The sequence below is a fragment of the Taudactylus pleione genome, unplaced genomic scaffold (genome assembly GCF_031769625.1).
Source record: "Taudactylus pleione unplaced genomic scaffold, aTauple2 ptg000108l, whole genome shotgun sequence".
NCBI classification, from domain to species: Eukaryota; Metazoa; Chordata; class Amphibia; order Anura; family Myobatrachidae; genus Taudactylus; species Taudactylus pleione.
In genome coordinates, this window is record NW_028284510.1 from 5,256,810 (window position 1) to 5,328,898 (window position 72,089).

A 72,089-nucleotide genomic window follows, 5' to 3' on the forward strand; every position below is an offset into this window, starting at 1 on the left:
AAAGTGACCATGTGGCAATTTTTATTGTGATTTCTGCAGCTAACGTCAGGCCGATGGATGACTAATAATATTTGTAGGTTGTGGCTAGATCCATATGGGTGCAGGGTGGGTAGGTGTGGGTCCTCCTGGACTTTCAGTCTACTGCTGGTCTCCCTACAATATGGGAAAAAATGGCATGGAGGTCCTCCCTGATTTTCTGCTACCTAAAACATGCTTTGCCAGTCTGGGTTAGTTGAACCATAGTGTGGATACACACAGTGTGTATCACCATGGTTCCAATCACCTCCTAGCCAGTTTGCACCAGGTCTGGGTTTTCCAAGGGAATTCAGACCCGCAAAAATGTATGCGGGACCCAGTCCTAGCTATAACAAACCCTAGTACCAATAGCAATAGGGCTGTTCCGGTGCCTGATGCCCGTTGATTATTGAGAAATTAATGGTTAAAACAGATTTAAAGCATTTTGTCATTGTGTCAAAACCTGATGCTTGGGCATGTTATCACTAAGAGACTCAAAAGTGCCAACTTGCCCATGCACCCGATCAATGTTATCTGTAGTGCAACAATGAAAACATGAATACAATCAAAAGGCAGACACTAACAAAATGTCATATACTGTATTTCCCTGTATATTTCTCTTCTATATAGAACAAAAAGACTGCAAATCAATGCATTGTTTCCTTATATATGTATGTACAATTAAAAGGTATTATAGTAAATAATTTAAGTGCTTGGATCCCTGTTTTATATACTGTATAAGAGCATATACTGTACAGAAATCCAGCAGCACAGCTTGGGGAAGCAGGTGGTGAATGTTCCCCGGGTAATAGAGGGGGAAGGGGTTGGCATGTGTATTATTTTTGTTTTTTGTCTGTGGATGAAGGTGTAATAATGTTGTGTGTGAGGGTGGAGGTGTATAAATATTATCTGTATTACATGGCAGTCATTGATGCTCTCTGTATTATATAGTGGTCATTGATGCTCTCTGTATTATATAGTGGTCAATGATGCTCTCTGCATGATATGGTGGTCACTGATGCTCTCTGTATTACATGGTGGTCACTTTGATGTTCTCTGCATTATATTGTGGTTATTGTGACTCTATACTATGGGAGGCCCAAGTAGTGTCTTTGCACTGGAGGTAAGAAAATCTATTTCACCCCTGCAGATATCCTCATTGATTAAAACAAGTATACACTGTGTAATGTATTTTACAGCCTCATGGTTTAAATAGATCTACAAATGTATAGGTGGTAGATTTTAGGAAGGCTGATTTTGCAGGGATGGGAACATGTGTAAGCAAATTTGTGGTAGAGAGGAGGAACTTGAAAGGAGTGCAGGAGAGGTGAGAAAATGTAAAAAGTGCAATATTAAAGGCAACAGACCTTTGTATCAAAAGGGTTAGGAAAACCACAAGGAAAAGGAAGCCAGTGCGGTTTGGGAAAGAGGTAGCAAGTATTGTGACAGCAAAAAAGATGGCCTTTAGCAAATACAAGCAGACGCAAAAAATGAGGACAAAGGTATATCTTGTAAAACAGAAGGAGGCCAAAGGTGCGCGCACACATAACAATCTGCACACGATCCCACGACGTGTGCGATTTCCCCTGAACTGTCCTCCGGCAGCTCCCCGGCAGTGCTATACAAAGTTTGGAGTAAAAAGCATCCAATCTGACTTAAGATCTATCATGCATTTTAACTTTTTTTTTTTCCAGTGCATTGTTCCTAGATTGTCAGGTGTGTCCTACTGCACAGCAGATCTGACGATGCGATGTGCGACCAGTGGGGATGTGCATCATATCGTGATCATGAGTGGGGACTCACGATTTACTTTCAATTTGGCCATATTTTACACAATCTGTCATTCCAATGTGTCGGAATTGGCCAGATCGGGTAAAATATCGATATGTGTGTGGCCAGCTTAAGAAAGTAATCAGATGTGCAAAGGCAAAAGTTGAGGAGAAAATGGCACAGTCAGTGGGTAAAGGGGGCAAAACTTTTTTTAAGTATATAAGCGAAAGGAGAAAAACAAAAGGTGGAATAAAAAGACTAAAGACAGAAAGAGGGAATCTTGTTGAGGGAGACAATGTAATAGCTGATCATCTTAATAATTATTTTTGTTCAGTATTCACTACTGAAAGAGATGGAAAGGGGCCACAGTTAAGTGTAATCAGAAAAATGAGGTAGGAACAAGCACATTTACAGAGGAGAAGATCCTAACAGAACTCTGAAAACTGAAAGTGGATAAATCAATGGGGCCAGATGGGATACATCCAAGGATACTAAAAGAGCTTAAAGGGGTGCTGGTAACACCATTAACAGAATTTTCTACCAGTCACTAGCTACTGGAGTAATTCCAGAGGACTGAAAAAGAGCAAACGTTGTTCCACTGCACAAAAGTGGAAGCAAGGAAGAGGCAAACAACTACTGACCAGTGAGCCTTACATCAGTAGTAGGGAAATTGATGGAAACACTCTTAAAAGAAAGAGTCATAGATTATCTCAAATCCAGCAATTTGCAGGATCCCAAACAGCATGGATTTACTGGGGGGAGATCACATCAAACAAATCTTATTTACTTTTTTGACTGAGTGACTAAGGAAATAGTTAAAGTGGGGGCATAGATATAGCATATTTAGACTTTAGTAAGGCTTTTGACACTGTTCCACATTGCAGACTGTTAAATAAACTGGAAAGCATGGGATTGGATACAAAGATAGTTGAATGGATAAGATCATGGCGGCAGGATAGGAAACAGAGAGTTGTAGTAAATGGAGTGCAGTCTCCAGAGGGAAATGTTACCAGTGGAGTACCTCAGGGATCTGTACTCGGACCAGTGCTTTTTAATATCTTTATTTGTGACATTGCAAATGGTATTGAAGGGAAATTATGCCTTTTTGCAGATGACACAAAGGTATGCAACAGGGTAGACACACCAGGAGGGGTAAAACAAATTATTGATGATCTAGGTAGACTAGAGGAATGGTCAAGAATGTGGCAACTACAGTTTAATGGCAAAAAATGCAAGATCATGCACTTGGGTCTCAAAAATCCAAAGGCTAAATATAGTATTAATGGCACTATACTGAAAACTACTGAAGAGGAAATGAATCTAGGAGTCACTATTTCTGGTGACTTAAAGGCAGGTAAAAATAGGTGATAATACCACTGTATAGATCATTGGTACGTCCTCATCTAGAATACTGTGGGCCTGATTCAGAGCCGGACGCCCTGAAAGAGTGCTCGCTCTGAATCAGGGCATTTTTTTTTCTTCTTTGGAGCAGTCTCTGGCCGCACGCAAGACCATCGCGACCATCGGGCTTGCGACGAGACCCTTGTGGTAGGGTCTCGTTCATCGCAAGCCCCAGAGAGCTTTCGGCTCTAACAGAGCTGGAAGCTCTCCACTGACATCACTCGTGATGTCAGTGGGGCCGCCCCCAAATGGCAAGCGTTGCCTTGGGAATGCCTCCATTTGGGCAGCCACCGGCCCGCCCACCAAACAGGGTGAGCTGTCTAACAACATCGACAGATCGCCCCCTTTGGTGCGAGACCAGGAGCACGGATTGCACGTCGCTAGCCGGGTCTCGCGCATGTGCACGACGGAGCCGGCTACGTCATGCGCATGTGCTGTGGGCCACCATCGACCCGGTTGTGAGCGCTCAGCGCTTGCGACCGGGTCTGAATCAGCCCCTGTGTTTAGTTCAGGAGGCCATATCTTCAGAAGGATATTAATACATTAGAGACTGTACAAAGAAGGACAACTAAAATGGTGTAAGGTCTACACCACAAAACGTACCAGGAAAGACTAAAAGATCTTAATATGTATACTTGGGAGCAGAGAAGGGAAAGGGGGGACATGATAGAAACATTGAAATATATAAAGGGTTTTAACAAAGTAAAGGAAGGAGACATTTTTGAAGAAAGATAATGTTAGAACAAGAGGACATTTTCTGAAACTGGAGGGTGGTAGGTTCAGGGGAAATTTGAGGAAAAATTACTTCACAGAAGGGGTAGTGGACAAGTGGAATAGCCTCTCATCATAGGTGGTAGAGGCTAAGACAGTAGAGCAATTTAAACATGCATGGGATAGACATAAGGATATCCTTCAGAAGAAGTAAGGATCAATAAGGGTTGATTTAACAATTTGTTTAAATATGGAGCAGACTAGATGGGCCAAATGGTTCTTATCTGTATTGAGAGCTCTAATTAAATAATTTTTCTTTATAGTAATAAATAAAATCAAGTACTGGAATCTATTATAAAAGTATTATTAAAACAAGTAAAGCATATGCCGGGTCACCTAAGTCTGCCCTTAGCTCTGCCCTGGCCTGGCTCTGCCCCACACTCTGCTTTGCCTGTCTGTTCCCCCTCTCAGTTGCTGCTCCCGTCCCTATGTGTTAATGCATCATATAAGTATAGACCATAAATATCAACCAGGCTGGATTCAAATTTATTACCCTACTTTCACCTAAATATTCCATTAAGTGCTGTCAACATTTTTACAAATATTAAATAAACAGCTTATATAGAAACTTTTTATATTACATTAGACAGCATTGTCAAAAATGAATTTATCTCTGTTTATTACAATATTTTCAGGATTAATACACAAGTGGAATTACAGCATTTATAAACAAGAGATGTGCGTTGACCCCTATGTTTTTTTCTAATTCATCATTAGGTTTTGGTTTTGGCAAAACTACCCTCAAGTGTTTTGGTTCAGGTTCGGTTTTAGTTCAGTTTTGGATTCCTTAAAAAGCGATAAAAAGCGATAAAAACAGCTAAATCGTGTAATTTGGAACTGTTACATGCAATCCAAATCTCTTATTCCATATTTAAATCTAAGTTCCGATCTGTCAGCAGATCCAAGCTGGGACTCAGGGCCTGATTCAGACCTGGACGCTAAATTGCGCTCGCTCGCTCTGAGCGATGGTTGCCCGTCTGCGCATGCATATGTCACAGTGCGCATGCGCAAACTAGTACGAGCGATCGGATTTTGCTCGTTTGCCCTGAAAAGACTGCCCAGTGGAATGAGTGACAGATGGTGCCATTTGTGGGTGGTAACAGGGTAAGGTGCTTTTGAACGGGGGAGTGCTGCTGCGAACGCAGGCGTGTCTGACCGTCAGAACGGAGTTTAATGGGTGTGCATAATTAGCTAAGATACGTCATTGTACACGTCTCTTAGTTGTTTTTTACCCTGAACTGCCCGCAGTGCTTTTGGGAGGGTAAGGTATACCTCAAGCGCTGCGAGCAGCTCTGATGGCTCTCGATGTTACCGATTAAACCTTCAAATTCCGGAGATGACTTGTGTTGCGAGTGGAAAGGGGGCATCTTTATACACTTGCGAGCGCTTATTGCCAGGGCTCGCTAAGACATAGAGGGCATCCTTACAAGACACAGTGCGAGTGCTTAATTTAAATATCCGGCCCCTTTTTGCCAGCGAGCGCCCGCAATTTGCGAGTGGGTCTGAATCAGGCCCTCAGTTCGACTCGGGACCCCAAAGCTTGGGTGTGTTTGTATTTCAGGAAAACTGAACCGCAAAACTCTATTATAAGCTGTATAATTATATTAAATGCAACAGTAAAACTTTAAACTATGCATTTTGTAAACAGTCTCTAGAGATAGAACAATTTCTAGACATAGAATAATTTCTCATTTATAAACTACTCTTGTGTTCTTTTCATAATAAAATAACCCGTACTTTAGAATATAAGGATAATGAATGTCACTACCAGAGTCCGACTGGCCATCTGGCACTTCTGGCAAATGCCAAAAGGGGCGATGGCCAGATGGGCCAGTTCGGCAGCAAACCCCGGCCGAGCAGTTCCACCTCCGGCACTCTGCTCGCCTGGAACACTGAAAGACGGGAGCGTGTAGTGAGGCCATGCCCACGCAACTCATGCCATGCCCCATGAGGTATGGCCACACCCCTCTTTCAGATGCATGCATGCCGTGGCCTCACGCATTCCCGGGACTGCCATGGCGGCTGATTAGCCCCAGTCTGTCACTGGTCAATACCCAGTATCTTTGAATGGTTATAGAAATCTTTTTATTAGAACATTTGTGTCCAAGTTCTGTTCTATGTATATAACATACTGTAAAGAATGTCCATTCATCCTATGAAGTTAGCTGAGTACTGTATCTCATCTCAGGCGGAAACATTCTATGGGAAGCAAAGATGAGGCTCTCATTTACAGTGATATACTTTAGGGGCATATTTATCAAGGCTTGGAGAGAAATAAAGTGGAGAGAGATAAAGTACCAACCAATCAATACCTAACTGTCATTTTGCAGACTTAGGGCCTGATTGAGAGATGTATGGAATTACAGAGCCACACACAAGCAGCATTGCAGTTGTTACAAGTCCAGTCCAGGACTTGTACATGGTCAAGATTCTCCTGCTCCTGATCTTGTTCCCACTGGACTTACCCCCAAGAGATCCGGATGTCTGAGACCTGGGCTGCGTTCCTCCCATGTCACCTGATGAATCCTTCCTCTATTCAAACACGCTGGACTTTTGCTGCCTCACCGGCTATAGCGTTTATTTCAGCGCTCGGCTCTGCTGCACGGTCAGCTATTCTCCAGCCTACACTCCCGGCTTCCAAGCCATTCAAGCAGCCATTACCCACAGCCTGCATCATCGGCTCAGTAGCCGCTACACCAGCCTGAAGCCGCTCCACCTAGCTACTCGGGTAAATCTCCGGCAACTTGCCACACCGTCGACTCACGAGTCACACCATCGGCTCAGTAGTCGCTACATCTCCACTCAGCTACTTAGCCAAATTCCCGGCAACCTGCCACACCATCGACTCACGAGTCACAACATCGGCTCAGTTGCTGCTACATCAGCCTCAGGCCGCTCCACCCAGCTACTCAGCCAAATCTCCAGCAACTTGCCGCATCGTCGTCTCATGAGCCGCAACATCGGCTTCAGCCACAACATCGACCTTGAGCCGCAACATCGGCCACAGTCACAACATCGGCCTCAGCCACAACATTGGCTCAGTAGCCGCTACATTGGCCTCAAGCTGCTCCGCTCAGTTACTCAGCCATTTCTGCCGGTGGTTAGTCGTGTGTTGTGTGGCGTTCAGCCAGTTGTCCGGGACAATAATTAACATTTCTTTCCACCTTGTCCGTTCCTCTCGCCCATAGGGATTTCTGGGTGTCGGATCCCCGACATTCGTAACAGCAATTCCGTCCATCCTAATGCAAATCCCAAAGGAAGTGTCAGACACCTCCTTGCTGCATGTGCTAGCACCTTCGCAACTGGTTGCTTCATTGGTCAGGCTGCGGGAGCTGAAGCTTCTTTCAACCTGAGAGGGTGCTGGTCACTTCAGATGCCAGGAATCTGCGTCCACCGACACAGACCCTCCCGGAAAGCGTGGGTGACATGCCCCCATTTCCAAGAATGATAACCAGTCATGTCCCCACTCCACTCCCTAAATGTCAACAGCATGCTGTGGCTTGGAGGGGGTGTCTGTGAGTTTAATCACAGGACCTATTCTGCATGACCCTAACCATCAGAAATGTACTTTCATAATCGGATGAACATACATCTCTCATCAGCTTCTATATTCAAAAATGCCAGGAGCTGATTTGTTGGTACTTTATCTCTCTCCACTTTATATCTTGCTAAGCTTAGGTAAATCTGCTCTATAGGGAGTATTGTGACACTAATCAATTATGTTATCATTGCAAGACCAGTGACCAGCATCATCTGTAGCAAAATGATTCTGTATTTCCTCTCTATTCTGATGTCTATACTTTCCCTGCCAGCCACCTAATGTGCTACTTTCTGACATCAATGTTGAATTCCCTGTTAAGTCTGCAAATTGCATCTCTGCTGGAATAAATGGAAGTGAGTGATGCTTTTTCATTGGAGATATGTGGTTAGGTTTTCCTGAAACACAAACACACACCCGAAATTAGCGGTTCCGAGTCTCAAACAGAGGGTCTCATTCAGAGCCGCTCTTAAGCGGCCGCTCGTTCGCTCCGAGCGATGTTCGCACATCTGCGCATGCGTATGGGTTTTAGTACGCATGTGCGAACCAGTCAGTGCGGTCGACAATCGTGTGCTCGCAAAATAGCGAATGCCTGCTAATTTGAGTGACAGAGTGAGGCGTTTGTGGGTGGTAACAGGGGAAGGTGCTTGAAAACGGGGAGTGGAGATCAGAACGCAGGCGTGCCAAAAGGTCAAAACGGGCGTTTTAAGGGTGTGCATAATTAACAAAGCAGCGTCATTGACCACGTCACTTGGTTGATTTTTTGTCTGAACTGCTCGCATGATTGCGGTAGGAAAATGCAACCACAAGAATAGCGAGCAGTTCATTCGCCTTTCGATGTACTCGATTAATCTAATAAATAGTGGACATGACGTATGATGCGAGCAGCCAGGGGGCGTTTTTTTAAAAATAACGACCGCATGTTTCGTTCGCTCGTTCAGACTTAGAGGCGTCAACAGACAGCAAAGAGCGAACGGTCAATTTAAATAGCCAGCCCCTTTTTCTGAACGAGCGAGCGCAAAGAGCGTCCGGCTCTGAATCAGACCCCGAGTCCCAGTTCGGAATCACTTTGAGGTTTCAAGTTGTACCGAGTCCTGGTTCGGATCTGCTGTCAGTTTGGAATTTGAATTTAAAAACCAAACTCTGGTTTCATATTGCATGTAAACAGGTCCAAATGACATGATTTTAGCAGTCTTTATCAATTTCAAAAGTATCCAAAACCATATCCGAACCAAAATACTTGAGAGTCTATTTGCCTAAACCAAAACATGATGATGAATTAGAACCAAAACCAAAACATGGGGGTCCATGCACATCTCTACGTTATCAGAAGATCTAATTCTAGTTGCATGATGTTAGCTACATTTTGTACTATATTTAAATGAACTGTATTTAAGTAAGATAACTATTTTACACAAGGGAGATGATCTTGGGTGAAACAAGATATTAGAAGTGGATGCGGCTGTCTTGAAAAATATTTACATGAAAATTAATTGGATGAGGGTGTGTGGGTAAGAGTTTATTTTCTAGTTTAATTTCAAAGATGATGAGAATCACAGGTGGACTTGGAATCTATTGGCTCAGCATCCTCAGTGAAAGCTCTCTCAAATACAGACTGGACAGAGGACCAGACTTTTCCCTTAAAATCCCGACCAATGAAGACATAGAGAACAGGATTAATGCAGCTTTTAATTAAGGCCAGGCTGGAGGTAAGTGGAATTCCAACACGTAGCACATCATTGAGATCTCTACTATAGTGTGTAGACAATTCAAGGAAGGAGAAGACATTATAAGGAAACCAGCAGACAAAGAATGAAATAATGACAGCTACAATAATTTTTCTTGGCTTGCCATAGGTGGTGATGTGATTCCTTTGTGTACGCAACACAATTATTGTATAACATGAGATAATGATGGAGAAAGGAATAGCAAAAACTATGATAAATCTCATTACCCTGTGTCTTGATACAGTATATCAACTTTAGTTCGACCAATTGTTATTTCATCTTCAAAGTTCTTTAAACAGACCAATTTCCCCTTGTTATAATTGGTATCTCTAAATATAAAGTAAGGTAAACTGAAAATAAGAGTCAGGAGCAAGACAACCAGGACAACAATGGAAGCTAGTCTTGGAGTTCGATGATTCTGACACCAAACAGGTAACATTGTAAAAATACAGCAATCTATTATGATAACGCTGAGCAAGAAGAAAGGGGCAAACAGATTGAGAAGGGCAACTGTACTGTTTAACTTGCGAATGAAGGTTCCAAAGAGCCAATGAAAACCAAGGGCATTGGGGAATGTTTTATTAAATAAAGCAAATTTTTTAAATCTGTGTGGGTGTTATGTTAACAATTATGGTAAAAATAGCAGCAGCCTTAGGGGGGATGTTGTTAACATACCACCACCCAGAATGCTGCCTGTCAGAATCTCAACACTGGAAGCTTGACCAGGGACTAAAGATAGGCGTCTAAATCCTGATCCCGAATGAAGGTAAGCCGGGGCTTTCTAGCTGTTAGCCGCAGGGGGAGAGTTAGGTTTAGGCACCCCTGGGAGGACTTAGGGTTAGGCTAGGGGAAGGGAGGGTTAGGGCAAGGCACCATTGGGGGGAGGCAACAGTTAGGCAAACCCAAGAGGGTTAGGTTTAGGGTGCAGGAAGGGAGGGTTAGGGGAGGAAAGGGGAGGGTTAGGGTGCTTAACAACCCTAGTTGGGAACTTCACTGATCGGACTTCCAGCATTGGTGTTTGGTCCACCAGGAGTAGATCTGGCAGCATTACATACCGATTTCACCTTAGGGATCTCACAATTTTAATTAGCCAGAAAGCCCCAGGCGGATCTAAGAAACTATGTTGATAAATATACAGTACAGCATGGGGCTGGCATCCAATTGCAGAGTAGATATGCTGTTTTCTTGTACCACCCACTAGAGGCACCAGACCTGCACTGATCATCCTGAGGATAGGGTTTCATTATGGCAAAGGAATCCATTGATTGTTGTCTCCCTGTTATATTGTAAACCTAGCCAGTCTATTTATTGGTGGGGCTGGCTAAGGGTTTTAAAAGGCAACATGTGGCCAATTATTTTAATATTACTATTTGAAATCAGGAGCAATGCTGAGATCAAATGAGATTCATTATTTGTATTATTTAGCTGTAAATCCATTTAAAATTCATTATAATTTGTGAAATTTTATTTAAAAACCACTTAAATCACAGAACAGAACTGTTTGGGTTTTATACAATTGTACTGCCCATTAAAATATCCACCTATGGAGCAATCCTATGTGGCCCTCTATAGGAGGTTTATTGGAAGGAAATGAGGTAAAGTACTTAATTGCTTTTGGATAATATGAATCAAATAAAAAACATAGGGCCTCATTTATCAACGCGTTTTATCATTCACAGAGAGTGATTAAACTTGTGTATAATAATGATGCTCCAGCCAATCAGCTCCCAACTGTCATCTGTTTGAAAAAGGAAAGTAGGAAGCTGATTGGGTTGAGCATCATTTATCATACGCAACAAGTTTTATCACTCTTTGCATATGATAAAGTTCATTGATAAATAGACCCCATAATTACATATTTACAACTCTTATTAGACATTTTGGGCCAAATGTAATATGGTGTCAGTTTTGGTAAATTGCAAGTTTTGTGCTAAACTCGCAATTTTTCACAACTTTCCAATGTAATAGGGTGTCAGTTCAACAGAACTTGCATTTTTTCAGTGTTACTAAAAATCTCCATTCTCAAACTCGCATCCACATTGAAAACAATCAACTCGCCCAATGTAATAGGGTGTTTGTTTAAGACTCGCAAAAATAAAAATAACTTCAAAGTCCCCAAATAATAGACCTGCTTCAGGATAGCGTGTATATCCTGAGCAGGTCAGATTAACACAGACACATACACTTATCCATGAGATACGTGAATGTTTCTGTGTGTACTTATGTAAAAGGTTTTAAAACATTTTCAAAAAATTACGTGCACCCCTTCCACAAATCCATAACAAGCCCTGGGCTTTATAAAGCCTGTCCTGGTTCTAAAAATACAGGGGCCAAAATGCGTAGGGGGCCCTGTATATTAAGAACCAGCACAGGGCTTTGTTGAGCTAGTCCTGGTTCTGGAAAATCAGGGGACAAAACAAGTAGGGGTCCCCTGAAAGCTCCAAAACCAGCATCAAACTCTTTCTAGTGGGGGGATAATGCCACAGCCAGGGAAAACCTTTCACCGGTTTCCCCGGCCAAAGCATTACCCCTGACCACTAGTCAGCCCAGGCAGGGGATCCCTGGGGAATTGGGGCCCTCCCCAATAAAGGGGTCCCTCTCTCCAGGGCACCCCAGGCCTAGACTGATAGCCCTGGGCAATCCCCGGCACACTAGGGCGGTGGGTGCCGGGTTGATAGCGTTAGTGTTTAGTGTAAATGAAAGGGTTAAATATTCTCTTTAGTTGTAGAACTATACATACCAGCAAGCCTCCCTCGCATGCTGGTATTTGGAGATCCACAAATACCAGCATGCGGGGTATTACGGGCCCGCTGGCACTTGTACAGTACTTCTACAACTAAAGAAATACGTTTAAAAAAAACACACACCGTGAAAGTAAAATTTTAATAAAACATACCTGCACACTCACACTCACACATACTCGCCTAGTATCTGAAGTAATCCATAGGGGAACCTGAAATAAAAAGCCATACTCACCTCTCCTTCTAATGCGTAGTTCACGTCCACTTCGTTCCCTGTAGGCATCCAAAGGGTTAAAGAAATACGGAAAAGAGCTATACCAAATCGGACTGAGTAAAGGTATGTGTGTACACACATACCTTTACTCTGCGCAAATGACCCGGGCACACGTGTGCCCAGTCATTGAAGGAGCCACCAGCCAATCAGCGGGCATCTCCGTCGGAGCAGCTCGCTGATTGGCTGAATATGGTCGGCCTGTGTTCTTCATACACTTCAATGGTGAGAATTCACCATTGATGTGCTACATCGTAACCACAAGATTAATTGAGATTAACCTTGTGGTTATATCATTGATACAAGGTTACGACATTGTATCATTGATGTCACCACAAGATTAAACTCAATTAAGTTTGTGGTTATGATGTAGCGGTACCCAGAAATTTAAGCATCTCCAGGATGTATGAAACATAGATGAAAGGTTCGGTTCTACTCATTTAAGTTTGGATCTGAATAATGGCATCTTACCGGCTATCCAGCTCGCAATTCTAACTTAGGCTAATTTGTAAAATAAAAGAGTAGAACTGAATCACTCATCTCTCGTATGAAGGGATATCAGCTGCACCACTTCCAATTCCAACTGCAAAAGCTCTAAATCATCAAATTGTAATTATAATTTTATTTCCAAATCTTTGCTGGAAGAGCCCGAGTTCTCGCAAGAGAATATTGATAAATACAAGCAAAATTGTTCATTTTCACTTGGCCCCGGTAGATTGCACTATATGCAGATGGCGTTAACCCATAGCAGCCTACGAAGCATGTGCAGGCCGAAGGCCGTGATTGGACACTGCACATGTTGAGTCCATAGCCAGAAGCAAAGTGATAGCGGTAACTATCACTTTGCTTCCACATCTTTGCCGGGTTGAGCTGTTATTGGAGTCTGTGTCCCAGAAAGAGAATATTTCTAAATTCCAGCAAAAATATTTATTTTAATTTTTGCTAATTTAGGGGGTGATTCAGCTTAGGACAGCATTGCAAAGCTGCACACAAGCTATCAATATATGATGTATGCATGCAGGCTATAAATATATCGTGTATGCATGCAGGCTATAGATATATAATGTATGCATGCAGGCTATAGATATATGATGTATGCATGCAGGCTATAGATATATGATGTATGCACGCAGGCTATAGATATATTATGTATGCATGCAGGCTATAGACATATGATGTATGCACGCAGGCCATAGATATATGATGTATGCATGCAGGCTATAGATATATGATGTATGCACGCAGGCTATAGATATATGATGTATTCATGCAGGCTATAGATATATGATGTATGCACGCACGCTATAGATATATTATGTATGCATGCAGGCTATAGACATATGATGTATGCATGCAGGCTATAGATATATCAGTATGCACGCAGGCTACAGATATATGATGTATACATGCAGGCTCAGCACATTTTAGATACCATAACTGCATCCCCAAATTACTGAAATTCTTTGGAATCAAGGAAGCCAAACCAAGATGGAGAGGGGAGACTACACCAAACTCATAAATACAGAGGAATTAAGATGTATCATCAAATTAGACACATTAGCACCAAAAGGCTTGAACATGGATAACTCAATCAGATTGATCATATGCAAATAATTCAATTCAGAGGTCAAAACAAACCCCTATAGCAACCATATAGTAACAGTACTCCATATTTGTATATAGTGGTAACCATGGGAACCGCAATCGCTACATGACCACTCTTATGTATAACCTCCTAGATAGTATTCAAGCTATACACATCACAAGGATCACCATCACAAGACTGTGTTAATAATGTACTGGATATACTTTAAGTATAACATGCCATAACAAGACAATAAGAACTACCTAGAACAAAAAATGGCCAATAAACCCTCCAAAAATGGCCAATAAACCCCTTATGGGATGGATACTGAACATCATGTAAACCAAAGGCATAAGACGCCAACAAAATGGCCACCGGACTACGTTACCAGAGACACAATAAGTATTACCTAGAACAAACCCTCCAAAAATGACCGATTAACCCCTTATGGGATGGACACTGAACATTATCTGAACCTAAGGCATGAGACTCAAACAAAAAGGCCACCGGACTATGTAAAGAGACACTCCATAGGAACCCACCAAAAGAAACCACCCAACCATTCCAGGTAACACACACAACAAAGACATCTAATTAGGAATGGAGATCACGCCCAGCAGAGGTATTTAAAGCCTCAAATCACCTATTCACCCCCACAGGAAGGCTGTAGGGCTGAAACACGTTGGGCACTGACTGCTGAAACACACTCTAAACGACAACACTACACCTCCAACTAACCATCGTTACTCGTGCCATGTGACCGCAGCCACCGGGCGCTAACCCAGAAGTGGGAGACCGCTGCACACCTCCAACTAACCATCTTCACTCGTGTCATGTGACCACAGGTGCTGGGCGCGAACCCGGAAGTGGGAGACCACTGCACTGCATGCAGTGGTCCACTGCCAGACATCAGGAAGGAAGGAGAAGAGGTTCCGCGATGCAGCCTTGACAAGGCAAGACCGCAACCACCTGATCCGACCAGCAGGCACCCCTCTGAAAGTTGATGCCCAATGGTATAGTCAGACCAAGCCGTTGGCTGCACGTTAAACAAGGGACAACAGCACAGCTTGAAGTTCAAAAGGATCACACTAAAAGGCACCACAGAACCGAAGGTTGAGGTAAAAGTGTTGTTACTGAATCAACAAAACCCCACCCCCCTCTTACATATTTTTTCTGAACTATTTTTTACACTGAATGGTACGCAGACCTCCACACCCAGTACTGTATAGAGACGGCTGTACTGGCCCAAAGGGGTACATGGGAAATCCCTGGTGGGCCCCTTTGCCTAAGGACCCACCCCCTCTTGAAGGTGTCAGGTTCCAGACCTCAAATTATACATTGCTACTCTATCAGATGGTCAGTTATCTGGTGGAGCAGCATCACTGATCAATATGGGTGATTGGTTCCCTTCTATAGAATCTACACTGACCACACCCCTCTAATGGATAACCACACCCCTTCAGCATGGGCCCTTACCACTGCATTACCCGGTGGGCCCTTTATGCCCCAGTCCGACACTGGGGACACCGTTCTCATATTATCAAGGCATCTGGCAGCACACCACTAAGGAAGTGGAATACCCTAACAGGTGGCTAATAGTCATGAACCCAAAGGCAGACAGACTCATACCCCACCTTGAATATCATGCTATGTTTTTATATGCAAATGTACTACAAGTATAACTGTTAGTATTACTGTGCAACATTGATTACTTTGCTATCCCTGTATGTACGAATAATCTTGATACATTGTTTACTATTTATGATTGGTTAACCACTGTACATATAGTGTGATATAGGTCTGAGGTTAACATTGTGATTAACCATTAAACAGATTTTTTCTCACGCATATCATTCCAGTATATTTGTAGAATGCAGAGATATGCAACACATTTAGGGGTATAGCGTGGTATATCTTGTATTTATCTCTATATCGAGAGGTTAGGCACATCTATCATACCTGCAGCAAATCACACCACATATTAATCCAGTACACAAGGAAACCAATACCAAGTCATAAATATATGATGTATGCACGCAGACTATAGATATATGATGTATGCATACAGGCTATAGATATATGATAATATTTCATTTATTTTAAAATTTGCAACATAAAAAACATAACTAGCGTAAATATAATATATATATATATATATATATATAAACATAAATAATATAATATACATAATAACAACAACAACTTAGGTGCGCATAATATTACCACATATTATGCCCCCTCAAAACAAATATCACCTAACTTAACCATATATCATCTAACCCCTACAAAGAAAAACTAAGCAAGGCTTTATAGCACACATCACCTGTTCTAAATCACACAACTAACTAACAAACTTAACTCTACCCACCACCATTACCTGCCACCTCCAGGCAGATGTATGCAAAACATTCTCATAAAAAAATAACAGCAACAAAATCTATGGGGTGTGAAAGAAGAAAAAGTCTCCCAGCTGGACAAAAAGAGGCTATCCACCACCCACTCAAGGGGGCTTTTTTGACCCCACCGACGGAACCAGCTGACAATGTCTAGCCTCCCCCTATCCAGATCTATCATCCTCTTCACCACTTGTAGAATCGAACCCACCACCACTTCACAGAGGAGGACCTTTCTCCATATGGAGACTTGACACCAACCACTAAACTTACTAAATAAAATGTGGTCAAATCAAATCCACCATACCTTCTGACTATCCCATAAGCCCACTCAGGGTAACTAAAACCCAAAAGGCACGGGATTCCAATGGCCCTTGATACCTCCTCTTAAACTTTTACATTAAAGGGGCATTCAAGCAGGAAGTGGTCCATTAACTCCTCCACCCCTGGACAATCCTCCAGTGGACAACCACGTTCACTGGCACTCCTCCACTTGAAGTTCCCTCCAAAATAAAGCTTTCCAGGAAAAGAGAGCCAGGCAATATCTTTAAACTTTGGCGGTATCCTCTGTGAATTTAAAAGAGCTAACCCATCTGAAGCGGCATTACCCGGGCAGTCCCTCAGTGACAGCGGGACAGAGTCCCCCTCAGAATTGTTTCCATCCTCTCTCTAATACGTGGCTGCTCAGACAACAGATCAGAATAGTAGGACACAACTACATCCAGAATGCCTTCTTAATCCTTATGAAGAGCACCCTGCCCGTCAACCAATCCTCTGACATGTTTGGCATCAACTGACGCCTTACAGCTCTGACAAAGAAAAAGACAACCGCACCAGTGTGTGACCTGCTCTTAATTATTTCTATGGAATTAATTTTAATTTTCAAATAAGGAGGTGCTACCCACTGTAGATAACAATATTTATATTGAAACTCTCTCATCTGAGCCTTCACTCCCTCCTCGGAGATCAAGAAATCCAATTTCATTCTCAGTCTATGGTAGACATTTATCTTTATTAAGTTTCTCTTAGCTACAAGACCACAGAAAAACTTACAGATTCTCTTTTTAATTACCTCCCACCACTCCCTCTCTTACTACTACTCACCTCCCTCTCTTACTACTTCACCTTCTTCATCCGACGTAAAGACATCAAATTTATTTGATAATACTAAGGTCGTATCTTCCCCTTTCCTCTTCTGCTTCCTCTCACCTTTAACTTTTTGAAAAGGTTCTTCCCCCACCTCTACCCTTCTCACCTCCTCCCTTCTTGCTTCCTCCACTCTCTTACTCTGCCCTTCTTTTACCACTTCTACCACTGTATTTTCTCTCTTTTCCATACCCTTCCTCTCCCCTCTTTCCTGACGAGGCTGTATAGATACTGCATTGTGACATGCTCTTAGACACCTGCTATAAGGGTGCCGTTCTTCCCCACATAAATTGCATTTAACCACATGCCCTATTTTGCCACATAGCGAACACTTAATGATTGTACAATCACCACTCAGATGCCTAAAGTCCCTGCATTTAAAACATGTCGTCAGCTGCCCAGGGTAAAAACACTGAACCCTATCTCACCCTATGTAGGCAGCCGAGGTGACATGCACAAACCCGGCATCTGAGTGGTACAATTTGATCAATACCTCCCAAGCCCCACCCCACACCCCCATTGTGTGACAAGCCTTCACCATATGCCATTGCACATCCCAAAACCTGGATAGCCAGAAATGTATATCCTCAGAAGGCAATGATTAACTTCTGACCAAAACTGTAGCCTTTACCCTATCCTGCTTTGTTACCAAGTTTTTGACAAACAATATACAGTACGCCTGCCACTTCACCCAGAAGGTCTGTAATCCAAAATATGTCAGGAAACTCAAATGATATTCCACAGACTTTGCTGGGTGAATGCAGGTGTACAGATCACTTGCAGTGAACCAAAAATCAAATATAATCTTTAAGAATTTCTCATTATACGGTGCTTCATCCTCCCCCAACCTCCTGAATTGCACCAAATTCCTCCTTTTCCAAACACCACCTGCATTCCCAACAGATACATTACAAGTTACATTTATTTTTCCACTTTGTTTAGAGACCATGCTTGCATAGGAAACTGCGTTTGACACAGATTTGTCCATACATTCCATGCTTCTCCCAACTCTTTCAGCTCTTGCTGCCATGTCTTTGGCAATCACCTCAGCAGCCTTTTTTGCCCGTATAGGGACAGCCATCTTATCACCATCTCTATAATTAGTTTCTCTTCCGATGACACTATGCTCTTATCCAATATTGGCATGCCGTGCGCCATATGCTCTGACCCAACCGAATTATCAACTTCGCCCCGCACTTCACAGGACCAAACCACTGGATATACCATAGGTGCAACGGGTCTAACCCATGGTCCCCCTCCATGCTCTCCTCGGCAAGTGCTACTGCCAGCACTATTTCCGAGTCAGTAACTTCTTCCTGTGCCCTGGAAACAGCCCCCATTGCTCCCCCTACCAAAACACCGGTTCACTGTGGGTGGCCCTGACTCACATGGGACAACCAGCACAGTAGATGGAGCACCAACACCTACGGCATTCCCAGGCCCTCGTGAATCATCACTTACCCACCATTCCGGTTTGCTCTGGAGAACCGCATATCCTGCCCTTGTATCCATCTGTACCACTGAATCCTGGGACTCCATCCTCCTCTGCACCTACGACTCATTTTTTATTACACCAACACTCCTCTCAACAGAATCTCCGCCACTATATGTGGTATTAAAACACCAACATATTCCACATCTTTCTTTTCCTTTATTCTTTTACTCACCGCCATATTTTTCTTAATTTTGTCTAATGCTGTTGTCAATATCAGGATCTCATCCTCCACAGCAGGATGCTCATATTTAAAGCAAGTGTTCTTCTTTTTCACTTTAAAATGCAGCCTAGAATTCAACCTCCTTGCTTCCCTTTGCAGCTCCTCCATGCTGTACTGGGCATAAGCATCCTCTTCACTTTACGGGCATGATTCAGCAGAACCTAGCACACTGTCACCTACTTCTAGTGACAGTGCTCCCCCTGCTTAACTACCAGTGGGTTCTAACACACTACCCTGAGTTACTTAACTCAGGGTTTACCTCACTGGTAGTTTATGGGAAGCAGCTAGATTAGAAGATCCTTGGGAACATTCATGCCCCCCTGTGACCACCAAGACATCCTTTGCTTGTACTGCCAGGTCCTCAGCTGCTGGCAGCTTCCTCTCCTGCCCAGAGTCTGCTGACACACTTTCAGCCACAATAGAGGCTGCCAGGACTGAAGACACGCCAGACGGCACCACTGGTCAGGCATCCGCCTGGACACCCTCAGTATGCAGAGGGCCTACTGCGACCTTTCCTGTCATCGGCGACCCTGCCAGAACTCTGACAGGAGCCACCGCACTTTCCAGGCCATCCATTCCCCAGGACATCTCTGCCGCTGACACCGGAGCCTCTGCTGGGATGGATGCTTCACATTCAGTGCCCACCCAGACATCCACAGCCACAAGTGCCACCGAAGCTGCTTCAGCCTGCTCCATACTCATGCCAGGGCCCTCCAGGTTAGACACGCCTGCCAGAACCCCCATGCCTGTCACTCCAGAAACAGAGGGACTTACTTCTGGCTGCTGCTGCTGCAGTACATCTGTTAAACATGGTCCCCCACCGCTGTCCATTACTCTGGGCTGGGAAACACCCAGGGCCTGGTTTTGTTAGTCATTGGCACTTCTCTTGTGTCTCTCCAGCCAAGTACAGAACACTGGGATTAAACAGGGAAAAAAGTTAATTTTCTGCCACAATAAACGGCAGTAATAAGCTGTGTAGGCCGCACCAGTGTCACAACCACACTTTTCTAAACACTTCCCCAGGCAGAGGCAGCCTGCCTGGGGAAGCCTGTAGGGGAACTCCCCTCTCACACAGCCACGTAGTAGAGCAGGAGCAACAGCAGACACAACCTCCTCCCATGGATGCACCAGGCTATAGATATATGATGTATGCACATAGGCTATAGATATATGATGTATGCACATAGGATATAGATATATGATGTATGCACATAGGATATAGATATATGATGTATACACGCAGGCTATAGATATTTGATGTATACATGCAGGCTATAGATATATGATGTATACATGCAGAGGAGTGGCGTAGAACCATGGTGCCCAGAGAAAATGCATGTCATAGCATCCCCCAATCCCACTCTCTGTATTGAACTATGCCACTCGGGTATGGCCAGCCTGTGGGGGAATACTGGAGTGAAGAGAAAAACAGCATACAGTGACAGTATCATACTGGGCATTGAGGTATCATTGTGGGAATAGACTGCTTCAGTAATCTGACATTATGGGGTAGCTCCTTTGGCACTGCTTTATTATGTATAGCACCTAGGATCTAACTTTTATCTCCTTTGAATCATTGTTATTAGTCAATAGAGGAGATTGTATTATATATTCTGATCATTTAAACTGACAGTACATGTGCTAGAGTGAATATCACCAGGGTGCACAGCTTATTACTGCAATTACTGCCCCAAGCACCTGTCACTGGAGTGGTAACACCTATTGGAAGCCCCTTCTCAGCTATGCTCCTACTTCTCATATATACATTGTACCTATATTAATGTGACGATTATTACCCATGCTCTGTCTGCCACAATTATTATTATTTCACATCTCCTAATATTTTTTAAAAGACCTTTCAAATAACACTTTGTGGTCATGCCTGGGAACACCTCCATTACGTTAAATAGCAAAGCAGTCCGTTTTTTAAAACTCATACCTTAAACTCACAGAAATACAGTGGCATAAAGTAGCATAGAAATGCCAGGTGGTATGATGTTGTGGACAATGGCCCTGATTCAGAGGCGCTTGCTATTTGTGAGCGCTCGCTCTGAATCAGGGCGGGCCTTTTTTCCCCGGCCTCCAGGCCGTCCACAGCTTTAGTGGGTGGCCTGCAATGGTCACGATTATCGCGACCATCGGGCTTGCGACGAGACCCTTGTGGTAGGGTATCGTCCACTGCAAGCCCCAGTGAACTTCCTGCTCTAATAGAGCAGGAAGTTCACTACTGACATCACACGTGATGTCAGTAGGGCCACCCACAAATGACAGGCATTCCTTCGGGAACACCTCCGTTTGTGCAGCCCCCGCCCAACCCACCTATAAAACGGGGTGAGCTGTTGATCAACATCGACAGCCGCCCTGTTTTGCTGTGAGCCCCGAGCAAAGTTCTCACTTGCTCCGGGGCTCACACTTGCGCTGTGCGCACGCCATGCGTGTGCACTGCCCATCCATCGACCTGCTTGTGAGCGCTATGCGCTTGTGAGCGGTCTGAATCAGTCCCAATGTATTGAGTTCAGTAGGCTTGGATAAGAATACTAAACTTCAATTGCTCAGTCTTTATACAATGCTGGGAGTGCATCTTTTTGATCAACACAGATACCTGTATACTGTAAATGACAGAACTCACACACCACCAAGTCCTGCAGTGAAGATTTTTTTTAAAAAGAGTACCTTACCAGGTCTCAAACCTGGGATGTCCACACTGCAAGGCAATCACCCAAACCTCTAGCCCACACACTCCAACTGTGTTGAAAGCAGCACCTGTCATGTACAGCACATAGTGCCCATCCCGATCAGCTCCACTGGGCATGCGCAGTACTATGAGACTCCATATGCCACAGCATAGCGTAACTAGCAGGGCACTATGTGGCGTACTGTATGGATCACCGCACACCACTTTCTTGAGCACACAGAGGGCGATTCAGACCCACTCGCTAGGCTGCTTTTGCTCACAGATGGCGGATTTTTGCAAACTGCGCATATACCTGCCTTGCATGTGAGTGTGCCATCCAATTACTGCGATCAGGAAGCAATCGCATGCCAGCCTTATTCTGGATGTTAGGTTGAGTGACAGATAGTGCCGTTTGTGGGTGGTGACAGAAGCTGGTCTTTGAAAATGGGAGAGTGGATGTGTAAACGCTGGCCTGTGCATTCTTATGGCATTTTATGGGCGTACATAATTAGCATGGAAGTGTCATTGTACATTTCACCTGGTTGTCTTTCACACTGCAGTGATCGCAGTGCTTGCGGCGGGGTAGGGTCAACCTCAAGGGATGAGTGCAGCCCCGATGGCTCTCGATGTTATTGTTTTATTGTACACTTCCTGGAGATGATGTGTGCTACGAAGGGAAGGGGGCGTCTTTAGACTGGCATGCGATCGCTCTGCCATCAGACGCTAATTCAAAGTGGACATCCCCATGCCTTACCGTGTGATCACTTCCTATTGTGGAAAACGAATTTATGAGAAACATTATATTTTACATAATTCCATATTTACATATGCTTTATAATTAATACAGTTCATGAAATTCAATATGGCCTTTGCACAGCCATTTTGCTTTGTACAAACTCACTTAAACGAAGTGAAATGAGATGAGATGTTTTTAAGGACTGCTCCCTATGAAAATGTTTATCTGAAAGGGTGTACAAGTGCTTGACCATTTATGTGTCATTTTGCAGAACACCATGATCATCTCATAAAGGAATCTAATTCTCTTTGATTCCCAAGGAAAGAGACCATAAGAACAAACTTTGTCTATCTGATGATGTCAGTGGGTGTACAGGGGACGTATTACCTGAAGACTGTAATGGAAGGTATAAAACCTCGTTAATGTAATCAATCATTGTTATTTGCATTAACCCTGGGGGATATGTGCTCCCAGTTAAGGGATAGATCTATTTATTTATTTAATTAATAAATGACAAATTCTTAAGTATACTGGGTTGGAGTCTATATTACTTTTATGCAACAATGGAACACCAGGTTAAAATTAGGATTAGACAAGTGGAGGCACTGCTATCTGTCTGAAACGCTAAACCGATGTCTTGCTCAATCCATCGAAAAGGGGGGAGTAACTGTCTGCAGCAGCTGCAAACTTCTCGTGAGAATCAGAATGATATATGTACATATATGTTTCTGTGCTCCGAGATGTTGAGAGGGATTGAGGGAAGATGATGTTTGGTGTAGCTAAAGTTGAACTCAGAGATGATGTTACATTGTGTGTTGTTGCATAAGTAATATTACTAAAAATTTAGTTAAGTGTATTGAGATACTGTAATAATTTTAGACTGTGGACTGATCACCCACAGCTCAGGTTAGAAGAAGAAGTTATTTAGAGGTTATGTATTTAATATTTGTGTAGTGAAGAATATATGAATCATGAATATATGAATTGAGGAGTGGATGCCTATATTTTTCGTTAGACAGACGTGTCCTAAGAGGTAATACAGACTCTAAAAATCACTGCTAGTATTTGCTTGGAGAAAAACAGGCGATCATAGAACAAGTTTATCCTGACTATGGGCCTGATTGAGAGCCGGACGCTCTGAACGAGCGCCCGCTCTGAATCAGGGCATTTTTTTCTTTTTGGTTGCGGCCTCTTGGCCGCTCGCATAGCTGTGGGTTACCACCCACAGTTTATGCGAGCGGCCATGATGATAGTCGTGATGATCAAGACCATAGCGACCATCGGGCTTGCGACGAGACCCTTGCAGTAGGGTCTTGTTGCCGCAAGCCCTAGAGTGCTTTCAGCTCTAACAGAGCCGGAAGCACTCCAACTCAGTGGGGCCGGCTCCAGACGGTAGGCGTTCCAATGGGAACGCCTCCATCTGGGCAGCCACGGCCCCAGCCCATCCACCAAAGGGGGCGTGCTGTCACTCAACATCGACAGCACGTCCCCTTTGTTACGAGACCCGGAGCGTCGGCTTGGCCGTCGCTATCCGGGTCTCGCGCATGCGCACGATGGAGCCGGCTCCGTCGTGCGCATGCGCACTGGGCCACAATCGACCCGCTTGTGAGCGCATAGCGCTCGCGAGTGGGTCTGAATCAGGCCCTATGTGTGTGTGTGTGTTCTATGATGAGTAGTGTTAAAATGACAAAATATGATAAAATGTGTATTCCAGTGGATTGAGAATAAAATAAATAAATAATAGAATAATTGTATCTCTTTTAAAAGCGCAGCGTAAAGTATGAATTTATAATGTTAACTTAATTGGTATGAGTAATCTAAATTGAATGCAGAGATCAGCCCGCGCACATGCGTAAATCATGTCCTTAAGCTCTACACTTTCTTAAACAAATACATGATACATGCTTTGGGATAAGTACAGCAAGCCGGCTGCTGCTGCTATTCACATGATTGTTCGTGTAATTTTTGAAAATTATGATTTATTTATGAATTATGAAGATTTTGATTTTACTAAGCAAACAAATAAAATACATAGTACCTATGAAAACAGACACTGTCGTGCAAGCTGACGAAATTGCTGCCAAAGAAAAAAAAAGTGCTTAAAAGTTCAGAATGTTCCTGCACCAAAGTCAGAGTTTGTAAAAGAACTGTCGATGCTTAGAGATTTGTTATATTGTCATTTACATTGTCTTTGTTACATGAACCTATAGAGAAAGTTTGGAAATAGATAATTTATAGTAATGTGATTTATGAGATAAATAGTGTTGATATTATTACTGACCATAAACCAAATGTTTATACCAGACTGAATAAGAAATATTTGAACCAGTTGCTGATTATCATAAGAAATTATTGGTAAATCTTAAAGATTATATAGGTTGCTTATATAATGAAGGGACTTTTTATGGATAGGTTGAATGATGCATTACGTAATAGGGTAACAATTCAATATCTAGAGTAGGATGAACAATCCTTTAACTTTATTGTTAACTTCAAAACAGCATGAGACAACCTGTAGAGAAAAAACCTTATGAATCTTTAGATAAAAGAGTTTAGAAAAAATTCAGTTGAAAGTGAACTAAAAGTAGATTAGGGACAGAAATATGATCCTATATACTTCCTATGTACAGAGCAGGAGTGTAAACTTTTCTCCAAATAGATGTAACTGTAATGTTTAATTGTTTTACTTGTTTGGATATTTTCAGAGTAATGGTGCATACACACGATCAGATTTTTCCTTCAGATATGAACGATAACGATTTAAAAATCGTTCAGTCGTTCATATCTGAAGGAAAATCGTTTATATCTGACATGCCTGAACGATGGACGATCAACGATGCGCGTTCCCGATGGTCAGATAACGATTTCTGACATCTGATGTGTTTGCAGTCAGACTTGGACGATTCCATTCATTTTAATGCAGTAAAAATTCGTTCAATCGTTCAAATCGTTCAAAACTTTGGTAAAATCGTTTAAATCGTTCAAATCGTTCAATCGTTCATCTGACAAGTCTGACAAATCTGACCGTGTGTATGCTCCATTAAGGGGGGTATCCACTAGACGATAAAGTTGAACGATTGAACGATAATGATAAAATCGTTCGATAATCGTTCGATTATCGTTCAAACATCGTTTGAACATCGTTTGCAAATCGTGCAGTAATTGTTTCTAACGATGTACGATGCGCGCTCCCGCTGGTCCTTTGATCGTCTCCTCCATCGACTGAACATGCAGGTCAATTTCACTTGATTGCTTACAAATCATTTACACATTGTTTACACATCGTTCACGCTGAACGATCAAACGATGAACCACTGTCTGCCCACTATAGCTGAAAGCTCTCAATCACAGATTAAAACAACATAGTTTATTGTTAGATCTTTTGCAAATTGTTCAGAGTGGAAGATCATATTTCAAGGGAAACTACAAGGGAAAATCGTTAAGAGGTTGGACAGGGATAAAATCGTCTAGTGGATGCCCCCCATTAGAAACTGTCCATCTGTATACTTTGTACATCAGTGTCTGTAACCACTCTCTCTGTATACCCCTCCCAGATCCAGTAGCAACACTGAAGAAAAAAAAGTTTTGTTTTAAGTGGAAAAGCTGCTTTAACACTCTCATAGCATGGGACTGTGCTTGTATTCGTGCATCATAATTTTCTTTTGTACCTGAGCCAATGGTACTGATAATAGAAGGTTATGAGACATACTTTTAGTAGATACACAGGCCCTCATTCAGAGGCGGTCGCTCTCTCTGAATGAGGGCGGGTGCTTCATTTTTTAAAGTGCAGCCTCCTGGTCACAAGCTAAGCTGTAGGTTACCACCCACAGCTTAGCTTGCGTCTAGGGTGATGGTCGCGATGGTCATCACCATCGCGACCATCGGGGCTTATGACGAGACCCTAAGGTTGGGTCTGTATGAGCAGGAAGCTCCCCACAGACATCATTAATGATGTCAGTGCAGCCGCCCACAAATGGCAGGCGTTCGCATGTGAACACCTCTGTTTGTGCTGCCACCCCCCCCTGCCCGCCTACCAAACGGGGTGAGCTGTCGATCAACATAATCAACATCGACAGCAGCCCCTTTGGTAGCGAGCCCCGGAGCGAGCTTGTGACCGACTCTGAATGAGGTCCATAGTTTCTACATAGTGTTTTAAAAAGACTAGGGTAATATACCCCTAAAAAAAAGTCACAAACAGCTTACAATATTTGAGGAATAATCTGAATTTTTTTGTTGCTACAGATGACTCCGGGCCTGACTTAGACCCGCTCGCAAGCGCTACGTGCTCGCAAGCGGGTCAATGGCCGGGCAGTGCGCACACGCGCCGCGTGCGCACTGTGCAAGCCCCGGAGCGAGAGATAAATTCTCTTGCTCCGGGGATCACTACAAGCGGGGCGGCTGTTGATGTTGATCGACAGCTTGCCCTGTTTTGTAGGCGGGGAGGGGGGGGGGGTGGCTGGCCAAACGCCTGCTGTTTGGTGGCAGCCCTACTGACATCACCAGTGATGTCAGTAGTGAGCTTCCTGCTCTATTAGAGCCGGAAGCTCACTGGGGCTTGAGGCAGATGAGACCCTACCACAAGGGTCTCGTCGCAAGCTCGATGGTCGCGATGGTCGCGACCATCACAACCATCACCTGGCCGCTTACAAAAGCTGTGGGTGGTCACCCACAGCTTAGCGAGCGGCCAGAAGGCCGGACTGAAAAAAAAAAAACACTCTTCAGACCCGCGAGCTGCCTCCGGCAGCGAGTTTACTATTACTATTATTTACTATTTACCAATTAGTTTACTATTACTAAATGTGTGATTTAGCCCCAGAAACACAACATCGATGTTGATCGATTTTCATCCATTTTAAATTAATCAAAATCAATTAAAATTAACATTTAGTAAAGATGTCCCTTAGAGTCTGATCTAGAGTGGCACGCTATGCCAATATTTACACAAACGGACGATGTTTTCTCTTCTGCGTATGCGTCGGAATCGCACAGTGCATGCCTCCCCATAGTTACCGCGTGAGTAGATTTGGAAGTAGAGTCTTTGGATTTCAGTCGGCATTCCTGGGAGGACACAGGGGGTTGGCTAAGCAAATGCAGGCAGGTCACAGGTCTGTTGATGCAGATACTAAACCTGTCATAGGGCAGGTAGAAGTTTCGATACTGTGACTGATGATGGGTCTAAAGACGCACCAAGCAATATTACAGCGTGTGTGCAGATGCCGATAGTGGGCGGTTCAGTCCTTGTGCATTCATGCACATGGCTGTACCCCAGGTAAGGACTTCATAGCGGCATTTGTATTAAGTCATAGGCATCTGACTGACAAAAGTCACAGACACGGATGCTGCTACTGTATGTCTGATTTAAACTCAGCCCCCTAGTCTATAGGCTGGGACACTTCATCACCATTATAAGCAATAGAAAATACTGAAGTCTACAGAAACTACTGACAAACAAACTAGAACATGAGAAATTGCACAACCAAGCACTGAACACTGTATAATTGTGTGACTCAATGTACAAAATTTAGCTAATAAAAATGAATTACAATGTACATTTGTAATAATAGTTTTGTAAAATGCTATTTTATTGCTTTAACTACAGTATTTCAAGGAAAGAGCTTTTCCCATGGCAGATTTCATGTCTATTAAGGATGCAACACAGGGTCATGGCACCGTACCTCCTCTCTTAGCACAATCCACCGGGATTACTGCATGCAGGTATCTGAGATTATTGGTGTGTGAACAAGGGAGAGATCAGAGAATAATTAATGATTTGAGAGCCTGCTGAATACTTTAGGTGCTATATACACAATGAGTTTAGTGTTATCGTGCTGAGGTAGGGCTGCAATGAGAGAAGTGCAAATGGTGCTGCTGTCCAGGGCACAAATCTGAGGGGCTGGCATGATCACTGCATGGATGGCACTCTTTTTCATCTTGCATTGTACATGGATAGGAAGCTCACTACATAAAATGGTGCAGGGCACCAATCTTCCTTCTCTCAGTACCTGTCTTGTAACATTATGGTGTCACATGTGCCAGGGTGAGGGGCAGTAGGTGGTAGGTGCCTGCCCTGAGTGCCTCTCCCAGATTCATCTAAAACTTCCCTTAAGTACTGTCCACCTTTGCAAATATTTTATACTTAGCTTATATACAGGGCCGAGGGGCCTATTCATCATACCTAAACTTTCTCTGGAGGTAATTAGGTTTAGAACTGGCATGGAGTTCTACCTAATTACAGGAGGAATTCATCATTCCTCCTCTCCATAACTATCTATTCCGAAAAGCTGTCATTTTTGCGATGACAGGTTTTCAGGAAATAGTTATCCCTCTCTACACTAACTTACCGCAGCTGGAATCCGTGCTGCGCATGCGCTGTTACATTCGTAAAACCAGCGCATGCGCAGCGCTACCTACAGCTGCGGTAATTCAGTGTCTGGCATCATAGGTACTAGAGGTTCAACACAGGGAGAAACCGGCCTCTCTGTTGTGACACCTCTGCTTTCCCTGCCAGCCAACAAATATGCCATTTTCTTAAGACAATGTCAAGGGAGCAGTGACCAATAACCAAGACAGATGTGGGATTACTTTTATTGTTTATTGGGGGTTTTTTGTTTTGAGGGGGGGGGTGTAAAAATTACACTTTGGTTGGTAAAAGTGTTTTTTTGTATATGGTCAGAAATATACAACATGACACAAACGTTCTGGATTCAAACAAGCTCCATGCTATTATCCATACTTGCCAACTCTCCCTGATTGTCAGGGAGACTCTCTGAAATAGCAACAATCTCCCTGACTCCCTGAACAGTCTAGCAATCTCCCTGATTGCACCTTACTTCCCTTATGTAGCTGTTATATACTTTGGAAAAAAAAGAAATCAGAGATATATACATTCAAATGGGATCATCAGTGCCACTTCCCTGCTTTGGCACAATAATCCCTACAGCTACATGCATTTTCATACAAGCCACTTATTTGGAACCCCTTGTAAAACACAATACATGAACAAGCCCTTATTACTGCTTTGGTACCCAGGGCCATAGCTAGGGTAGTGCGGCTGGTGCCATCGCACAGGGCAGGGGGCGCTGTTTGGGCCTGTCAAATTTCTGTTTATTATCATTCTTGCTTGTAGCTTCCTCTTATTTCATTCCAAGCATCTCCTGGCCTCCCCTATCTCTTTCCTGGCCCTTCCCCATGAGGCCATGGCCCTTTTTTGGGTGCATTATGTCCCTTTGAAAATAAGGGGGGCTCCAATGCTCTTTCTGGCACAGGGCACCAAAAAGTCTAGATACGGCTCTGTTGGTACCTGTTTACATTTGGATGTAAGTCAACTTTATGACATGCCTCTCAGATGTAGCAGTAAGCGCCCACTTTACTGCCACGCTCCTAGGTGCTGCTTTCACAATCTCCCTGAAATGCTTATTCAAAAGAAGGCAATTATGATTTTACATACACTTTTTAGCCCAAATGTACTAGCCAGTGCTAGCCAAACGTTGCTGAGAGTGCCAAAGTTTCAAATCCGGTTTGTTAAACCTTAAAAAATTGCTGCTTTAAATACTGTAATGAAATGGCCGAAAAACATCTACACTTTCAGCGTCGTAGAGGCTGTTACATTTGGCCCTTTGTGTTAAACTGTGATAAAACTACAATAATTGTGGAACATTTCAGACACAGGAAATATTCTTGGATAAAAGTTGAATATATAACTGGATGCAGTGATCTTGAAAAATATTTACTAAAATTGACTAAAGAAAATGCTGTACTGTGGGTAATTATCTACAGTATCCTCTGGTTTAATTTCAGACCAACTTAGAGTCAGGGGTAGACTTAGGCTCGTATTCAATTTGAGGCGAAAAGTCCATACTTTTTGCCTGCTGTATTTTTCACCTCCTTCATCTGTTTTCCAGGCGGAAAAGTATCACGTGCGTGCCCAATATTCCCCGTATTCAATATTAAAGGACGCGAAAACGGGAACCGGCAAAACTTAAATCGGCGAAAAAAAAAAAGGGAATTTTTGGGAAATCATCCTAGGACCCCCCTAAAGATGTACAGATATGGGGGATCACTACGGGTACCCCTGTTTTAGCCTGCAGAATAAAGTTGGGTTTTTAAATAGCCGCGGCAGGTGCATAAATGTGGCTTTGAAGAAGGTGATGCAGAAGAGCATTTAGATGGTTTTTTGGGGAAAAATAATTATGCCCATCAAATTTGGGGTACTTGAAAATGGGTGCAAGCATATTTTTAAGTCCCTTAAATGATTTTTAAAAATTCTGCAAAAATGCACCTGCCGCTACTCCTGCAATGAAGAAAACCCCTGCCGCATATAAGGGAACCCCTCTGGGCTCAATTGTGCTAATTTAGATTTGTATTCCCTTTTTTTTTTTTAAACCCCAAAATTTATATGTATTTTTTGGGGTGTCCCTATTTTTTATTAATTTTTTTTAACACAGATCGTTTTAAGGGGGCAGTCCCAAGGATGCAGGCTATTTTTTTTAAGCCTGCACCGCTAAACCCCAATTCTGCACTGTTTTTGCCAGCAAAGTTTTTTTAACATTGACTTATCACACCGGTAAAAAATTAATGTAATTGAGAACGGGGATAATGAAAATAGGTGAAAATGACATCATCGGCGATAAATTATCACCGATAATGGATTTTCGCCCCATATTGAATATGGCTTTAAGTCTAAAGCTGGCCACACATCTAAAGATTATCTGTCCAACCAGCCAACTAGTTGATTGGTTGGAATGAAAATCTGGTAAGTAATGAAGGCAAATGACAATCAGCAATTTGCTCCCAAATGCCGGAAAATGGACCAAAAATGTTGTTTGAACAAATTGTTTAGATCAAACATTTAACAAACTTGTCTGAACGACCATTTTCATCTGTTTTCTGGCATTGAGGAGCAAATTACTGATCATCAGTTACTCCCATATGTTACCAGATTTTCATTCCAACCAATCAACAAGTTGGCTGGTTGGATGTAAGTTGGTCTAGTGTGTGGCCAGCTTTAGGCTGTAAATCTGCCGGCAGAGAATCCTCCGTGAAAGCTCTCTCAAATATAGTCTGAAAAGAGGTCCAGAATCTTTCCTTAAAATCGCGACCAATGAAGGCATAGAGGAAAGGATTAACGCAGCTGTTTATAAATGCCAGGCTGGAGGCAAGTGGATATCCAACACGTAGCACATCATTGAAATCTGTACTATGGTGTACATTCAATCCAAGGAAGGAGAAGACGTGATAAGGAAACCAGCATACAAAGAAGGAAATTATAACAGTCCCAATAATTTTGAATGGCTTAGTAGAGGCAGTAATGCGATTTCTTTGGATACGCAACATAATAACTGTGTAACATGAGACAATGATGATGAAAGGAATAGCAAAGCCTACGATGAATCTCATTACCACGGTGCCCCTATGTCTTGATATAATAACATCCTTATCTCCAAAGTTGTTGAAGCAGAGCAATTTCCCATTGTATTCACCAGTGTCCCTAAATATAGAGTAAGGTAAACTGAAAATAAAAGCCAGGATCCAGACAAACAGGACGACAATGGAAGCCAGTCTTGGGGTTTGATGGTTCTGACACCAAACAGGAAACATTACAGAAAAACAGCGATCTATACTGATAACGCAGAGCAAGAAGACGCTGGCAAACAGATTGAGAAAGGCAACTGTACCGTGTAACTTGCAAATAAAGTTTCCAAAGGGCCAATGAAAATCAAGGGCAATGTATGTAACGCTCAAGGGAAGAAAAAATGTGAAGATAAAATCGGCTATCGCCAGATTTAGGAACCACATGACATTGACTGTCTTTTTCATCCGGAAGACACTGAACCAGATGACCAGCCCATTTCCTGTTGTCCCCAGTAGAAAAGCCACAGAGTAGATTACCATAGAGAACACATGAAGGATGCGTCCCACATTGTCCTTTGAGTTAATATAAATCATTTCTGGGATGAAATTGTTATTGGAGAAATATTTGACGATGTCCTCCAGACTCCTACTGGATTTCTCGATCAGATATGAATGTGTACTGTTCTCCATTGTCTAAAGAGGGAAGACAGAGAGAAGACAGGAGACAATTGTTCAGAGATAATTAAAGGTGTAATATTCAGATTAATTGTAATACAAAGTATAAAACAACTGCTACTGTAAATTCCTATTTTTATTATGTTTAATAAAAAAAATCTACCTGTGTATTATATTGTTGTGAAAAAATATATATTTTTCTACTTTTAGCATAAATTCCTCTTCAAGATATCTAAGTTTACCAAAACTGTTCTATTGATAGTTGTGTAGTGACCTATAACAGCCAATCAGATGTTCATGGTCTGTAGCCTTCCCTAACCTAATTTCGTTGCACCTTGGATTTTTTTGGTTATATCCTAGCTCCAGTCAGATCCTGAGTGCTAGTTTCTCTTCAGTTACTGTGCCTGGATACCACTGTTGGCTGATTTGTAAAATGTGTCAAATTGAAAGAATAGGATGATACAGTTTACATGCACTTAATTGGTGGTTTTGGGGAATGTTTTATTTAAATAAAGTACATTTTTCAAATTTGTATGGATGTTATGTCAACAATTATGGTACAAATGGCAGCAGCCTTAGGGGAGATGCGGTTAACATAGTGCTGCCCGGAATTTCGTCCGTCGGAATCTCGACACTGGAAACTCAACCAGGGACTAAAGATAGGTATCTAAATCTTGACACCTATCTTTAGCCCCACACTGAAATCCTGACACCCAGCATCCCATATGCAGGTAATCCAGTGCTTTTTAGCTGTTAGCCATGGGGGGAATGTTAGGTTTAGGCACCCCGGGGGGATTTAGGGTTGGGCACCCACCTGGGGAGGGTTAGGCTAGGGGAAGGGGGGTTAGGGTAGGGGAAAGGGGGGGTTATGGTTAGGCACCACTGGGGGGGTGGTTAGGGTTAGGCACCACTCCGAGAGGGAAAGGGTGAGGGAAGGAGGGGTTAGGGTTAGGGGAGGAAAGGGGAGGGTTAGGGTACTTACCAGCCCTAGTCGAGATCTTCTCTGTTCAGGCTTCCGGCATTGGTATTTGGCTCACCAGGAATAGATCCAGCGGCATTACATACCGATTCCGCCTTAGGGGGTCTCACAATTTTTATTAGCCAGAAAGTTCAAGGCGGATCAGAGAAACTATGATGATAAATATTCAGCATGTGGCTGGCATCCAATTGCAGAGTAGACATGCTGTTTCCTTGTACCACCCCCTAGAGGCACCAGCCCTCCAATGATCATCCTGAGGATAGGGTTTCATTATGGCAAAGGAATCCATTGGTTGTTGTCTCCCTGTTATATTGTAAACTTAGCCAGTCTGTTTATCTGTGGGGCTGGCTAAGGATTTTAAAAGGCAACATGTGGCCATTTATTTTAATATTACTATTTAAAATCAGGGGCAGTGCTGACTTCAAGTTAGATACATTATTTGTTTTATTTAGCTGTAATTCCAATTGAAATTCATTATATTTTGCAAAATTTTATTTAAAAACCACTTACATCAAAGAGTACAGAACTGTTTGGGTTTTATACAATTGTACTGGCCATTAAAATATCTACCTATGGAGCATACCTACGTGGCCCTCTATGAGATATTTATTGCAAGGAAACAAGGTAAAATACTTAATTGCTATTGGATAATATGAATCAAATAAAAACATAGGGGGGGATTCAATTCAATGTGATGATGAATAGCCGCGGGAGGGAGCTCCTGCAGCTATTCAATACACCGCGCTGTGTGGTTGGAGAATGCCGGTTATCGCGCCTATCACACCTTAACAAGGGTGTTAAGGCGCGTTAACCGTCATTCTCTGACCAAAGTGCTGGGCGCGCAGCTGTTAGCGCCGCGCTAAGCAGAAAAACAGCTGCGTGCCCGGCACTATGGTTGGATTTCTCCTCGCCTCCCCAGGGGGGGTGCGAGATGAAATCCTTAGCGCGCCCAAACAGCGCGTTGAATTGAATAGCTGCGGGAGCTCCCTCCCGCGGCTGTTCAACATCACGTTAAATTGAATTCCCCCCATAGAGGCCTCATTTAATAACAAGTTTTATCATTCACAATGAGTGATAAAAGGGCTCCAGCCAATCATCTTCCAATTGTCATCTTTTCAAAAAATGACAGTTGGGAGCTGATTGGTGTGAGCACCATTTGTCATATGGAATGTGTTTTATCACTCGTTGCGTATGATAAAACTCATTGATAAAGAGACTCCATAATTACACATTTACAACTCTAATTAGACATTTTGTATATTTTGCTTTAACATTGTATATGCTGTACCTTACATACTGTACGCATGTCATGAAGAGACTCTTGGGTGATGATGATGTTGCCAAGGACAATTTTTCAGACCAAACATAAAAAGGTGCTCAAATAGTAAATAGCAGGATAGCTACATAAAAACAGGATGTGGAGGCATAATTTTGATTTTATTGTTTAAAAGGCAAAGCATCAATTTCCAGTGTAAGAACTATCAACAAAATTTTGTTTGAATAATAATTTTTACAGAGTGATCATGCACTTTGATACATAATTTTTCACAGTCTTGTCTCAGTTGTATGGAGTGCTGGTATTCCATCAGGTATAAAATGCTTCCCTCCTAGACTTCCCTCATAATTTATAATCCCCATCAATACCTTTCTTATCAATTAACTAGTTCAACACATATGATGGCAATTATAAACTATGTGGGAAGTCCAGGAGCAGAGGGTCAGTTGCTTTCTGCTCTTTTGTAACTGTTTACATCAGGGGTGGCCAAACTCAGTCCTCGAGAGCTACCAACAGGTCATGTTTTCCAGGTCACCCAGCAGGTGCACAGGTGTAGTCATTACTCACTGATACTTTTTGAAAGATCCACAGGTGGAGCTAATTATTTCACTTGTGATTCTGTGAGGAGACCTGGAAAACGTGAACTGTTGGTAGCTCTCGAGGACTGAGTTTGGCCACCCCTGGTTTACATCAACTTTTTTAATAGTGTGTTCTCGTGTGTATTTCTTGGTTACATATGGAAATATCTAAATTGAGAAATTGTTCTTGCTTTTGATTGTACTGACTGGTGAACATGAGATTCTGGTTGTTATTGTTAATGTGTGTTAAAAAGGATTGCAGTGAAATGTAGCTGCCTTGTCAGTTGAACAAAACATCATCTATGTACCTTCTCCATAGAACCAAGTTTGCCCCAAACTCACTGAGTGACCAGATGTTGGTGTCTTTCCAATGACTCATAAAGAAATTTTCGTAGCTTGGGGCAAACTTGGATACTACAGCAACAAAAACAATTTGACTACATTTGAGACACTGGGCATGCACGGAACACAGAAGAAGTTGAACAGAATGGTCTTATAGTGATGGCCGGAGCACACTAGTATGCATACATGGACTGGCAAACCCAGAAGTGCCAGGACAAGTAATAGGAGGCACAGCATTTCATGTATATATACCCCAGGATGGATGAGCTCATGTGACCTATCCTTGGAAAAGTCCCCAAGAGAGATGAAATGCATTGGGAGACACTAATACACTCCTATTGGTCTTTTGAAACTTTTTGGACATTCCCTTAACAACTGTCGAAGCCAAATAATTGGTTACGATCATTTGTAATTATTATCTGATGATCTAGTCGTCTATGGCCTGATGAGGGGTAGATCGGACGCTGTCCTGCATCAGCACGATCTGATGCACATGGGTGTATATATATATATATATATATATATATATATATACTGTGTGTATATATATATATATATATATATATTTATTTAACAATGGAACTTTTAGCCAGTGTATAGGAGACAGGTTCTGTGTATGTCTGTGGCAGATAATTGAAAAACACACACATTCTGTGAGGTGCAGACGAGTGTTTTAACTGCAAAATTAGAAACCATTGTCATAAGTCTGCCTATCATTGTATGCCTAAGGAACTAACGTTTACATTCCAAATAGGCAGAAGAGGCCTTTGATTAGCCATCAGACATTGTGACTCCATCAAGTATCTATCTGCTGGTCATCTCTGATCAGAACAACTTCATTGTCTGTCATTTGTTGAACTTAGCTCAGACAGATATAACATCAAAAATACCAGTTACTGGATAAAGCTATATATATATATATATATATTAATCCATGACACACATTCAGACACACATTAACGAATAAAATGCATACGCACATACACACGATCATACCCTTTCACAATTTTAATATGAAGACGCGCAACGCACATTGGCGTATGTAAGATAACATGCACAAACACACAGGGCATAATTGCGTTGTGCATAATACATACACGCACCGCATCATTTGCGCTGTGCTCAGACGCACAACGCATACTTCTATATTTCTGTAAATATCTCATTATTACTTATGCAAGCACGTATAGAAAAGGTTTTGTTAGACAATCATTATGGTATAAAGTGTGCATATATGATATTTAAGGTATACAACATGGTAGACATGGCATGTTTGTTACTATACTGACACCCTGTTTATTTCCAGATATTCAAATCTATCAGCGAGGGAGTCGCATCTTGTGTTCGATGGTTATGGATTATAGGAAATTATTGGTTAGAATGTATACTCTGTATGTAGTGTCTTAAAGAAAGACAATGTAATCTCAAGACATTGTTGGAGAATTGGGACATACCCCTAGTGACAACATATGAACTGCCCTATGAACTACAGCGTACTACAAAGAGCAAGAACCAATGGAATTATGTTTGTCTGTCAACATTGTTCTTATCATGATCTGTAAGGTATATAACCTGCTCACCGGTCCCAGTCAGTAGCCATTCTCTTGGATGACCACAGACCTCACGATTGACGACTGTATACTGGGACCGGTGCGCATGCGTATGTATCAAGCTGTACCTTTTGTATTTACTTGCTTCTTTGCGCTAATTGTTTAAATCAAAGTGATTATTATCCTTTATGTGAATAATATAACTTTTGTGCTTTGGAAACACAGTTGGGCTGGATAGCAATTATTTCTTATGCGACTAAAAGCGACTAGCGTTTAAGGGGTATTCATACAACGGTAACCAGTATTTATATCTACTTGTTAATTGGCTTGTACCACCTGCACCATGCAGGTGAGGCTGATGTTCATGGGCAGTGTTTGAATACAATACAATAGATTCATTAATACTTTACAGAAATATCTATACTAGTCTATGTTTTTACCACAACCATTGCCCCTCATACACACACATACCACAGAGTACGTGCTGAAATAGATGCCGATGGACCAGCAATACAGCAGCTAGAACTGGGCAAGTACAGTCTCCCTTACTTACCATATTGCAACATAGTGTCCTTAAGTCCCTCATGCTGCACTTTTTGTTGATTCTGAGGTGGAGAGATGATTAACACAGACATAACAGGACTAATCTGATGTAACTCTGAAACCCTACCGGCAGTGATATACTAACACCAGTCACAGAGGACACAATATAAGATCATTATTCATTATGGATGAACTCCCAGGTGCAAGTTTTTTGCACAGCGAACTCATATTAACAAGAACTGGACATTAACTGTATCAAGTTTACATAAAAAACAAAGTTTAGTTCTTTATAATAAAAAAGTAAAAATGCAATATATTTATATATATATATATTTATGAATAATATTTATTTATTTTATTAATAATAGTCATGTATGCACTACATATGCTTGATTACCATAACATTAACCTTAACATATGTTTCACAGATAGAGAAACAGCTGTACTGAAAAATTAGGGGTGACAGTATTTTGTTTTAAAAAGGTGATTTTCCCTTTACAGTTTATGGTCTTCTAACCTTTATAGATGACACAGAACTAACATAGTTATTCAGTAACAGCCCAAAAACTGCTGTTGTACAAGTTTGCCATTTAATTTCTTATAAAAATGGTCAGTATATAACTGAATTATAATACCTGTGATGCTTAGTATTATCCTCCCCATCTTCTAACAGTTTACCAAAAAAAGGAAGTCAATAACTATAAGAGCAATTTAAAATTTCTGACACTGAGGGGCTTTAGTAATAGAATGAGACTTCCAGCCACTGCGGGAACTCCTGCAAGTCTTCCCGTATTTTTAAAGCAGCAATCACCAACTTGGCTTTGCCTTTAAAATGATTGCCACTTTAAAAATACGGAAAGACTTGCAGGAGTTACTCAGCAGCTCACACCCCATTACATAAGCCCCTAAATTTGCAGAAAATAAAGGCCCTCATTCAGAGCCGTACGCTCTGAGCAGAGCGCACGCTCTGCATGAGGGCCGGGCTCCATTTTCATGGAGCGTCCTCCTGGACGCTCGTATAGCTGTGGGTCACCACCCACAGGCTATACGAGCGTGCATTTTGATGGCCGCGATGGTCGTGACCATCGCGACCATCGAAATTGCGAGCCGGAGCCTGCGGTTGAGGTTTTCAACCGCAAGCTCCGGAGTGATTTTGGCTCTAAGAGCCAAAATCACTCCCACTGACATCACTAGTGATGTCAGTGGGCCGGCTTCTGACGGGAGGCGTTCCCGTGGGAACGCCCCCGTCAGGGAGGCACGCCCCTGGCACGCCCACCAAAGGGGGCGTGCTGCCAATCAACATTGACAGCACGCCCCCTTTGATCGGACACAACGAGCTCCCTCCGTCGTGCGCATGCTCAGTGCAGACCATCGACCCACTTGCGAGCGGACAGCCGCTCGCGAGTGGGTCTGAATCAGGCCCAAAGTCTTTTGATAGAATTCATGTACAAATGCAAATATATATATATATATTAGGGGTGTGCACCGGCCACTTTTCGTGTTTTGTGTTTTGGTTTTGGATCTGGATCTTTCTTCGTGTTTTGGATCTGGATTGGTTTTGCCAAAACCACCCTTCCGTGTTTTGGGTTCTGGGTTTTGTGTTTTGGATCTGTATTTTTTTGAAAAAAAGCATAAAAACAGCTAAAATCACAGAATTTGTAGGTTTTTCTGCTCCTATGCTATTATTAACCTCAATAACCTTAATTTCCACTCATTTCCAGTCTATTCTGAACACCTCACACCTCACAATAGTGTTTTTATGTCCAAAAGGTTGCACCGAGGTAGCTGGATGACTATGCTAAGCGACACGAGTGGGCGGCACAAACACGTGACCCATCTAGGAGTGACACTGCAGTGGCAGACAGGATGGCAGTTAGAAAAACTAGGCCCCAAACTGTACATAATGCAAAGAAAAAAAAGAGGTGCATGATGGAATTGTCCTTGGGCCCTCCCACCCACCCTTATGTTGTATAAACAGGACATGCACACTTTAACAAATCAATCATTTCAGCGCCAGGGTCTGCCACACAACTGTGGCTGAAATGATTGGTTCGTTTGGGCCCCCACAAAACAAGCTGGCAATTAATGTGTCCCTGAACAAACTGGCTCTACGGAGGCAAGATGTCATCCTCATCCTCCTCATCCACCGATTCCTCACCCTCTTCAGTGTGTACATCCTCATCCTCACAAAGTATTAACTCGTCCTCACTTGAATCCACCACCACAGGTCCCTCTGTACCTTCTGGAGGCTGGTCTCCCTGGAAGAGCTGATAATTCATTTTGATGAACATCATCTTCTCCACATTCTGTGGAAGCAACCTCCTACGCCTTTCGCTGACAAGGTTCCCGGCTGCACTAAACACTCTTTCGGAGTACACACTGGAGGGGGGGCAACTCAGGTAAAATAGAGCCAGTTTGTACAGGGGCCTCCAAATTGCCTCTTTTTCCTGCCAGTACAGGTATGGACTGTCTGACATGCCTACTTGGATGCTGTCACCGATGTAATCCTCCACCATTCTGTCAATGGTGACAGTATCATATGCAGTGACAGTAGACATGTCAGAAATTGTTGCCAGGTCCTTCAGTCCGGACCAGATGTCCAAACTTGGTCCTGCCTGCCCTGCATCACCGCCAGCGGGTTGCTTAGGATACCTAAGTTTTTTCCTGGCAGCCCCAGTTGCGGGAGAAAATGAAGAAGGAGCTGTTGACGTGTCACGTTCCGCTTCAGCTGACAGTGTGTTCACCAGCAGGTCTTTGCACCTCTGCAGGCTTGTGTCGGCCGGAAAGAGAGACACCACATAGGCTTTAAACCTAGGATCGAGCACGGTGGCCAAAATGTAGTGGTCTGATTTCAACAGATTGACCACCCTGGAATCCTGGCAAAGCGAATGAAGGGCTTCATCCACAAGTCCCACATGCTGAACGGAATCGCTCCGTCTTAGCTCCTCCTTCACTTTCTCCAGCTGCTTCTGCAAAAGCCTGATGAGGGGAATGACCTGACTCAAGCTGGCAGTGTCTGAACTGACTTCACGTGTGGCAAGTTCGAAGGGCTGGAGAACCTTGCACAACACGGAAATCATTCTCCACTGCGCTTGAGTCAGGTGCATACCCCCTCCTTTGCCTATGTCATAGGTGGATGTATAGGCTTGTATGGCCTTTTGTTGCTCCTCCATCCTCTGAAGCATATAGAGGGTTGAGTTCCACCGCGTCACAACCTCTTGCTTCAGGTGATGGCGGGGCAGGTTCAAGAGTGTTTGCTGGGGCTCCAGTCTTCGGCACGCAGTCGCTGAATGGCGAAAGTGGCCAGAAATTTTTCGGCCCACCCAAAGCATCTCCTGCACGCCCCTGTCGCTTTTCAGAAAATTCTGCACCACCAAGTTTATTGTGTGAGCAAAACATGGGACGTGCTGGAATTTGCCCAGATGTAATGCCCGCACAATATTGGTGGCGTTGTCAGATATCACAAATCCCCAGGAGAGTCTAAGTGGGGTAAGCCACTGGGCGATGATTTCCCTCAGTTTCTCTAAGAGGTTGTCGGCGGTGTGCCTCTTACTGAAACCGGTGATACACAGCGTAGCCTGCCTTGTAACGAGCTGGCGTTTCTGAGATGCTGCTACTGGTGACGCTGCTGCTGTTGCTGCGTAAGGTGATACATCTACCCAGTGGGCTGTCACAGTCATATAGTCCTTAGTCTGCCCTGTTCCACTTGTCCACATGTCCGTGGTTAAGTGGACATTGTGTACAACGGCATTTTTCAGGACACTGAGGACACTTTTTCTGATGTTTCTGTACAGTCTCGGTATCGCCTGCCTAGTGAAGTGGAATCTAGACGGGATTTGGAACCGGGGACACACTACCTCCATCAATTGTCTAAATCCCACTGCACTAATGGCGGATACCGGACGCACGTCTAACACCAACATAGCAGTCAAGGCCTCAGTTATACGTTTTGCTTCAGGATGACTGCTGTCGTACTTCATCCTCCTCGCTAAGGACTGTTGGAGGGTCAATTGTTTAGTAAAAGTAGTGGTGTTCCTACTTCCTCTCTGGGATGATGAACGACTCCCAGCAGCAGCAACAGCAGCAGCGGCAGCAGTAGGCGTAGCAATGCAGGATCCTCCGGAGAAATCCTGGATAGGAGAGTCAGTCATGCCAGTGACATGGCCTGCAGGACTACTTCCGATCCTGACTAAGGAGGAAATTGAAGAGGAGGGAGTTGACGGTGTGGTTTGCAGGCGCTTGGATACAACAGGACAACGGGATTTAGGTGTCCCTGGACTGCTTACGGTCTTAGCCAAAGTTTCTGAACTTGACAGTAACTTTTTATGAACGCGCTGCAGGTGCCGTATAAGGGAGGATGTTCCTAGGTGGTTGACGTCCCTACCCCTACTTATTTCACCTTTACATATGGTACATATGGCAAGACAGTTGTTGTCCGGATTTGGATAGAAATATTGCCAGACCAAAGAGGTGGAATGTTTGGTCTTCTGCCCAGGCATGACCGTGATGGGCTTTTTCATCCCACGGACAACAACTGTCTCCCCCGGAGCCTGATTTAAACAAAACCACATCACCATCAGAATCCTCCTCGCCAACTTCCTCCTCAGCGCCAGCTACACCAGTATCCTCATCCTGTTGTACTTCAATGACATCTTCAATTTGCATATCAGCAAGTGGACTGTGGGTGCTCCTTTCAGCACTTGCAGGGGGCGTGCAAATGGTGGAAAGAGCCACCTCTTCCCGTCCAGTGCTGGGAAGGTCAGGCATCGCAACCACCACCACACTTGGACTCTCCTTGGGTATTTGTGATATCTTCTTAGAAAGCACAGTTCTTCGCTGTGCTTTTGCCAGCTTAACTCTTTTGATTTTTTTAGTGGGAGGAGGGCTTCCATCGTCATGTGAAGCTGAACCACTAGTCATGAACATACTAGGGATCGACCTTAGCCGTTCCTTGCCACTCCGTGTCGTAAATGGCATGTTGGCAAATTTACGTTTCTCTTCAGCTGATTTAAATGTCTTTTTCAAGGTCATTTTCCTGAACTTTGCCATTTGGGATTGTATGTGCCCTCTACTATGACATTGGGCATCGGCCATGGCAGACGACGTTGATGGCATGTTATCGTCTATGTCATGACTAGTGGCAGCAGCTTCAGCACTAGGAGGAAGTGGTTCTTGATCTTTCTCTATTTTATTTTTATCGGAGAAAGTTTGGTCCTCCATTTATGTTATATCAATTTGATATATACGTGCGGCTAAACACAGAAAATAATTTTTTTTTTGGTTTGGACTGGAGTGTACTTTCGGGGGTTACAGCACCCTTAATGGTCAAGCCAGCTGGCCCTTTACTTATGACACAGGCGCACGCTTGGCACTACTTTGTTGATGCACGTGCGGCTACTGCGCACACAATTCACAAACACAGAAAATAATTTTTTTTTTGGTTTGGACTGGAGTGTACTTTCGGGGGTTACAGCACCCTTAATGGTCAAGCCAGCTGGCCCTTTACTTATGACACAGGCGCACGCTTGGCACTACTTTGTTGATGCACGTGCGGCTACTGCGCACACAATTCACAAACACAGAAAATATTTTTTTTTTTGGTTTGGACTGGAGTGTACTTTCGGGGGTTACAGCACCCTTAATGGTCAAGCCAGCCGGCCCTTTACTTATGACACAGGCGCACGCTTGGCACTACTTTGTTGATGCACGTGCGGCTACTGCGCACACAATTCACAAACACAGAAAATAATTTTTTTTTTGGTTTGGACTGGAGTGTACTTTCGGGGGTTACAGCACCCTTTAACGGTCAAGCCAGCCGGCCCTTTACTTATGACACAGGCGCACGCTTGGCACTACTTTGTTGATGCACGTGCGGCTACTGCGCACACAATTCACAAACACAGAAAATTATTATTTTTTTGGTTTGGACTGGAGTGTACTTTGGGGGTTACAGCACCCTTTAACGGTCAAGCCAGCCGGCCTTTTACTTATGACACAGGCGCACGCTTGTCACTACTTTGTTGATGCATGTGCGGCTACTGCGCACACAATTCACAAACACAGAAAATATATTATTTTTTTAGCACTTGGGGTGAGCACCCCTGATGGACAGAGCACCCCCTGGACAACACTACAGCACCCCTTTAGGACTGGGACACTGCACAGGACTTTGGAGTGGACACAGCCCCTATGGAGAACTGACTGCACAACACAGTCCAGCCAGCCCCTATGGACTTTGAAGTAGTGGACACAGCCCCTATTAACAACAGCAGCATAGCACAACACAGCCAGCCCCTATGGACTTTGAAGTAGTGGACAACAGCAGCACTACACTACACTACACTACACAGCCCTAACTCCCACCCTCCCTCTTCACTGTCCACAGCCGAGTGAGAAAATGGCACCGACGCGGGTACCTTATATAGGATCCAAAACCCGCGAGACTCGGAAGGCGGGATGATGACGTTTTGCCTCGATTTCAGATCTGAGTCAGGTGGGAAAAGTCGAGCCTGACTCGGATCGGACTCGGATCGGGGGGGCTCGGGGTGGTTCGGATTTCAGAAATCCGAACCCGCTCACCCCTTATATATATATATATATATATATATATATACATACACACACAGATATATATATATATATATATATATATACACAGCATATATATTTATGTGTATATATATATATATATATATATATTTACATACACACACACACACACATAGTGTATGGACTGCCAATACATGTTTGTACTTTCGTGTATAGTTAAAAGAAGAGCTATATAAATAAAATATGTACCATATTAGTAAGTAGAATATAATTAATGTTTAGTCAGTTACTAATGTGCTTTTCTTACCTGCTTTGCTTTCAAGAGATGTTTTCGAGCTGTTTTTGTCGCATCCAGATTTTATAGATAATCCGTGGTGACATCACAAACTAGATTTATAATAAAATATCAGGAAGTGTTACAGTTATTTAGACATCCTCTATCAGCAAGCTTCTCTTATTTACAGTAACCAGTATCAGGGTGTGGGCCCTACAGAGAATCAGATAAGAAATATACTGTAGTCTGGGTAAAGATTATTATTATTATTTCTATTGTTCCACCATTGTATTTACATCAGTCCCTGTCCCCTTATAGCTTACAGTCTACACTTTTTTGCAGTGTAACTCATAGCCCCAGTGCTGAGAGAAAGCAATGCTAACCACCATGACACCATGCTGCCCAGTAGAGGTCAGCATGTTATATTTACAAAACATTTTATAATACAAAAGTTGGATAAATAGTAATATCGGATATACCGGATATCTGACTGCACTAGCTGTCTAAGATATACAGTATCAATATTAGAGATGTGCGCTGACATCCGTGTTTTGGTTTTGCTTTTGAATCTGGATTCAACTTCGTGGGTTTTTTTGTTTTTTTTTACAAAAGTGTTTTTATTTTGGCTGTGTGTTTTTTTTTCTCTTAAACATGAATAAATTGATAAAAAGCTTTTAAAAACGGCTTCAATCCAAAACCCGAAGTCCAGATTTAAAATCCAAATTCTGAACCACGGGAAGATCAGAACTGAGACTCGCATCTGTCCAGGTTCACGAAGATTCGGGTGGATTCGCATTTCTGGGAATACAAACTGTGCATCTCTAATCAATATTATAAATGATGAGAATATTTATCATTGGTGTGAAAGAGGTTGTGTTAATTATCATTCTAAATGATGGGAGCGGAAAGCAGAATCCACAAAAAAATGTGGGGTTCCCCCACTGGGAACAACCATCCATGTGATAGGGCACTAGGGCTACTACCCACAATCCTCGACCAGTGGGTGTGTTTTTAATACATATGTTTCAATGAAAGAATTTATATTCTTCATTACTGGTACTCTACAGATCCCAGCTAGTTCTGTCATGTGCTATTTAAATTGGCATCAGGGCAGGATGACACTTGGAGAACCAACAACAGGGCCCACTGGCATTTGTAGTGCACCTGTAAAAAAATATTGCAAAAAGATAGGGTATACACCATAGAAAAAGTAGTTTATTAAATACTCCTCTCATTACCATCTTTATTACTCACTTAGATACATAGGGAAGGATTCTCTTAGCTACAAGTAGGCATCCAATGAACTTGGCAAAATAAAAAGCCATATGAGACGAATTACAGCGTTCCAATTGGTCAGAGCATGGCAGCTACTATGCTGTGACCAATCAGAGTGCTCCCATTTATTTTTATGGCAGTGTCAGAGAGTTCTAGAACATGAACCTTGTGTTTGTCAATATAGCAAAAGATTTACTAAATCACAGTTCTGTTAATACTGTTTGAAGAAAGCCCACACTGCAAATTGTAAACAATCAGTACTTTGGGATATTTGGGGTGTGAAAATTAGGTTTATAGCTGCATACACACACAATGATTTTATGAACGATTTTCTGTCAGATTATCTGTCTTCATTTTTTAAAGTGTAATGAAGATTTTTTTGAACTACAAACGATTTTTGTAACTTCTCTTAATGAAAATCGTTCAGTTGGTCAGTCAAAATGAACTACAAACTACAAATGGGAACGCGCATGAGCGATAATCGTTCATCGTTATAACTCAGAAACTGAACGATTTTTTTCAACAATTGAACGATAACGACGTTGTTATATTTAAATCGTTCAAATAATCGTTACGTGTTTATGCACCTTATTTAAATGATGAACACAGTAAATAGAGGGTTATTTCAACTTTTGATCAACAACATTATAAGACTGAAACAATTTGTAATGAAATTTACATGTATATTGTTTAACATTCACAAGGAACACTGGGTGCCCCAGAACACGGGCACCTTGGTACAATCCTGAAGTTAGAGCACCTGTTGCCTTTAGAAGGAGGGGGATGCTAGCAACGACTACCAAAAAGTCGCTATTGTTGATTACAGGAAGACCATCCACATAGTATAAATAATTAATTTCTTAAAACACAATAAATACAACAAAAAGCTCCAGGCAATAGGGAAAAAACCTAAATCAAATACATAAAACTACCCGCACCACTTCATTTGTCTGTAAGCAAGTCTAAAATAAAAACAGTGTCAAATAAAGAGCAATGGTGTAGAAGTAGATCATTAAATTCTGCAATCAAATGTATCAGTGATAAAAATAGTTACTTCAAAGTCCTGGACAAAGTAAATGGAAGTTCAGTAGGTTGAAGGAAAATAGAAAGCTGGATAAAACTATAATAATCTCACTGGGTTAATACCGTAAATCTCTCATATACACCAAGAGCATCAGGTGATGGTATAACAGACTAATATATAATCAGCTCGCTGCTCCTTAAGCTTGTTTGCCAGTGTAACCCCTGTCTGAGGGCCTGATTCAGACCCGGTCGCAAGCACTGAGCGCTCGCAACCAGGTCGATGGTGGCCCAGAGCGCATGCGCACGATGGAGCCGGCTCCGTCGTGCGCATGCGCGAGACCTGGATAGCGATGGTCACGCCGTCGCTCCAGGTCTCGCACCAAAGGGGTCGTGCTGTCGATGTTGAGTGACAACACGCCCCTTTGGTTGCCGGGCCGGGGGGGTGGCTGCCCAGACGGAGGCGTTACCATGAGAACATCGACCGTGTGGAGACGGCCCCACTGACATCACAAGTGAGCTCTGTTTGAGCCGAAAGCTCTCTGGGGCTTGCGGCCACGAGACCCTACCACAAGGGTCTCGTCGCAAGCCCGATGGTCTTGACCATCGCGACCATCATCACGGCCGCTCACTATAGCTGTGGGTGGTCACCCACAGCTATGCGAGCGGCCAGGAGGCCGTTCTAAAAAAAAAAAGACCGTCCCTGATTCAGAGCGAGCGCTCTGTCAGAGCACCGGCTCTGAATCAGGGCCTGTGTTCCTTAAGATGTAACATATTCAAATAGTGGAGTAGAGAATGAAGCAATACCAATGTCCTGCTTGCAGTGAGAAATAGGATGTTTAGTAAAACACTGATTGGGGTTTCAATCCAGCAGTCATCAAGGATAGCACTGTTGAGCAGATGCAGAGCATTCACTCCCTGTGTATATATGGGTATACAGCTATGATTTGAACAGTGCTGCTATATACCTAGGGGCATTGGAACGATGTTATGTTTGGGGGGGGGGGTAATATATAATTTAACTTGCCAATTTCTGTATAAAGTAATTCCCAGAAATAATTATAATTGGAGCCTAAATATAACTTGGCTGGTTGTTTTCCTAGTACTGATAACACTTCACAGTGTTAATCATAAAGAGATAAGGACCTATGGGGTCTGTGTGCTAAGCCTTGTGGAGAAATAAAGTGGACGGAGATAAAGTACCAACCAATCAGCTCCTAACTTGTCACTTTACAGGCTGTGTTTGAAAAAAAGTCAGGAGCTGATTGGTTGGTACTTTATCTCCATCCACTTTATTTCTCTCCAAGGCTTTGTACTTAGACCCCTTAGTCCCTTAAGTGGTAATAGTATATATTCCTGTAAGCGCCTAGGAAGTGGGGGAGCCAGCAGCTCCCGGACTGGAAGCAGCCTCGCTGCAGCTCCTCCAAGGAGAGCAAGCAGTCCCGATGGAGGAGCGTGGCCAATGCCCAACAAGGAGCCCGTATGCAGCTGAGAAAGGCGTTCTCCCAGCTGAAGACCAACCTCCCCATCCAAGCTGGACAACCTGTGCCTGGCCACCAGCTACATAGTGAACCTGCGCCAGCTGCTGCAGGAGGACACATATAAGTGTTGACGCTGTCACTGTGCACCACATCAGCCTGGTAAGGATGAGACTGTCACACAGCCAGCACCAGTCAGCCCCACGGGCTTCTGCCTCATGGTAATAAAACACTATGATATATGGAAGAGACAGAGGACCTCATTCAGACCCAGGAGATATTTCATGTACCAACATAAAAGGAAATAGAGGTACATAGCATAATACTATTTCATACAGCTATTTTATTAAAAATTTTAAAAAACAGGACCACTATGCTTAATAACAAGTCCTTAATACAGGGCTCGACAAAACCCGGGGACCAAGTCGCCATGGTGACCAGATTTGGCAGGCTGGCGACCAGATTTGCAGCAACCCCCTGCCGTTGTAGTGCAGACCATGAGCGCGGTCCACACTACACAGTAGTAAACACACAGCTGCCAGCGGCGGCTGTGTGTTTGATATAGCAGCCGATGAGAGTCAGACAGACTCTCATTGGCTGCTGTGTCCACGGAGTGAGCCGGCTGGAGCTCACTCATGAGCTCCACCTTCCAGCTCCCCCCACTGCGGGTGATGGGAGAGACATCAGTAATGCTGCCCTGGGGGACGTGGAGGTTTTGGCTCCTACACTTTCATCCTAGCTCCTAGATTTTAGAAACATTTGTCATGCCCTGCCTTAATAAGAACAGACACTAAGGCCCGTATTCAATTCGTTTCACACCCACTATACTTTTTTGCATGCAAAACACACGATGTAGGCGAAAAGTCCGGCAGGCGAAAAAGTATCAGGCACACTCCCGCTATTCCCCATATTCAATTAGAAAGGACGCAAAAACGGCACCCGGCAAAACTGAAACAGGCAAAAAGTCCTGTCAAAAATGGGGAACTCAGTCTGACACTCCCCAAAAGATGCACTAACATTGGAGATCACTATAAATGCCCCCTTTTAGCCCTAATAAAGGTATTTCAGGTACTTACAGTAAGTTGTGACAATTGGTTCCAATTGGCACCTTAACACAAGTGGTGAAGAATAGCATTAAGCAGTATTTTTTGGTGGAAATAACTACTCCCAGCAAATTTGGGGTACATTAAAATTAGTGCTAATATTATAAAAGTTGCTAATGTGAAGTTTTAAATGATGTAAAAAATCCACCTTCCGCAAGCACCTGCAATCATAAAAACACCTGCCCCATACTTGGGGAACCCCGAGAAGTGTGAGGTTCTGGGTTTGTTGTGGGCCCGGGGTGGTGATAGGAGCAGACACTGAAGCAGGTTTAAATGAAAAGGTGGAACTTTTAATGAGTGGTTTGATAGACATGAATATGACAAAAACTAAAGTCCAGATATAGCACTAAGTGCACTTGGGAGCAGTGGTGAAGTAATGGGAAAAATGTCCAGGTAGTGACTGGTTAAATAGAAAATGTTCAGGTAGTGACTGGTTAAATAGAAAATGTTCAGGTAGTGGCAGACAATGGGAACTGTCCAGCTAGTGACTTGTTAATAGGGAAATATCCACTTGATAACAGGCTGGAGAAATCAGGTGTGGTGGCTGAAATGAAGAATGCAGACTGAGGAAGGATTATCCAGCAGAGTGTCAGTGGAGGCAAGGTGCAGGGTGAACAGCAGACTCAGGTACTCAGACAAGGGGAAGGTAATGGAGGATGCAGGGGAGTCCAGCAGGGTTGGAGCAGACAAACAGGCAGGCAGGTAGCGTATCACAGGAAAACAGGTGGTGAGCACAGGGAACTCTCTCTCAGCTATGCTGAGAAACACATTGCACTGGCAATGAAGAGAGGCTCTGGACCTCCCTAAATACCGAGTGCCATACCGTGACTGGCCAGAGAGAGCATGTGACACACCAGGATTGGACGGCTGAATCACATGGCCGAAGGCAAGATGGCGTCGCCCATGCCGAACGGAACGGAAGCACCACCAAGCCTCACCAGCCCAGAGTGACAACATGCCCGCACAGGACCACGCACAGTCATTGCCCCTCGCCAAACATCAGCGCCACCGCCAGACGGCCCCCGCCACAGTGACCTCACAGGTTTTACCCATCGACCACTATGCCGAGAAACCCTGGACGTGAGTAGAAGACTATTTCTCATAGTTTTTAAGTCTACATGTTTTAATATTAAATTGATACAAGTTATCTTTTAACATTTGGCCATAATATATTTATTTTTTATTTTTGCACTTTTGCACATTGCTTGTTATAATATATACGTCAGTCGCTAAGGACCTGGTATATTCACATTATTTACACAAAAGGGCCCTTCCAAAGGTCCATTCACACTAGGTTCAGCTGACACCCCGTATAAATTTGGGAGAACGTATTACACACCTTTTTTGTGTAAATCCTCGATTGAGTTGAGAAGTTGGCGCCGGTACCTCTCTATGTATGTATGTATGCATGCATGCATGCATGCATGTATGTATATATATATATATATATAAACGACAGGCTCAATCCACGGCACTCAACCATCTGGGGTGCCCTTGATATGTGACCACACCATCTACATAAAAAATATCATACAAACTCGGCACTCACATGCTTTTCAAACTGCAACTCCTTTGAACATAGGGAATGTTGGTTCCAAAATATTGCAATAATTTGTTAAGCTGGCCACCGCTTCACGGTCATTCCCATCTAGCCAGTCCCTACACTGATTCTCAGATAAATGAACTTGATCTGCCATCTTGGGCTCAAGCTTGCATACATTTTAAACATGAAACTGGGTCCTGCCAAATGTAAGACAAACTTTTTTCTTTTTCCAGGTGCTTATTAACTGATAGCCCTGGGTGCGGTCCTGTCTTTTTAAGGCAGGACCCAGTTTCATGTTTAAAATGTATGCAAGCTTGAGCCCAAGATGGCAGATCAAGTTCATTTATCTGAGAATCAGTGTAGGGACTGGCTAGATGGGAATGACCGTGAAGCGGTGGCCAGCTTAACAAATTATTGCAATATTTTGGAACCAACATTCCCTATGTTTAAAGTAGGGGTGTGCACCGGCCACTTTTCGTGTTTTGTGTTTTGGTTTTGGATCTGGATCTTTCTTCGTGTTTTGGATCTGGATTGTTTTTGCCAAAACCACCCTTCCGTGTTTTGGGTTCTGGGTTTTGTGTTTTGGATCTGTATTTTTTTGAAAAAAAGCATAAAAACAGCTAAAATCACAGAATTTGTAGGTTTTTCTGCTCCTATGCTATTATTAACCTCAATAACCTTAATTTCCACTCATTTCCAGTCTATTCTGAATACCTCACACCTCACAATAGTGTTTTTATGTCCAAAAGGTTGCACCGAGGTAGCTGGATGACTATGCTAAGCGACACGAGTGGGCGGCACAAACACGTGACCCATCTAGGCGTGAAACTGCAGTGGCAGACAGGATGGCATTGAAAAACTAGGCCCCAAACTGTACATAATGCAAAGAAAAAAAAGAGGTGCAAGATGGAATTGTCCTTGGGCCTCCCACCCACCCTTATGTTGTATAAACAGGACATGCACACTTTAACAAACCAATCATTTCAGCGCCAGGGTCTGCCACACAACTGTGGCTGAAATGATTGGTTCATGTGGGCCCCCACAAAACAAGCTGGCAATTAATCTGTCCCTGCACAAACTGGCTCTACGGAGGCAAGATGTCATCCTCATCCTCCTCATCCACCGATTCCTCACCCTCTTCAGTGTGTACATCCTCATCCTCACAGAGTATTAATTCGTCCCTGCTGGAACCACAGGTCCCTCTGTACGTTCTGGAGGCTGGTCTCCCTGGAAGAGTTGATAATTAATTTTATGAACATCATCTTCTCCACATTTTGTGGAAGCAACCTCCTACGCCTTTCGCTGACAAGGTTCCCAGCTGCACTAAACACTCTTTCGGAGTACACACTGGAGGGGGGGCAACTCAGGTAAAATAGAGCCAGTTTGTACAGGGACCTCCAAATTGCTTCTTTTTCCTGCCAGTACAGGTACGGACTGTCTGACATGCCTACTTGGATGCTGTCACCGATGTAATCCTTTAACAGACAGACGCACGCTTGTCGCTGCTGCTTTGAGGATTCAAGTGCGGCTACAGCCCACACAATTCACAAAGACAGAAAAAAGAAGAAGAATATTTTTATTGTTTGTGTAGCACACTTTGAGGGTGTCACCACCCTATAACAGACAGACGCACACTTGTCGCTGCTGCTTTAAGGATGCAGGTGCGGCTACAGCCCACACATTTCACAAAGACCGAAAAAAAAAGAACAATATTTTAATTGTTTGTGTAGCACACTTTGAGGGTGTCACCACCCTTTAACAGACAGACGCACGCTTGTCGCTGCTGCTTTAAGGATGCAGGTGCAGCTACAGCCCACACAATTCACAAAGGCAGAAAAAAGAAGAATATTTTTATTGTTTGTGTAGCACACTTTGAGGGTGTCACCACCCTTTAACAGACAGATGCACGCTTGTCGCTGCTGCTTTGAGGAGGTAAGTGCGGCTACATCGTACACAAGTCACAAACACATTAAAAAAATAGTTTTTTATATTTTGGAGCACTTTGAGAGTTACACCACCCTTTAACAGACAGACGCACGCTTGTCGCTGCTGCTTTAAGGATGCAGGTGCGGCTACAGCCCACACATTTCACAAAGACCGAAAAAAAAAGAACAATATTTTAATTGTTTGTGTAGAACACTTTGAGGGTGTCACCACCCTTTAACAGACAGACGCACGCTTGTCGCTGCTGCTTTAAGGATGCAGGTGCGGCTACAGCCCACACAATTCACAAAGACAGAAAAAAGAAGAAGAATATTTTTATTGTTTGTGTAGCACACTTTGAGGGTGTCACCACCCTTTAACAGACAGACGCACGCTTGTCGCTGCTGCTTTGAGGATGCAAGTGCGGCTACATCGCACACAAGTCACAAACACATAACAAAAATAGTTTTTTATTTTTTGGAGCACTTGAGAGTTTCACCACCCTTTAACAGACAGACGCACGCTTGTCGCTGCTGCTTTAAGGATGCAGGTGCGGCTACAGCCCACACATTTCACAAAGACTGAAAAAAAAAAGAACAATATTTTAATTGTTTGTGTAGCACACTGTGAGGGTGTCACCACCCTTTAACAGACAGACGCACGCTTGTCGCTGCTAGTTTAAGGATGCAGGTGCGGCTACAGCCCACACAATTCACAAAGACAGGAAAAAGAAGAAGAATATTTTTATTGTTTGTGTAGCACACTTTGAGGGTGTCACCACCCTTTAACAGACAGACGCATGCTTGTCGCTGCTGCTTTGAGGATGCAAGTGCGGCTACAGCCCACACAATTCACAAAGACAGAAAAAAAAAGAACAATATTTTAATTGTTTGTGTAGCACACTTTGAGGGTGTCACCACCCTTTAACAGACAGACGCACGCTTGTCGCTGCTGCTTTGAGGATGCAAGTGTGGCTACATCGCACACAAGTCACAAACACATTAAAAAAATTTTTTTCATTTTTTGGAGCACTTTGAGAGTTACAACACCCTTTAACAGACAGACGCACGCTTGTCGCTGCTGCTTTGAGGATGCAAGTGCGGCTACAGCCCACACAATTCACAAAGACAGAAAAAAGAAGAATATTTTTATTGTTTGTGTAGCACACTTTGAGGGTGTCACCACCCTTTAACAGACAGACGCACGCTTGTCGCTGCTGCTTTAAGGATGCAGGTGCGGCTACAGCCCACACATTTCACAAAGACAGAAAAAAAAAGAACAATATTTTAATTGTTTGTGTAGCACACTTTGAGGGTGTCACCACCCTTTAACAGACAGACGCACGCTTGTCGCTGCTGCTTTGAGGATGCAAGTGTGGCTACATCGCACACAAGTCACAAACACATTAAAAAAAAATTTTTGATTTTTTGGAGCACTTTGAGAGTTACAACACCCTTTAACAGACAGACGCACGCTTGTCGCTGCTGCTTTGAGGATGCAAGTGCGGCTACAGCCCACACAATTCACAAAGACAGAAAAAAAAAGAACAATATTTTAATTGTTTGTGTAGCACACTTTGAGGGTGTCACCACCCTTTAACAGACAGACGCACGCTTGTCACTGCTGCTTTGAGGATGCCGGTGGAATCTAGACGGGATTTGGAACCGAGGACACACTACCTCCATCAATTGTCTAAATCCCACTGCACTAATGTCGGATACCGGACGCACGTCTAACACCAACACAGCAGTCAAGGCCTCAGTTATACGTTTTGCTTCACGATGACTGCTGTCGTACTTCATCCTCATCGCTAGGGACTGTTGGAAGGTCAATTGTTTAGTAAAAGTAGTGATGTTCCTACTTCCTCTCTGGGATGATGAACAACTCCCAGTAGCAGCAACAGCACTAGGAGGAAGTGGTTCTTGATCTTTCCCTATTTTATTTTTATCGGAGAAAGTTTGGTCCTCCATTTATGTTATATTGATATATAATATACGTGCGGCTAAAGCGCACACAAACACAGAAAATATTTTTTTATTTTTGCTGGAGAGTAGTGCACTTTGTGGGTTACACCACAATTTAAGAAATGAGCCAGCCGGCTCTTTACTTATGGGACACAGGCGCACGCTTGGTGCTGCTCCATTGTTGATGCACGTGCAGCCACAGTGCACACAAGTCACAAACACAGAAAATATATATATTTTTTTAGGTTTGGAGTGTACTTTCGGGGTTACAGAACCCTTTAACGGTCAAGCCAGCCGGCCCTTTACTTATGACACAGGCGCACGCTTGGCACTACTTTGTTGATGCACGTGCGGCTACTGCGCACACAATTCAAAAACACAGAAAATAATTTTTTTTTTGGTTTGGACTGGAGTGTACTTTCGGGGGTTACAGCACCCTTTAACGGTCAAGCCAGCCGGCCCTTTACTTATGACACAGGCGCACGCTTGGCACTACTTTGTTGATGCACGTGCGGCTACTGCGCACACAATTCACAAACACAGAAAATAATTTTTTTTTTGGTTTGGACTGGAGTGTACTTTCGGGGGTTACAGCACCCTTAACGGTCAAGCCAGCCGGCCCTTTACTTATGACACAGGCGCACGCTTGGCACTACTTTGTTGATGCACGTGCGGCTACTGCGCACACAATTCACAAACACAGAAAATAATTTTTTTTTTGGTTTGGACTGGAGTGTACTTTCGGGGGTTACAGCACCCTTAACGGTCAAGCCAGCCGGCCCTTTACTTATGACACAGGCGCACGCTTGGCACTACTTTGTTGATGCACGTGCGGCTACTGCGCACACAATTCACAAACACAGAAAATAATTTTTTTTTTGTTTGGACTGGAGTGTACTTTCGGGGGTTACAGCACCCTTAACGATCAAACCAGCCGGCCCTTTACTTATGACACAGGCGCACACTTGGCACTACTTTGTTGATGCACGTGCGGCTACTGCGCACACAATTCACAAACACAGAAAATAATTTTTTTTTTGGTTTGGACTGGAGTGTACTTTCGGGGGTTACAGCACCCTTAACGGTCAAGCCAGCCGGCCCTTTACTTATGACACAGGCGCACGCTTGGCACTACTTTGTTGATGCACGTGCGGCTACTGCGCTTACAATTCACAAACACAGAAAATAATTTTTTTTTTGGTTTGGACTGGAGTGTACTTTGGGGGTTACAGCACCCTTTAACGGTCAAGCCAGCCGGCCCTTTACTTATGACACAGGCGCACGCTTGGCACTACTTTGTTGATGCACGTGCGGCTACTGCGCACACAATTCACAAACACAGAAAATAATTTTTTTTTTGGTTTGGACTGGAGTGTACTTTCGGGGGTTACAGCACCCTTTAATGGTCAAGCCAGCCGGCCCTTTACTTATGACACAGGCGCACGCTTGGCACTACTTTGTTGATGCACGTGCGGCTACTGCGCACACAATTCTCAAACACAGAAAATAATTATTTTTTTGGTTTGGACTGGAGTGTACTTTGGGGGTTACAGCACCCTTTAACGGTCAAGCCAGCCGGCCCTTTGCTTATGACACAGGCGCACGCTTGGCACTACTTTGTTGATGCACGTGTGGCTACTGCGCACATAATTCACAAACACAGAAAATATTTTTTTTTTTGGTTTGGACTGGAGTGTACTTTCGGGGGTTACAGCACCCTTTAATGGTCAAGCCAGCCGGCCCTTTACTTATGACACAGGCGCACGCTTGGCACTACTGTGTTGATGCACGTGCGGCTACTGCGCACACAATTCACAAACACAGAAAATAATTTTTTTTTTGGTTTGGACTGGAGTGTATATTCGGGCGTTACAGCACCCTTAACGGTCAAGCCAGCCGGCCCTTTACTTATGACACAGGCGCACGCTTGGCACTACTTTGTTGATGCACGTGCGGCTACTGCGCACACAATTCACAAACACAGAAAATAATTTTTTTTTTGGTTTGGACTGGAGTGTACTTTCGGGGGTTACAGCACCCTTTAACGGTCAAGCCAGCCGGCCCTTTACTTATGACACAGGCGCACGCTTGGCACTACTTTGTTGATGCACATGCGGCTACTGCGCACACAATTCACAAACACAGAAAATAATTTTTTTTTTGGTTTGGACTGGAGTGTACTTTCGGGGGTTACAGCACCCTTAATGGTCAAGCCAGCCGGCCCTTTACTTATGACACAGGCGCACGCTTGGCACTACTTTGTTGATGCACGTGCGGCTACTGCGCACACAATTCACAAACACAGAAAAGAATTTATTTTTTGGTTTGGACTGGAGTGTACTTTCGGGGGTTACAGCACCCTTAACGGTCAAGTCAGCCGGCCCTTTACTTATGACACAGGCGCACGCTTGGCACTACTTTGTTGATGCACGTGCGGCTACTGCGCACACAATTCACAAACACAGAAAATAATTTTTTTTTTGGTTTGGACTGGAGTGTACTTTCGGGGCTTACAGCACCCTTTAACGGTCAAGCCAGCCGGCCCTTTACTTATGACACAGGCGCACGCTTGGCACTACTTTGTTGATGCACGTGCGGCTACTGCGCACACAATTCACAAACACAGAAAATAATTTTTTTTTTGGTTTGGACTGGAGTGTACTTTCGGAGGTTACAGCACCCTTAACGGTCAAGCCAGCCGGCCCTTTACTTATGACACAGGCGCACGCTTGGCACTACTTTGTTGATGCACGTGCGGCTACTGCGCACACAATTCACAAACACAGAAAATAATTTTTTTTTTGGTTTGGACTGGAGTGTACTTTCGGGGGTTACAGCACCCTTAACGGTCAAGCCAGCCGGCCCTTTACTTATGACACAGGTGCACGCTTGGCACTACTTTGTTGATGCACGTGCGGCTACTGCGCACACAATTCACAAACACAGAAAATATTTTTTTTTTGGGTTTGGACTGGAGTGTACTTTCGGGGGTTACAGCACCCTTTAACGGTCAAGCCAGCCGGCCCTTTACTTATGACACAGGCGCACGCTTGGCACTACTTTGTTGATGCACGTGCGGCTACTGCGCACACAATTCACAAACACAGAAAATAATTTTTTTTTTGGTTTGGACTGGAGTGTACTTTGGGGGTTACAGCACCCTTTAACGGTCAAGCCAGCCGGCCCTTTACTTATGACACAGGCGCACGCTTGGCACTACTTTGTTGATGCACGTGCGGCTACTGCGCACACAATTCACAAACACAGAAAATATATTATTTTTTTAGCACTTGGGGGGAGCACCCCTGATGGACAGAGCACCCCCTGGACAACACTACAGCACCCCTTTAGGACTGGGACACTGCACAGGACTTTGGAGTGGACACAGCCCCTATGGAGAACTGACTGCACAACACAGTCCAGCCAGCCCCTATGGACTTTGAAGTAGTGGACACAGCCCCTATTAACAACAGCAGCACAGCACAACACAGCCAGCCCCTATGCACTTTGAAGTAGTGGACAACAGCAGCACTACACTACACTACACAGCCCAAACTCCCACCCTCCCTCTTCACTGTCCACAGCCGAGTGAGAAAATGGCGCCGACGCGGGTACCTTATATTGGATCCAAAACCCGCGAGACTCGGAAGGCGGGATGATGACGTTTTGCCTCGATTTCAGATCCGAGTCAGGCGGGAAAAGTCGAGCCTGACTCGGATCGGACTCGGATCGGGGGGGCTCGGGGGGGGTTCGGATTTCAGAAATCCGAACCCGCTCACCCCTAGTTTAAAGGAGTTGCAGTTTGAAAAGCATGTGAGTGCCGAGTTTGAATGATATTTTATATATATAATATATTTATATATATATATATTAGGGGTGTGCACCGGCCACTTTTCGTGTTTAGTGTTTTGGTTTTGGATCTGGATCTTTCTTCGTGTTTTGGATCTGGATTGGTTTTGCCAAAACCACCCTTCCGTGTTTTGGGTTCTGGGTTTTGTGTTTTGGATCTAGATTTTTTTCTTAAAAAATTTTAAAAAATGCTAAAATCACATAAAATGGGCCTTTTTTTGTTCCTACGCTATTAATAACCCCAATAACATTAATTTCCACTAATTTCCACTCTATTCTGAACACCTCACACCTCACAATATTGTTTTTAGGCCAAAAGGTTGCACCGAGGTAGCTGGATGACTATGCTAAGCGACACAAGTGGGCGGCACAAACACGTGGCCCATCTAGGAGTGGCACTGCAGTGGCAGACAGGAAGCCAATCAGCGTTATGGTGCCCATTTGCATGTAGCACGAACCCGGGAGATCCGTGCTACATGCATCTGTGTGATCGGCTCAGAGCAATGACAGGTCCGTGAGACCCGTCTGTGCTGCTGTGGTAAAAAAAAAAAAAAAAACCTGCGTAAAAAAAGAAAAAAATGGTGTGCACCCCCCCAAAAAAGAGCAACCAGCCCCGGGCATTAGTAACCCAGTGCGCTTAAATACAGGGGACAAACGACGTAGGGGGTTCCCCTGTATGTTCCTGGACCAGCACTGGACTTTTTCTAGCGGGGGGATGATGCCACAGCCAGGGGAGCCCTTTCACCGGGCCCCCCAGCCGCAGCATCAGCCCTGACCGCTAGTCAGCCCAGGCCAGGGATCCCTGGAGAGCTGGGGACCCCCCCAATAAAGGGGTCACCCTCTCCAGGGCACCCCAGGCCCAGGCTGATAGCCCGGGGCTATCCCCGCCACCCTGGTGGCGGTGGGTGGCGGGTTGATTGTGTGGTGTGGTGTAAATAAAAAATATCAAACATTGTCTTTTCAAGTAGAACTGCAAGTCCCAGCTAGCCTGCCCCGCATGCTGGTACTTGGAGAACCACAAGTACCAGCATGCAGGGCATGAAGGGCCCACTAGTACCTGTAGTTCACCTGTAAAAAAAATGTTTAAAAAAACACAGGACACACACACCGTGACAGTATAAGTTTATTAAACATACATACACACACACACACACACATGTACACATACTCACCTATGTAACCTGTAGCATCGGTCCACTTGTCCGGTAAAGTATCCATAGGGGACCTGTGAAAAAAAACATACTCACCATCTCCTATGCGAGGTTCTGTCCTCTTCGTTCCAAAGTAGGCATCCCCGGACTTGGCAAAAAAACAAAACGAAAACGCGATCCACGAACTTAGTACCGTTCTATAGAACGGGACTTCCCGAATGAGAGCTTAGCGGCGGGGTATTACCATGGAAACCCCGCTGCTAAGCGTTCATTGGCTGAGAGAGGTCATCTCCCGTCTCTCAGCCAATGAACGGCTCCCTCCATTGTAGTCAATGGTGGGAACCGCAGGGTAAACTTTAATAACCTTGCGGCTCCCACCATTGACTACAATGGAGGGAGCCGTTCATTGGCTGAGAGACGGGAGATGACCTCTCTCAGCCAATGAACGCTTAGCAGCGGGGTTTCCATGGTGATACCCCGCCGCTAAGCTCTCATTCGGGAAGTCCCGTTCTATAGAACGGTACTAAGTTCGTGGATCGCGTTTTCGTTTTGTTTTTTTGCCAAGTCCGGGGTTGCCTACTTTGGAACGAAGAGGACAGAACCTCGCATAGGAGATGGTGAGTATGTTTTTTTTCACAGGTCCCAAGTGGACCGATGCTACAGGTTACATAGGTGAGTATGTGTACATGTGTGTGTGTGTGTGTGTATGTATGTTTAATAAACTTATACTGTCACGGTGTGTGTGTCCTGTGTTTTTTTTAATCATTTTTTTACAGGTGAACTACAGGTACTAGTGGGCCCTTAATGCCCTGCATGCTGGTACTTGTGGTTCTCCAAGTACCAGCATGCGGGGCAGGCTTGCTGGGACTTGCAGTTCTACTTGTAAAGACAATGTTTGATATTCTTTATTTACACCACACCACACAATCAACCCGTCACCCACCGCCACCAGGGGTGGCGGGGATAGCCCCGGGCTATCAGCCTGGGCCTGGGGTGCCCTGGAGAGGGTGACCCCTTTATTGGGGGGGTCCCCAGCTCTCCAGGGATCCCCGGCCTGGGCTGACTAGCGGTCAGGGCTGATGCTGCGGCTGGGGGGCCCGGTGAAAGGGCTCCCCTGGCTGTGGCATCAGCCCCCCGCTAGAAAAAGTCCAGTGCTGGTTCTGGAACATACAGGGGAACCCTACTAATTTTTTTCCCCTGTATTTCCAGAACCAGGACTGGATCAGAGCCCAGAGCTGGTTGCGCAGAATACGGGGGACCCCTACGTCGTTTGTCCCCCGTATTTTGGCAACCAGCGCTGGTTCTGACTAGCCCGGTGCTGGTTGTGCTTAAGTACAGGGGACCCCTACGTCGTTTGTCCCCTGTATTTAAGCACACCCAGCACTGGGTCACTAATGCCCGGGGCTGGTTGCTCTTTTTTGGGGGGGGGGGGGCACGCCATTTTTTTCTTTTTTTACACAGGTTTTTTTTTTTTTTTTACCACAGCAGCACAGACGGGTCTCACGGACCCGTCAGTGCTCTGTGTCAATGACACAGATGCAAGTAGCACGGATCTCCTGGTCCGTGCGTGCATCTGTGTCATTGAAATACACAGCAGCACAGACGGGTCTCACTGACCCATCTGTGCTCTGTGTCACTGTCAGTCTCACAGATGCATGTAGCACGGATCTCACGAGTCCGTGCTACATGCAAATGAGCACCATAATGCTGATTGGCTGAGAGCCGTGACAGACGGCTCTGTCAGCCAATCAGCACTCTGCCCATTAAAGGCAAAGGCATTTTTTTTTAAATGGCCGCTCGAGGCAAAACCTCGAGATCCGACAGCAGATCTCGAGGTTTTGCCTCGGGAGAGGGATCCGGGGCAGACAGGGAGATCCGAGCTTGGACTCGGATCGCCCCGGATCCCCGAAGTTCGGGTGGGTTCGGTTCTCAGGGAACCGAACCCGCTCATCCCTAATATATATACTTTTTGATAAACCCCGACACTCATTAAAAAATAAATATCCTGCTCCCTAGAGGGACAGCACCCCCAACATTTAGAACCAAGCAAGAGGCGTCACTCGGAGACTGTATACCAATGGTGTAAACCCCCTCCTGGGGTGTGCTTATCCAACGTTTTTGGGATCGAGTCCCCTTCCTGAGGAAACAAACATACATAACAGTGCTACACTCCGTTCCTAAAATACATATACAGTAAAACATCACACTTACCTCCTCCCCATGGGTCCAAGTCCCGTCAGCTAGCACGCCTGAATCACATTAACTGGCAGCGGCGCCTCCACGGCACAGCTCCGGGACCATGGTAACCTCTGTATACAAACAAAAACCACATAACACATGAAAACTACCAGCACCAGATGTAAATGTTCGGTGTCCAAAAAAACATCATTTACAGCTTAAACATGCTATAAATATAAGTATCAAAATCCCAACATTTAGCAATATTAACAATATGTAAAACAAATCTATTTATAAAAAAAGTACTCACTCTACGAGGCTGATAAAACCATACAGCCCCTTTATCTACAGTACATAAAAATTATGTGAATCAATAAAAAATATCAAGATATGTAAAATACCACCTATACGAGAATAAATATTACAGCTACAGAAAATGTATATAAGAACAAAGGTTAGTGCAATTAGTTAGTATAAAGCTCCATCTAGTGGGTAAACATAAATACTACATCACAAAACAGTCCAATAGTAAAATCTTATAGAAAGTATAAAAGACCTAAAGACATTAAGACAATGGGGGGATAGAGTAACTAAACAATTAATCCATTTAGATTCCAATTGTAGAAGTTTCTTAGCTCTGTAACCACCCCTAATAGAGAGAGGAACATGGTCAATCACTTTATATTTTAAAGTCGCCAGATTATGGTGAAAAGTCACAAAATGGCGTGTCACAGGTTGTTCACTGGTCCCAGTTTGTCTTGCTGCACGTATAGCGAACCGGTGGTGTGCCATCTTATATTGGCATTCAGTCTTTTCAATATAATATAAACCACAAGGGCAGAAGATAACATAAATTACAAAATTAGAAATACATGTTAATGGCCATATTATAGGAATCTTCTTGCCTGAGTGAGCATGTGTAATATATTCACCTACACTCATATAGGAGCACGTAGTGCAACCTAAGCACTTGTAGCAGCCATTATATTTACTCAAAAAGTTCTTATTTGTGTTTTTAGACCACCCAGTTATATGAGTTTTGACTACAAAGTCTATGATGTTCCTGCCCCTAGTGTAACTGGGCATGAGATGAACATCTTGAAAACATTTTAAATCTGGGGATACAATATTACACAATTTATGAGCCTCTCTTTTCGTGACCATGCTTTTTGTCGAAAATTCATTAACCCAAGGAAACTTCTCTTTTTTTAGCTTCTTATTAGATTTACCTCTAAGGAGACTCTCCCGAGTTTGAGATAACGCTTTAATTTTAGCTGCTTGCAGTTCCTTAATAGGGTAGCCTCTTTCCAAGAATTTATCCATCATCTGATATATTTGTTTTACTGTGTTCTCTTTGTCACTATTAGACCTACATAACCGAATGAATTGGGAGTAGGGAAGTCCCTTAGCTGTAGTCATCGGATGAAAACTCCTATGATGCAACAACATGTTTCTATCTGTGGGTTTGGAATATAATAAGGTCGTAATCTCACCATTTGGTACCTTAATTAGAATATCCAGAAAACATATTTGACTGTTATAACTTATCATATGACAAAGTGTTTAATTGGACTCTCAGAGTCATTCTATCTCTGTACAAGGTCTACAAGAACCTGAATATCACCCTGCCATAACAATAGAAGATCATCTATATATCGATAATACAGGGCGATCTTTCAATACTCCACATATAGCTATTCGCATAGGCCGGAGCTACTGCTGAGCGCATTGCACAGTCTGTCTTTTGTCTAAAAAAATTCCCATTAAACAAAAATAAATTATGACTCAAAATGACAACTTAAGAAATAAACTTAAATCAGGTCCCGTATAATGAATATTACCCGCCAATAGTTGTGAATCTGTTGCTAGCCCTACTGAATGTGGAATACAAGTGTACAAACTTGTGACATTCAGGGTTGCTAGCATCGTGTTCACTGGGATCTGTTGCAAATTGTGCAAAATATGCAATAAGGTGCTAGAATCTTTAAGATGCATAAACATATTTCGAATACAAGGTTGCAAATAAGTGTCGAAAAAAATGGCTACAGGTTCGCACAGAGAACCCCTTGCTGAAATAATTGGCCTGCCAGGGGGCCTCTGTGCGTCCTTATGGACTTTAGGTAAAGTGTACAAAGTTGGTACCACCGGAAAAGGTACACTCAATTTATCTCTTACTTCTGAAGTGATCATATCCTTTTCCACTGCCTTTTGTAAAATCATATCCAACTCTTTTTATACTCAGCAGTGGGATTTCTGTCCAGGGATCATAGGTACCATCATCACCTAACAATCTCTCACATTCCGCAATATACTGAGGGGTATCCTGGCTGACAATGGAACCCCCCTTTATCTGCATTCCTGATTATGATTTCCCTGCATTTACTGAGTGAATCAAGCTCCTTCTTTTCATCCTTAGTCAAATTATAATGTATTGACCAAGTCTCAATTTTAACTGAATCTTCCAATAATCTGTGACAGGTTTTAATCGATGCATTGGAAGATTGCGGATCAAATCTAGAGCCGGACCCCAATTTTCTTATTCTAGCTGGTAGGTCATTAGATTTAACAACTGGCAGTGCCTTATAGAAGTGTTCTTTGAGATGTAGAGATCGCTGTAGCTTGTACATCTCTGTTTTCCATTTAAAAGCATTAATTTTATTAGTAGGCACAAATGTCAGATCTTTATTCAAAACACTATATTCTGCATCTGTAAGTGGAGATAAAAATAAATTAAAAATAAGTTCCTCTTGGGTCTTGGAGGCTTTTTTACATGCCTTCCGCCTCGTTTGCCCCCCTCTTCTAGTTGTTTTTTACCTTGAGCTGCTGCCCCAGCTCGAGTATTCATCCCTAAAGGGGTCGATGATGTATCATTTTTAAAGGATCCCAACTGTGTATCTTCAGACTCGCTAGCCGACATACTCGAGAATCTGACCCTGGTAAAACATCTCCTGATTGGAGTCCCACATCCTCTTTGTGCTGAATTTTGCGTGTTATTAAGCCACAAATAGACATGATGCTGTGCATAATCCTGTTGTACTTTTCGGAACTTTTTCTTTTTGTATTTTAACAGATCCATTTTGTATGTATCCACCTGATCTTTTATTTTTTTCATCCAATCAACTGCAGAATCCGCAGTCAGGCCCTCGCCATGTTCAGTAACAAATGCTTCCAATTTATCCTTAATCAAATTAAATTCCCGTGTAGCTTCTTCAATGACAAGCAGCATAAGATCCATAGAACATTTATTAAGGATCGAGATCCATCTCTTGCAAGATGCCATGTTGTAGCTGCCAATGGTTGGACATTATGCACCCGGAAACCACGGGGTATTTGCTTAGCCCAGTAATAGTCAAAAAGTGTTCTGCTATGTACTAAAAAGTCTAATTCTCTTTTCTTAAGTTTGAACAATTCTCAAAATTTTTCTTCATCAGAATCAATTAAAGTCTCATAATTATCACACTCCAGGAGAAACATTGTAAAATCACAATCTCCTTCAGTGGTAGCCATATTAAAAGATGCTAGAATGTATGAAAAAAAGTGCTCCCAAAAGTGCTAGTGCATAAAAAGTAGATAAAAAAAAGTGATTGTGCAGTGTTTCAAAATCTTTCATAATCCTTGTGCAAACATCAAACATTGATTAGAACCAGACAAATCTCACATATTATATTGTATCTGTGGAAACAGCAAAAAAAGAGTCTGTGTAACAAATTCCAAGATATTCCAATATCTTTGTGCAAAAAAGCAATATTGCAAGTTGTCCTGCATGATGCTTTGATATAACAAATATGTGATACCCCCAAAGAGGGGCATCACTTGACACAAGGAGGCTCAGAAGGAGCACATGTTGCTATATAACAGTTATGGGAATATATATTGTGAAACTATATTGGATGACTCCTGTGATTTTCAATTTGAAGGAGGAGTGTTGCAGTTCTGGGTGATTTGCCCAGTCAGAGAAAGAGGAGCAGGGTGAGACACAGGAAGAAGGGGGTGCTGTGACTGTCCATGCTGTGTGTAGGAGATCAGTGTCTGAGTGGAAGAGCCATACCTGTGAGGAGAGTGCAGCAGCCAGAAGGTAGTAGGCTATGCAGGGAAACCAGTGCTAAGAGACTGGGATGTGACAGCACAGAGAAAAGAGACAGAGCAGAGCAGCTGAGACTCTCCACTTTGATCTGATGCTGATGTGAAGCCATCTAAAGAGGTCTGTACTTGTAATTGTAACAGTGACTAGTCAGACACAAATCAGCCAGGAAAAATAGAATTTCACCACTGCTACACCAATACTGACTACCAACTAATAATCCCCCTCAGTATCCTTAGGAGTTTAGTAACTCTGGGGTCTATTTACTAAGCAGTGTTAGGAGACAGAGTGAAAAGTGATAAGAAAGTGATAAGGTGCCAGCCAATCAGCTCCCAACTATCATTTTTCAAACACAGCCTGTGAGATGACAGTTGGGAGCTGATTAGCTGGCACCTTATCACTTTCTTATCACTTTTCACTCTGTCTCCTAACACTGCTTAGTAAATAGACCCCTAAGCCTTAGTGATTTACCTCAGGAGAGGTGATTGAGTTCTGCTCCACTGACTGTAAATGGCACCTGAACCCTAAATTTAGCAGAGAACTCTGCCTACATAAACTACAGTGCCAGCTTTGCCAGCAGATTAGTATTCTGTGGAGATGATACCAAATACAGCAGGGGTTCACAACCACGGTCCTCAAGGCACACCAACAGTCCAGGTTTTAAGGATAGCCATACTTGAGCACAAGTGTCTTAATTAGTACTGCAGTTATTTTGATTTTACCATCTGTGTTCAATCATGGATATCACTAAAACCTGGACTGTTAGTGTGCCTTGAGGACCGAGGTTGGGAAACACTGAAATACAGTATTACAACTACTAACCTAATCTGTTATGGATCCCGGGGGCAGATTCACAGGACCAATTAGTGCCATCAATATTGGAACAACTAGGTTTAAGTCAGGACATGTGAGTCCTACAGTATCTAAGGCGGAGTGAAATTAATATATGTTAATTTGCTTAAGTGTTATTAGTTCAAAGGAATACTTATTTAAGGATTCACAATTACATGGAAATGTGTTATATGAAAATTATCTTAACTACCTATGGAAATGGTATAGTACCATTGATGTTATGCATTTTACTGTTTAAATTTGACTAGCTTTTCCATCATCTAAAGTCAGAACCGCGGCCTGTTAAATAAACTGAGATTTTCTAACCCTGTGTGATTCTTGGGTCTGGGTTTGGTTTGTCTTCACCTCTCTGCCAAGGAAGAAAAAGAAAACATCAATGTGGCAGTGTACTTGATTCTGAGAACCTACCCAATCCACCGGACATCGTTGGGAGTATTACCCTATATAGCGGGGAAAGGTTTCACAAATATATAAAAAAAACGAAGGATGTCATTTTGAGGTGAAGAAAGTCCTTGTGGTGCCTTGGGTAATCACTGTTCTGCCTGATCACAGGGAACAGTGGGCCTGATTCAGAGCCGCTCATAAGCGGCCGCTCGTTCGCTCCGAGCAATGTTCGCACATCTGCGCATGTGTATGGGTTGTAATGCCCATGCGCCAACAAGTCAGTGCGGCCGGAAATCGTGTGCTCGCAAAATAGCGAATGCCTGCTAATTTGATTGACAGAATGAGGCGTTTGTGGGTGATAACAGGGGAAGGTGCTTGAAAACGGGCAGTGGAGATCCGAACGCAGGCATGCCAAACGGTCAAAACGGGCGTTTTAAGGGTGTGCATAATTAACAAAGCAGCGTCATCGACCACGTCACTTGGTTGTCTTTTAGCCTGAACTGCTCGCATGATTGCGGTAGGAAAATGCTACCACAAGAATAGCGAGCAGTTCATACGCCTTTCGATGTACTCGATTAATCTAATAAATAGCGGAGATGACGTATGATGCGAGCGGCCAAGGGGCGTCTTTACAAAATAGCGAGCGCATGTTTCGGACGCTCGTTCAGACATAGAGGCGTCAACAGACCGCAAAGAGCGAGCACTCAAATTAAATAGCCAGCCCTTTTTTCTGAACGAGCGTCCGCAAATAGCGTCTGGCTCTGAATCAGGCCCAGTGTTCAACAGACTTTTTGATGAACCCCGGCACTCATATTCAAAAATAAATATCCTGCTCCGGTGCCTTCCTAGAGGGACAGCACCCCCAACATTTAGAACCAAACAAAGGGTGTCACTTGGAGACTGTATACCAACGGTGTAAACCCCCTCCTGGCGTATGTTTATTCAATGTTTTTCGTGGATCGAGGCTCCTTCCTCTGGAAACAAACATACATAACAGTGCTACACTCCGTGCTTAAATACATATACAGTAAAATATCACACTTACCCCCTCCCCATGGGTCCAAGTCCTGTCAGCTAGAACACCTGAATCACACCCAAACAAAACAAAAAACACATAACACATGAAAACTACCAGCACCAGCACCAGACGTAAAAGTTCGGTGTCCAAAAAAACATCAATAAGCATAAACATGCTATAAATATAAGTATCAAAATCCCAACATATATATGCAGCACACACACACATATATATATATATATATATATACACACGCAGAGGTGTAGCATGTGGCCAGGGCGCCCGGAGCACGAGCACTCTCCTCCCTCAAAAAAAAGTGTGTGCTACATAATATAACTGCTATATACTGTGTGTGTGTATATATATATATATATATATATATATATATATATAGTACCAGTCAAAAGTTTGGACACACCTTCTCATTCAATGGTTTTTGTTTATATAAATTAGTTTCAACATAGTAAATTAGTACTGAAGACATCAAAACTATGAAAGAACACATGGAATTATGTTGTAAACAAAAAAGTGTTACTCAAATCAAAATATGTTATATATTTTAGATTCCTCAAAGTAGCCCCCTTTTGCTTTGATGACAGCTTTGCACACTCTTGACATTCTCTCAATCAGCTTCATGAGGTAAGGCCCCCGTACATCAGCAATTGATTGCAGCAATCGTGCAATTTGCAATTGATTGTGTATAAAAATATTTCCCTTTTTCAATCGATTGTGGCAATTCTGCAACTGATTGAAAAAGGGAAAGATTTTTATATACAATCGATTGCAGATTGCAAGATTACTGCAATCAATTGCTGATGTATGGGGGCCTGTAGTCTCCTGGAATGGTTTTGAATTAACAGGTGTGCCTTGTCAAGAGTCAATCTGTGGAATTACTTTCCTTCTTAATGTGTTTGAGACCAGGGTTCGGGTTAAGGCCCCCACACATCAGAACGATATTGTTCCAACCAGCCAACTAGTTGGCTGGTTGGAATGATAATCGTCTAGTGTGTGGGAGCAAACGGTAGTTCCAACTAGTTGATGAAAATCAAACATGTTTGATTTTCTCCAACTATCGTTCTGGTGTAGGGGGAAAGTTCCACCCAACAGAACGATAAGTAGGCGGACACTGGCCGGCAGTGCCCGCCTACTTCTTCAACTGTCTGCAGCAGCGGCTGAGCGTGAGCGTAGGAGAGGATCAGTGGCAGTGCCGCTGCAGCAGCTGTACCAGTCTCTCACCAGTCTGCAGGGGTGTCTGCTTCAGTCAGTAGGACCAAGCCCCCCCCCCTTCCCTGACAGCAGCACAAGTCTCCTTCACTGGACACCTTCACTGCTCTCACCCCCTCCCCATGCGATCACCTCCCGCAGATGCACCTTCACAGTCCCCTGCCTGCACTCCCCCCAACACCCACCCCTGATGCAAGCGTCCAGGGTTCAATCCCAGGGATAAACTATTTAAAATATTTTATATTTATAGTATTATTTTTTTTTTTATAGATGAAACCATTTTCCAGGGAATGAGTGAGGGGAAAGCTGGGGTCAGAGATGGGGAATGAGCTGATTACCCAATATGTTCCCACTGTACTGCCTGTCAACCTGTCCGCCAGTGTAATGCCTGGCCCTGACACCTTCTTCCTGACAAGGTGCACACCCATATAGTACCTGACCCCTATGATGCTGTGTGCCCATATAGTACCCCGACTCCTCTCCCATCAAACTGTGTGCCCATATAGTACCCGACTCCTCTCCCATCACCCTGTGTGTCCATATAGTACCCGACTCTTCTCCCCTGTCACCCTGTGCCCATATAGTACCCAACTCCTCTCCCATCAAACTGTGTGCCCATATAGTACGCGACTCCTCTCCCATCACCCTGTGTCCATATAGTACCCGACTCTTCTCCCCTGTCACCCTGTGTCCATATAGTACCCAACTCTTCTCCCCTGTCACCATGTGCCCATATAGTACCCGACTACTCCCCCTGTCACCCTGTGTGCCCATATAGCACCCGACTCCTCTCCTTTGTAACCCTGTGTGCCTATATAGTACCTGACACCACCTAACGTCACCTGGGCACACATGAAACTCTTTCTCCTGTTTCCCTGTTGGTCTGATTCAGAGACAGGCGCAATGGCAATTTTTACGCAGATTCAGCAATTGTTTGCTACTGCGCATGTGTGAAAGCAGCACTGCGCACATGCAGCTATTGCAACGCTATCACGCACGCACAGGGCCCATGCATAAATTGAGTGACGTAGTCAGCATTTTGAGATGGAAAGTGGGGGGGGGGGAGTTAGAAAAACGCTGTTTCGTGTGCATGCATAAATTAACTATTGTGATCTCCTGCGCAGCATGAGACCTCTCAGTGTGTCAGGAGAGCTGCAGTGTTTGCAGCTGGTCAGACTTGACCTACACTCTGCATGACTGCCAGATGTGCATCGATGTTACTGATATTTACACTGTCATATGAATATGAGTAGGCAGCAGTGGGCGTCTCTGTGCTGGGGTGTGCTTTCGAAGACATTAGCAAATTTTAGCAACTGTGATCCGTGAGAGTATCCAGTTGCCATCCATCTATGAATCAAACTCGTATAGCGCCATGATAACCTGTACGGCCATATATTGCCACCACACCTCTCCCTTCCAACCCTTGTTTTTTATACAGTTACACATTTTTTTATGATGTATGTATATTAGTGTATGTGTATATATATATATATATATATATATATATATATATATATTTAATTTTTACTGTCATTTTTATAACTGTAAAAATGTATGGGTTTGTAATTTTTTACTGAATTAGATCCAAATAGCAACTATTTACATATAATATACAAAAACAAAAAATGACAATCAGCAATTTGCTCCCAAACGCCAGGAAAATGGACAAAAACTGTTATTTGAACAAATTGTTTAGATCAAACATTTAGCAAACTTGTCTGACGCCCATTTTCATCTGTTTTCTGGCACTTAGGAGCAAATTGTTGATCATCATTTACTCCCATACGTTACCAGATTTTCATTCCAACCAATCAACTAGTTGGCTGGTTGGACAGATAATCTTTAGATGTGTGGCCAGCTATAGGGTGCGTGAACCAGTCTTTATCAGGAAGCAATCGCTGCGAGCACACAGATGGGCCACAAGTTTGAGTGACAGAATGTGCCGTTTGTGAGTGGTGACAGGGGGAGGTCATTGGAATCGGGGTTGTGGTGGTGCGAACGCAGGCATTTCTAGGGCATGCATAATTAAGACACAGCATCATAGTACATGTCACATGGTTGTTTAAAACACAGCAGCATTCGCAATGCTTGTGGTAAGGTCAACCACAAGCGCTGCGTATGGCTGCGATGGTACTCGATGTTACCGATTGTTGCATATATTTCCTGGAGATGATGTGTGTTACGAAGGGAAAGTGGGCATCTTATGACTGACTGGTGGGCGATCGCACACCAAGCCATAGTGGGCGTACTAATGTTTTGCCGTGAGATCGTGGGATTTGCACACTTTGGCAGCTGACGGCTGCGTGCAAACTCATCTAGCGAACGGGTCTGAATTGGGCTCTCAGGTGTTTGATATAGATTTTATTAGAGGAGTTTAGTTTCAGTTCTGGTATAAGAATTTTAATGGGAGGGAAGGGAATTACTTTGTGTGAATTCAAATACGGGG

General features: G+C 43.5%; 1 protein-coding gene and 1 pseudogene across 1 annotated transcript; both read right to left on the bottom strand.

Moving 5' to 3' along the window:
* Window positions 1–9,032: 9,032 nt before the first annotated feature.
* LOC148525488 (formyl peptide receptor-related sequence 4-like) lies at window positions 9,033–17,548 on the bottom strand (annotated as a pseudogene).
* A 12,728-nt stretch (window positions 17,549–30,276) lies between these two features.
* On the bottom strand, window positions 30,277–34,814 carry LOC148525489 (chemerin-like receptor 1). Its single transcript, XM_088470976.1, has 3 exons — window positions 34,777–34,814; window positions 31,487–32,527; window positions 30,277–30,309 (listed from the first exon to the last, which is right to left on the bottom strand). Exons 1-3 carry the CDS (start codon window positions 34,792–34,794, stop codon window positions 30,277–30,279), a joined length of 1,092 nt encoding a protein of 363 aa, XP_088327102.1. The 5' UTR covers window positions 34,795–34,814.
* Between the last annotated feature and the right edge of the window lie 37,275 nt (window positions 34,815–72,089).

Excerpts from the sequence above, each read along its gene's own strand:
- LOC148525489 (XM_088470976.1), bottom strand. Across the intron at positions 30,310-31,486 it reads CGGCAGATTTACAGCCTAAA|CCTAAGTCTACCCCTGACTC; the intron begins GCTGGCCACACA and ends ATTGAATACGAG.